General features: G+C 40.6%; 2 pseudogenes; both read left to right on the forward strand.

Moving 5' to 3' along the window:
• The first annotated feature begins 6,094 nt into the window (after nt 1-6,094).
• LOC127697541 (arginine/serine-rich coiled-coil protein 2-like) lies at nt 6,095-20,028 on the forward strand (annotated as a pseudogene).
• Nucleotides 20,029-27,547: 7,519 nt separating this feature from the next.
• Nucleotides 27,548-33,914, forward strand: LOC127697611 (cytochrome P450 2A8-like; annotated as a pseudogene).
• The last annotated feature ends 38,175 nt before the right edge of the window (nt 33,915-72,089 follow it).

Here is a 72,089-nt window from a genome sequence, read left to right on the forward strand (position 1 = left end):
AAGCCCTCAGAATGAGGAAGTTCTCCTATGCTTGTGTATTGGCAGGATTATTATAGTAAAAATGTCCACTCTGCCAAAAGCAGTCTCCAGATTCAACGCAATCCCCATCAAAATTTCCACTCAATTTTTCATAGTCTTAGAATGAACAATTCTCAAAATCATTTGAATTAAGAAAAAATCGAGGATAGTGAAAACAATTTTCAACAATAAAAGAAATTCTGGGGGAGTCATCATTCCTGACTTCAAGCTGTAGGGCAGAGCTATAGTGATAAAAACTGCATGGCATTGGTACAGTGTTAGGCAGGAAGATCCAGAAATGAACCCACACAACCATGGTCACTTGATTTTTCATAAAGGAGCTAAAACCAGCCAGTAGAAAGAAGGTAGCATTTTCAACAAATTGTGGTCATTCAACTGTTAGTCAACATGTAGAAGAATGCAAATTGTTCCTTTCTTATCTCCCTGTAGGGGAATACCAGGGCAGGAAGAAGGGAGTATGTGGGTGGATGGGGGAGCACTGTCATAGAATCAGCAGGAGGGGATGGGATAGGAGGTTTCCTTAGGGGAGAACTGGAAAGGTGAAAACATCTGATGTGTAAATAAGAAAATATCCAAGAAAAAAGAAAAAAGGGCAATTACAAAAAATGGAATAACAAATAAAAAACATATAGCCTATCAATCATCCACAGGGACACCAACAACCTTTCAGTCAGGGAACAGTCTGTCATTCCCAGGACAAAGATATTGCTTGTCAGTCATTCCTAGGAAGAGCTAAGTACTTGTCATGTATGTATAGGAAATGACCTCAGCCTATCAATAATGTGTAGGAATCTGGCTCAGTCTGTCAGTTTTCAAGAGAAAACTCACACAGACAGGCAATGATCCAAAGTAAAGACCAAGAGCAGGCCTATCTTGGAGACAAAATTCATTCATTCAGTCAGTCATCTATAGGAAATATCTAAAAAGTATCAAGCTCAGAAAACAACCTCATTCTATTACCTATAGGAAGGAAACACCCATACCCTGTCAATCACCCATAGTAAACACCCACAATCTGTCACTCATACATGGTAGTGGAACACAGGCTATTAATCATCTATAGGAAATGCCCTCAGTGTGTCAATCCTCCAGAGGACACACCTACAGATGATCAGATTTCAAGGGCAAGGCTACAGCTGTGTTTGTCTTCCAGAGGAGAAGGCCACAGCCTGTGATTTGTTCACAGGACAAGGCTCAAGCCTGTCAGTCATCCATATTAAACAACCACAGTCTGTCAATCATCCATAGGATGTGCCCACATTTACCTATGTGTGGACCACATACACCAAAGTGGAAACTTCTAGTTCGTCGACATTCAGCTATGTCAAATGATGTTTTGCTGCTGCACACAGATTAAAGGATGTCTTGCTAAAGCAAACATGCGGGAGAATGTTTACCTGAAGCAGACACAGGAGAAAAGATGTTTTGCTGCAACAGACACAGGAAAGAATGCTTACCTGAAGCAAACACAGATGACGGATGTTTTGATATAGCAGATATGTGAAAGGACCTGTGATAGAGTATAAATATGACCCCCACACAGAGTGGGGCATGAGCACTGACCTTGGTTTGGGTTGCTCTGCCTGGCTATAGCTTTGTTTGAGTCACAGACGTTTCAAAGAAGGCTGAGCACACTCAGCTAGGTCCAACAATGACTCTTTACTACAATGGGTGTAACTTGAATGGGCTTCACAAAGTGCATTCAGGGGACAAACAGGATCACATTAGGAGACAATGTCCCTCCTACAGCTTTTCACAGGTGCATTGCCAGGCAGACTTTCTTCTTCAAGTTAACTTCAATGGGCTACATTCATTTTCCCACCTGAGGTTTTGATGTTCTTTGCCTGGAACTTACTCTTCTGTCTCTTTTCCCTGATTCACACAAGTTTCCTTTAAAATGTTACTCCTTCAAAAATGCATTCCCTGGATATATCTATTCCTCTCACACCAAAAGCCACTGACTTCAGGCTGCCTGGACAGCTTTCCTTTATAAAACTTCCTGGGATACTTATCATGACTGTAATTAAATTTAATTGCAATGGATTTGTAATAGACTGTTTACAATCATAATGATTTTATCACTTTCTGATGGATATCTGAGCAGGCCCACTGATGTCCACATCCTAAAATTTCCTAATGGAACTAAATTCCAGCGTGCTTGTTGAAGTTGACTGTACAGTGGAAACTCTTTAAAAAGTAGAGGGCTATTCCCATAAAAACTGAAAATCAAGGGGACTAAGTCATTTTCTAAAAGCAATTAACATAAGTAAATGGCTGCAGAAAGTTTAGGAGATGCTGAGGGATCTCAGAACATTCCATTTTTTATATTGAACCAAGTTTTGTCTTATGAATTCTGAAGGTCACTTTTTACCTGGAAGTAGAAAATTCACTTGACTTCATTATACAGAATAGTACTTCCTGAGAAGTACTCCAAAAGTATAGAGAATAAAAACAAAAATTCATAAATCAGACATCATGAAATTCAAAAGTTTAAATCAAAGAACACCATTATTTGAAAGAAACAGACGCCTCTATCATGTGTATTTTTCTTTCTATTTAATAAGAACCTTTCTATTTTTTCACTACTACAAACATACATATTCATATACATATATAAAATCCAAAAATATAAAATCTTACTAATGCCTTATAAAAAAAAGTATATTTACAATATAAACACAAGTAAAACATTATGTATTAAGCTTCACTCTCCTAAGTAGCATTCAAGATATGCAAGGTACTCTGCATGCTACCAGAACAGAAACGTAAGCATGGCTATCTCAAAGTTACAAACATTGCAAACTAAAATAGTGACTGGCCTGTAAGCTATGCTGGTGCAGTAGTGGAACAAATGTTATGGATATAATTATATCTCCTGATTATATTTAAAACACAATCCATGTTACAGAAAGTGTTGTACTTTGAGGCAATGGAGTACTACTCAGCTATTAAAACAATGACTTGCTGAAATTCTTAGGCAAATGGACGGAAGTAGAAAATATCATCCTGAGTGAGGTAAGCCAGTCACAAACAATGCACATGGTATGTACTCACTGATAAGTGGATATTAGCCCCAAAGCTTGGAATACCCAAGATACAATTCTTAGACCACATGAAGCTCAAGAAGAAGGAAGACCAAAGTATGGATACTTCTGTCCTTCTTAGAAGGGGGAATAAAATACCCACGAAAGGAGATACAAAGTGTGGAGCAGAGACTGAGGAAAAGTCCATCCAGAGACTGCCCCACCTGGGAATCTATATCATACACAGTTATCAAGCCCAGCCACTATTATGAATTCCAAGAAGTACTTTCAGACAGTAGCCTGATGTAGCTGTCTCTTGATAGCCTCTGTCAGAATCTGACAAATACAGAGGCTTGCAGCCAACCATTGGATTGAATACAGGGTCCCCAGTGGAAGATGTAGAGAAAGGTCTGTAGGAGCTGAAGGTGTTTGCAACCCCATAGTAGGAACAATAATATCAACCAACCAAACCCTCCCAGAGCTCGCAGGGACTAAACCACCAACCAAAGAGTATATATGTAGTAACCCATGGCTCCACCTTATTTGTAGCAGAGGATGGACTTGTTGGACATCAATGGGAGGAGGGGCCTTTGGTTTTGTGAAGGTTTGATGCCCCAATGTAGGGGAATGGCAAGGCGGGGGAAGTGGGAGTGGTTGGGTGGGTGGAGGAACACACTCATAGAAGCAGGAACAGGGGCGATGGGATAGGAGTTTTGTGGGTTGGACTTGGAAAGGGGATAATATTTGAAATGTAAATAAAGAAAATATCCTATAAAAAAGATAATAGTATATTTCTTTCTATTTAATAACAACCTTTCTATTTTTCCAATGTATTACAAGCATACATAAATATTCATATACATATATAAAATCTAAAATTATAAAATTATGTCAATCTAAAAAACAATTCAAAAAGACAGAAAATGTCTACCGTGATTTTACAACCACATTAATTAGTCACAGATTATGAAAATGTGTGCATAAGATGCTGCCTGCTAGCCAGGCGGTGGTGGTGTATGCCTGTAATCCTAGCACTCTGGGAGGCAGAGGCAGGTGGATTTCTGAGTTTGAGGCCAGCCAGGTCTACAGAGTGAGTTCCAGGATTGCCAGGGCTATACAGAGAAACCCTGCCTCAAAAAAACAAAACAAACAAACAAAAAACCCAAAAAATCAAATCAAAGAATGCTGCCTGCTACTATGTTGTTAATTACAATGATACAACAGCAGGTTCCATTACAGATATAAGATTATCAAATAATTTGTAGGTGATATGTCTTTTGAAATATCAACTAATATAGTATAGTAAAAATTTCATTTGAGTTCTAAAATACTGCAATCTCCTATTGCACAGAAAAATATGCATCAGATTATAAAATCTGAACATAGAAATTTACACACGAAAATATTTTCCATGACGTAATACACATTTTATCCCCCTGAATTTAGGGGAATTAAAATATACAATGAAGTCCCTATATTTACTTTTGAGTCAATATATGACTACTCAGATATGAAAGGCTCATAAAATTTCAACCATGTTCACTTCAGATACTGAAGCTTCCAGCACAGAAATCTGAATAGAGCTATTTGCTGAGGAACATTTAATCCTTGAGATGATGAGAATGGAGAACCCAAGATAAATAGAATTATAGAACTGCAGGTGAATTCAACTTCACTTTTTATTTAAACAGAAACTCAAAGCCTCAGATCCTGGTAGAGCATGCTGAAACTGTACTTTAAACAAGCATTTTTCTCTTGTTCAAATTTTGAGGGCTCTCATAGTTTTCCTCATGTAGGAATCATCTTTTAAGATTCAGGCTAAGTTTTAGTGTAAATCACACTACATCAATATAGCCATTTTAGATATGTAATCACTCTCCTATCCCAAACTTCCTCAGTTTCCAATATGCCCAAAAGTATTTTTGATCACACAAACCAGTTTTCCATTAAAACACTTCAACTCATTCTCATCAAAATCTTCGGTCAGTATTCAGATTGTTACTACTAATGCTCTTGTCTTCTGACAGACACCAACTCTAAAATCAATTTGTCACTTTGGATTATATCTACATATGGCATATTTAGAACTTAACCCAAACATCCAAACAGGAAACTCAATATGAGTTCTTTTACCTGTGTGGATTTCCCTTTGGATTGGTTTTTATTGTCACCTATAAAAACTGTTATTGATAAAAATTCTCTCTACATACACCAAGAGGAAGAGGCAAGAAATACTTGAATGCATACCAAATTCAGGAGAATTGATACACATATCAATTAGTGGCACCAATTGGAAGAGCTGAATTTATGATGTATATTTTGTATAGATATATTCATAAATGTAAGAATAATGGAATACATGTAGACTAAGAGTCAAATGTTTTAAAAGATATAAACAGTCAATTAATAAAAAGAAAAGACAGAGACATCTTCCACAATGGCAACACTGGTAACAACACTGAACCAGTGTGTAATTCTTCTTTCTGCCTCTTAAATATTCACAGCTAACAGAGGAAAAATCTTTTATGATAACCCGTGACAGAGGATTTAAGAAATAGTTGTGGTCAATATCACCTCATACTCTCAAAGAAGTACACATATTCTAATGAATGCATTAACCTAACTGCCTGTTTTATTCATTTATTATCTAGAATATCGAGCATATGACTGTCATCAATAAAATTCCCAATTTGGGCTGTCCACATGTCCTAATGAACAGAGTAATATGGGAAAACATCAAACTCTCAAAGGCCACTGATCATTGTGCTTTGTCCTCACAGTTCCTGCAGGAAGAGATCTTATAGAGAGTATGTGAATGTTACTGAAAGCCTCATGTGAAGTCTATTTGTGGAAGTCACACTGAGCAGGAAGGAATAGGATCATGGCAGAAATGTTGTGAGAACCTGAGGGACAGCTCTGCTGACATCTCTAAATGCCCAATTCATAACAGCAGCTTTGACCATGGTTCACCATGAGATAACTGTAGCCATGGGAAAGCAATGGTCAGGAAGAGGTAGGTCTGTTATGGAGCAATGGACAGAGTGCTGCATATTTCAGTCTTTATCATTGAAACAAGTCGCAAGGACAAAGTACTTTTTCTTTCATTGTAGCATCTTTTTTTTCCGTTTTCTTTTTTTCTTTTCCTTTTTTTTTCAATTTTCTACATTCTTTGTTTAAATTCCAAATGATTTCCCCTTTCTTGATTTCCTGCTCCCCATAAGTACCATAAGCCTTCTTTCCTCTGCCCATTCCCCTCCCACTTCTCTATCCTGGCAATCCCCTACATTGTTGCACAAAGCCTTTCCAGGAAGAGGGCACTCTCCTTCCCTCTTGGGAATCATTTGATATGTTAATTGTGTCTTGAGTATTCAAAGTTTCTGGGCTAATTAACATCCACTTATCAGTGACTACATTCTATGTGTATTATTTTGTGATTGGGTTACCTCACTTAGGATGATATTTTCCAGTTCCAACTATTTGCCTAAATGTAACCCGTCCTGCGGGTCAGTTATTCCAGGGTTCCGGAGGGGCGCTACCTGCGGGTCAAGAAGGGGGGAGAAGGAGGGAGGCCAAGCACCAAGAAAGACAGAGTCACTCTGGGTTTTGTCAAAGCCTCCTTTATTGTTCTGGGGTACCCAAGTTATAAGGCTTTCAGGAGGGGCGTACCCCAAGGTAGGGACAAAGGAAGGAAGGGCAATTAGCAGTTTCAGCAGGAGGAGATAAGGGTCCTCTAGTGGAGACAACAGGTGTTTGCACAGGCCGGAGCCTGCTGCAGTTATCTCAGGACTTCCTTCCACCGCAATTACCGGAGTCAGCGGGAGATGATGCAGGCAGGATCATTCTGCAGTTATCTTCTAGACAATGGCTAAACCAATGCCCGCGGGAGAGGCTCTTGTTTGCTTAACTCAGGGCCTTTGCCCTGTCAGCCAGAGTGAGGGTCTCTAATGGCTTCCCACACTAAAAATTTAATGAATTCATTGTTTTTAATTGCTGAGTAGTATTCCATTGTGTAAATATACCACATTTTCTGTATCCATTCCTCCACTGAGGGACATCTGTATTCTTTCCAGCTTCTGGCTATTATAAATAAGGCCGCTATGAACATAATGGAGCATGTGTCCTTATTGCATGCCAGGGAATCCTCTGGGTAAATGCCCAGGAGAGGTATAACAGGGTCCTCCAGAAGTGTCATGCCCAGTTTTCTTAGGAACCACCAGACTGATTTCCAGAGTGGTTGTACCAGCTTGCAATCCCACCAGCAGTGGAGGACTGTTCCTCTTTCTCTACATCCTTGCCAACACCTGCTGTCTCCTGTTTATTTTTATTTGATATATTCTTTATTTACATTTCAAGTGAGTTTTCCTTTCCTGGATCCCCCCCTTCCTGAGAGTCCCATAAGCCCTCTTCCCTCTCCCAGTTACCAAATCCACCCCTTCCCACTTCCATGTTCTGGTGTTCCCTGACACTGTTGTACTGAGCTTTTCCAGGACTGGGGGCCACTTCTTCCTTCTACTTGGGCATCATTTGATATGTGCATTGTGTCTTGGGTATTCCAAGCTTCTGGTCTAATATCCACTTATCAGTGAGTGCATACCATGAGTGTTCTTTTGAGACTGGGTTACCTCACTTAGGGTGATATTTACCAGTTCCAACCATTTGCCTAAAAATTTAATGAAATCATTGTTTTTAATTGCTGAGTAGTATTCTGTTGTGTAAATATACCACATTTTCTGAATCCGTTCCTCCACTGAGGGACATCTGTGTTCTTTCCAGTTTCTGGCTATTATAAATAAGGCTGCTATGAACATAGTGGAGCATGTGTCTTTGTTGCATGACAAGGGAATCCTCTGGGTATATGCCCAAGAGTGGTATGGCAGGGTCCTCTGGAATGTCATGCCCAGTTTTCTGAGGAACCGCCAGACTGATTTCCATAGTGGTTGTATCAGCTTGCAATCCCACCAGCAGTGGAGGAATGTTCCTCTTTCTTCACATCCTTGCCAACACCTGCTGCTCTAAGATCAAGAATTGACAAATGGGACCTCATAACATTGCCAAGTTTCTGTAAGGCAAAGGACACCATCAAAAGGACAAATCAGCAACCAACAAATTGGGAAAAGATCTTCACCAATCCTACATCAGATAGAGGGCTAATATCCAATATATATAAAGAACTCAAGAAGTTAGACTCCAGAAAACCAAACAACCCTATAAAAATGGGGTACAGAGTTAAACAAGGAATTCTCACCTGAAGAACTTCAGATGGCAGAGAAAGATCTTAAAAAATGCTCAACTTCATTAGTCATTAGGGAAATCAAATCAAAACAACCCTGAGTTTTCACCTTATACCAGTCAGAATGGCTAAGATTAAAAATTCAGGAGACAGCAGGTGTTGGAGAGGGTGTGGAGAAAGAGGAACACTCCTCCACTGCTGGTGGGGTTGCAAATTGGTACAACCACTCTGGAAATCAGTCTGGTGGTTCCTCTGAAAACTGGGCACCTCACTTCCAGAAGATCCAGCTATACCACTCCTGGGCATATACCCAGAAGATTCCCCAGCATGTAATAAGGATCCATATTCCACTATGTTCATAGCAGCCCTATTTATAATTGCCAGAAGCTGGAAACAACCCAGGTATCCCTCAACAGAAGAGTGGATGCAAAAAATGTGGTATATATACACAATGGAGTACTATTCTGCCACAATGAAACAATGAATTCATGAAATTTGTAGGCAAATGGATGGAGCTGGAGAACATCATACTAAGTGAGGTAACCCAGACTCAAAAGATGAATCATGGTATGCACTCACTAATAAGTGGATATTAACCTAGAAAACTGGAATACCCAAAACATAATCCAAACATCAAATGAGGCACAAGAAGAACGGAGGAGTGGCCCCTTGTTCTGGAAAGACTCAGTGAAGCAGTATAGGGCAAAACCATAATGGGGATGTGGGAAGGGTTGGGTGGGAGGACAGGGGGAGAGAAGGAGGCTTATGGGACTTTCGGGGAGTGGGAAGGCTAGAAAAGCAGAAACAATTGGAAATGTAAATAAAAAATATATCGAATTAAAAAAATGGAAAAAAAAATAGGATGGGATCCTGTAACCTGGGACGGACCTCTGTGGCAGGACACCATGAGGCTGGGAACTTTGAACCTTCAGATTCTCAAGGGCTTATATCACCCAAAGAAATAGACTTTCCACCCTCCTTATAAGATGCACCCCTCTCCATACCCCTTGAAGTATTGACTTTCTACCTCTGACTGAGGAAATTAATCCTTCATTGTCTTCAGTGACTTTATAATTGTTATTGTTTGTTATCTTCAATGCAGCAAATTTTATCTTGCTCTCCTCTCTTTTACCCTGGAGAACAAGATGTTTTATCCATAGAAGGCTTAGCCTATATTTAATTAAATATCACCACCTCCAAAGATCTGAATTTGGAATGTGTTTTCTCACTTCAAATGTTTAGGTATGGGACTTGAATACCTGAGGTTTCCAAGACTTTTATAATGAAGGAGTGTTGGATTTTGTCAAATGCATTCTCAGTATCTAATGAGATGATTTTGTTTTTTTTCCTTGAGTTTGTTTATATGGTGGATTATATAAATGGATTTCCATATATGGAACCATCGTGCATTCCTGGGATGAAGACTACTGGATCATGGTGAATGATCATTGTGATGTGTTCTTGGATTTTTTGCAAGAATTTTGCATCAATATTCATAAAGGAAATTGGTCTGAAGTTCTCTTTCTATGTTGGGCCTTTGTGTGATTTAGGTATAAGTATAATTGTGGCTTCATAGAACAAATTGGGTAGCATTCCTTCTGTTTCTATTTTGTGGAATAATTTGAAGAGTATTGGAATTAGGTCTTCATTGAAGGTCTGATAAAATTCTGCACCAAACCCACAGAAAAAAACCACACAATCATCTCATTAGATACTGAGAAAGCATTTGACAAAATCCAACACTCCTTCAGGGTAAAAGTCTTGGAAACAGCAGGAATTCAAGTCCCATACCTAAACATAGTGAAGGGAATATACAGGAAACCAGTAGCCAACATCAAACTAAATGGAGAGAAACTGGAAGCAATCCCACTAAAATCAGGGAGTTGACAAGGCTGCCTACTCTCCTCCTACCTATTCAATATAGTACTTGAAGTCCTAGCCAGAGCAATTAGACAACAAGGAAGTCAAACGGATAAAAATTGGAAAGGAAGAAGTCAAAATATCACTATTAGCAGATGATATGATAGTCTACTTAAAATTCCACCAGTGAACTCCTAAACCTGATAATGAACTTCATCAAGATGGCTGGATATACAATAAACTCAACCAAATCAATAACCTTCCTCTACTCAAAGGACAAACGGGCTGAGAAAGAAATTAGGGAGTACTATTGAGTGTGGGTAAGCAGAAGCACCAATTTAGCAGCTGGGACTCAAAAGCAATGGTGGCTATTGATACAGAATGAGATTAGGCCCAGAAAAGACATCACCAGATAGAGAAAAGAAAAAAAGAGTAGTCAAATATATCTATTTTTTCTGTAGCCTCAAAACATCATTTTTCAAAGTTGAGGTCAAGGTCAAGAGAAAGAAAACAAAAATTAGTTAATGATGGAAGCAAGCACAGGAGCCTGAACAGAAGCAAAGAGACAGGAATCCAAAGATAAGGCCTCTAAGAGACACAAGTCTGAGGAGCACAATGACAAAGAACACTCTACTGACAAAGGAAGAGAATGATTAAATTCATCTGGGAATGGTGAGGACAGACACAAACACAAAGAAAGGAAGTCATCATGGGGCAGAAGTTAGATCAAGTTAAAGACGCTATAGCAGTAGAAACAGGGAAAGGAAGAAGTCTTGCTCAAGAAGTAGGGATTGGAAAATCAATCCCAACCCAGAAGCAGAGGCAGGAAGATGTCACCATCTAGAAGCAGATATAGAAAAAGAAGGATCAGAACATTCTCCTTATTAAGATCCATACACAGGCATAGGACTAGAACCAGGAGCAGAACATGCAGTTGAAGTCAAGATAGAAGAGGATAAAAAAAAACCAAGAAGATTTAGCAGAAGCCTAAGCCAGACACCTAGTCCAACTCCCTTCAGAGGCAGAAACACAGCAATTTACCCATGAAGATTAGCTAGATGAAAAAGGACAAAGAAACTATAAGAACAAAAAATGAAATGGTCAAAATCAGAAACAACAAGAAATGGCTGCAGTGGCTGCAGCAACTGGAGGCAGTGTTGAAATCAGGAACCCAGGTTACCATGGTTACTCCTCAGATAGCTATGGACGCCCAAATAGTGGCCCTGGGAGCTAAAGCCTTGGCAGAGACAGGTATAGCAGCAGTGCCCAGTTACTATAACCCAGCAGCTGTGAATCCAGTGAAATTTGCTGAGCAAGAGAAAGAGAGGAAAATGCTCTGGCAAGGCAAGAAAGAAGGCAACAAATCTCAGTCTGCTGAAATCTTAAAAAAATGAATTTTGGAAACAAGGACCAAAATGTCAAATTTAGGAAGTTAATGGGCATTAAGAGTGAAGATGAGAGATCGGCGGCGGCGGCGGCGGCGGCAGCAGCGGCAGCAGTGGCTGCTCCAGCTGAAGGGCCATCAGCAGTGGAACCAAGGCGTCACAGGGACCAGTTAGGCCCTGCGCCCACGACCACTGACCTTCGCTGACCAGCCGGACAGCAAGCAGCTGCAGTTGTGCGGCGCCTTTCCTGCACGGAGGCCACTTCAGAACTCGGCCTCCCACCAGTCAGGAGAGGAGGATCCATCTTGGTTCCGTACTCCAGGAATCGGACAGACTGAGGTACACAAACATAATCCGAGGCCAACACCGCGGTGGTCTGAGCCCGACGTGCGTTGGCCTGCACCCAGGCCCTGGGCGGGTCGGGGGGCCATCGGGGTGCCAACCCAACCAGGAGGTTTTTTGCCCAGGCCTGCGAGCGCACCGCCGCCATTTTGCCTGCAGGAAGACAGAGAGCTCAGGCGGGCAGACCTGTAACAGGCATAGCCTAAGGCTAACAAAGCGGGGGTCCAGGCCCCAAAAGGCACAGGACTGACCCCAAGAACTGGGCGGCTTGGTGGGCCATCTGTGAGTCAACCCGCCCAGGTGATTGTTAGCAAAGCAGACTCTCCGGGCGCTTTCAGGGAGCGCGGGCGCACACGCCCGCCATCCTAGTCACCTGGCAAACCCAATTAACAGTCAAAGCCGTAGGGGAACTTTGCTCGGACCTTGGCCTCCCAGGCTTTTGCCTGGACTCAGGGACTGGGCGGCCAGGCTAACCTTGTGTGCGATAGCCCGGTTGGCAGATCGGCTGCCCAGCGGAGTGAGCGGAACTCAGGGGAGGTCACAGTAGCATACACCTTCGGCACTCCCTGGGAGTGCACATGGGCTCCATCTGCTCCACAGACACAATCTGGGGCAAGGCCTCAGGCAGAAGCCCTTAGCTCTACTCTCTCCAGTTCCGGATCCAGGTCAGTCTGGGCGGCGGCATTACATCTCCAAGTCCTGCAAGTGGCTAGCTGGGCTTCCGGGCGGCCAGCTGGGAGAAGTCAGTGTGCTCCAGTGAATCCAGCGGGCCCCAGCGGGAGCCTTCGGGTGCCTGCTTTGGGATCTGAACAGCCTGGGCAGCAGCACACTGTCTACAAGCAGTGCAGGAGGTAAGCTGTGCACCAGAGGCCAACTGGGAAGGGGCAGCTTGCACTGGTGAGTCCAGCACTGACAAGATAAACTAACACCAGTGAGATCTAGATGGCAAAAGGCAAACGCAGGAACGTCACTAACAGAAATCAAGGCAATATGGCAACATCTGAACCCAATTCTCCTCTACCAACATGTCCTGGATACCCCATCACACCAGTAAAACAAGATTTGGATTTAAAATCACTGGTCATGATGCTGGTACAGGAACACATGAAGGTCATACATAAAGAAATTCAGGAGACAATGGATCAAAAGGTAGAAGCCCTTGCAAGGGAAACACAAAAATCATTGAAAGAAATCCAGGAGAATACAAAAGCCAACAAGGAGGAAATGCAAAAAACACTTAAAGAAATACAGGAGAGCTTTGCTCAACAGGCTGAGGTCATGAAAGACGAAACACAAAAATCTCTTAAAGAAATACAGGAGAACTTTGGTCAACAGGCTGAGCTCATGAAAGAGAAAACACAAAAATCTCTTAAAGAATTACAGGAAAACACAAACATGCAAGTGAAGGAGCTAAGCAAAACCATCCAGGATCTAAAATCAGAAGTAGAAACAACTAAGAAAACTCAAAGGGAGACAACTTTGGAGATAGAAAGCCTTGGGAAGAAATCAGGGGACAGAGATACAAATATCAACAACAGAATACAAGAGATAGAAGAAAGAATCTCAGATGCTGAAGATTCCATAGAAACCATGGACTCAACAGTTAAAGAAAATGCAAAATGCAAAAAGCTTGTAACCCAAAATATCCAGGAAATCCAGGACACAATGAGAAGACCAAACCTAAGGATTATAGGCATAGAGGAGAGTGAAGATTTACAACTTAAAGGGCCAGCAAATATCTTCAATAAAATTATGGAAGAAAACTTCCCTAACCTAAAGAGAGAGATGCCCATGAATATACAAGAAGCCTACAGAACTCCAAACAGACTGGACCAGAACAGAAATACTTCCTGTCACATAATAATCAAAACACCAAATGTTCTAAACAAAGAAAGAATACTAAAGGCAGTAAGAGAAAAAGGCCAAGTAACATATAAAGGAAGACCTATCAGAATCACAGCAGACTTTTCACCTGAGACTATGAAGGCTAGAAGGTCCTGGGCAGATCTCATGCAGACTCTAAGAGAACACAAATGCCAACCAAAACTACTATATCCAGCAAAACTCTCAATCACCATAGATGGAGAAACTAAGATATTTCATGACAAAACCAAGTTTACCCAATATCTATCCACAAACCCGGCCCTAAAAAGGATAATAGGAGGACAACACCAATACAAGGAGGGAAACTTCACCCTGGAAAAAGCAAGATAGTAACCTTTCATCAAACCCAAAAGAAGTTAAGCATTCAAATTTAAAAAATAACGTCAAAAATGATAGGAAGTAACAATCACTATTCCTTAATATCTCTTAACATCAATGGACTTAATGCCCCAATAAAAAGACACAGACTAACTGAATGGATACGTAAACAGGACCCTACATTTTGCTGCTTACAGGAAACACACCTCAGGGTCAAAGACAAACACTACCTTAGAGTAAAAGGCTGGAAGACAATTTTACAAGCAAATGGTCTCAGGAAACAAGCTGGAGTAGCCATTTTAATATCAGATAAAATTGACTTTCAACCCAAAGTCATCAAAAGAGACCCTGAGGGACACTTCTTGCTGGTCAAAGGAAAAATACAAAAAGAAGAACTGACAATCCTGAACATCTATGCCCCAAATGTAAGGGCACCCTCTTTTGTAAAAGAAACTTTATTAAAACTAAAAGCACACATTGCACCTAACACAATAATTGTGGGTGACTTCAACACTGCACTTTCCTCAATGGACCGATCAGGAAAACAGAAACTAAACAGGGACACAATGAAACTAATTGAAGCTTTGGACCAATTAGATTTAACAGATATATATAGAACATTCTATCCTAAAACAAAAGAATATACCTTTTTCTCAGCACCTCATGGTACCTTCTCCAAAATCGACCATATAATTGGTCACAAGACAGACCTCAACAAATATAAGAAGATCGAACTAATCCCATGCCTCCTATCTGATCACTATGGAGTAAAAGTGGTCTTCAATAGCAACAGAAACAACAGAAAGCCCACATACACGTGGAAACTGAACAATACTCTACTCAATGATACCTTGGTCAAGGAAGAAATAAAGAAAGAAATTAAAGACTTTTTAGAACACAATGAAAATGAAAACACAACATACCCAAATCTATGGGACACAATGAAAGCAGTGCTAAGAGGAAAACTCATAGCCCTGAGTGCCTCCAAAAAGAAAATGGAGAGAGCATACATTACCAGCTTAATGACACACCTGAAAGCCCTGGAACAAAAAGAAGCTATTTCGCCCAGGAGGAGTAGAAGGCAGGAAATCATCAAACTCAGGGCCGAAATCAATCAAGTAGAAACAAAGAGAACCATACAAAAAATCAACAATACCAGGAGCTGGTTCTTTGAGAAAATCAACAAGATAGACAAACCCTTAGCCAGAATGACCAAAGGGCACAGAGAAAGTATCCAAATTAACAAACTTAGAAATGAAAAGGGAGATATAACAACGGAAACTGAGGAAATCCAAAAAATCATCAGATCCTACTACAAGAGCCTATACTCAACACAACTGGAGAATCTGGAGGAAATGGACAATTTCCTTGACAGATACCAAATACCAAAATTAAATCAGGACCAACTAGACCATCTAAACAGTCCCATAATGCCTAAAGAAATAGAAGGAGTCATAGAAAGTCTTCCAACCAAAAAAAGCACAGGACCAGATGGCTTCAGTGCAGAATTCTACCAGACCTTCAAAGAAGAGTTAACACCAATACTCTTCAAACTATTCCACAAAATAGAAACAGAAGGAACACTACCCAATTCCTTCTACGAAGCCACAATTACGCTGATACCAAAGCCACACAAAGATCCAACAAAGAAAGAGAACTTCAGACCAATTTCCCTTATGAACATCGATGCAAAAATACTCAATAAAATTCTTGCCAACCGAATCCAAGAACACATCAAAACGATCATCCACCATGATCAAGTAGGCTTTATCCCAGGAATGCAGGGTTGGTTCAATATACGGAAATCCATCAATACAATCCACTACATAAACAAACTCAAAGAACAAAACCACATGGTCATTTCATTGGATGCTGAAAAAGCATTTGACAAAATTCAGCATCCCTTCATGCTTAAAGTCTTGGAGAGAACAGGAATTCAAGGCCCATACCTAAACATAGTAAAAGCAATATACAGCAAACCGGTAGCCAGCATCAAACTAAATGGAGAGAAACTTGAAGCAATCCCACTGAAATCAGGGACCAGACAAGGCTGCCCCCTTTCTCCTTATCTTTTCAATATTGTACTTGAGGTACTAGCTCGGGCAATTCGACAACATAAGGAGGTCAAAGGGATACAAATTGGAAAGGAAGAAGTCAAACTATCATTATTTGCAGACGACATGATCGTCTACCTAAGTGACCCAAAGAACTCCACTAGAGAGCTCCTACAGCTGATAAACAACTTCAGCAAAGTGGCAGGTTATAAAGTCAACTCAAGCAAATCAGTGGCCTTCCTATACTCAAAGGATAAGCAGGCTGAGAAAGAAATTAGGGAAATGACCCCCTTCACAATAGCCACAAACAGTATAAAGTATCTTGGGGTGACTCTTACCAAACATGTGAAAGATCTGTATGACAAGAACTTCAAGACTCTGAAGAAGGAAATGGAAGAAGACCTCAAAAAATGGGAAAACCTCCCATGCTCATGGATCGGCAGAATCAATATAGTTAAAATGGCCATTTTGCCTAAAGCACTATACAGATTCAATGCAATACCCATCAAAATCCCAACTCAATTCTTCACAGAGCTAGAAAGAGCAATTATCAAATTCATCTGGAACAACAAAAAACCCAGGATAGCTAAAACTATTCTCAGCAACAAAAGGAAATCTGGGGGAATCAGTATCCCTGACCTCAAGCAATACTACAGAGCAATAGTGTTAAAAACTGCATGGTATTGGTACAGTGACAGACAGGAGGATCAATGGAACAGGATTGAAGATCCAGATATGAACCCACACACCTATGGCCACTTGATCCTCGACAAAGAGGCTGAAAACATCCAATGGAAAAAAGATAGCCTTTTCAACAAATGGTGCTGGTTCAACTGGAGGTCAGCATGCAGAAGAATGCAAATTGATCCATCCTTGTCTCCTTTTACTAAGCTCAAATCCAAATGGTTCAAGGACCTCCACATAAAGCCAGACACTCTGAAGCTAATAGAAAAAAAAACTGGGGAAGACCCTTGAGGACATCGGTACAGGGAGAAAGTTTCTGAACAGAACACCAATAGCGTATGCTCTAAGAGCAAGAATTGACAAATGGGACCTCATAAAATTACAAAGTTTCTGTAAGGCAAAGGACACCATCAAGAGGACAAATCGGCAACCAACAAATTGGGAAAAGATCTTCACCAATCCTACATCAGATAGAGGGCTAATATCCAATATATATAAAGAACTCAAGAAGTTAGACTCCAGAAAACCAAACAACCCTATTAAAAAATGGGGTACAGAGTTAAACAAAGAATTCTCACCTGAAGAACTTCGGATGGCGGAGAAGCATCTTAAAAAATGCTCAACTTCATTAGTCATTAGGGAAATGCAAATCAAAACAACCCTAAGATTTCATCTTACACCAGTCAGAATGGCTAAGATTAAAAATTCAGGAGACAGCAGGTGTTGGAGAGGGTGTGGAGAAAGAGGAACACTCCTCCACTGCTGGTGGGGTTGCAAATTGGTACAACCACTCTGGAAATCAGTCTGGCGGTTCCTCCGAAAACTGGGCACCTTACTTCCAGAAGATCCTGCTATACCACTCCTGGGCATATACCCAGAAGACTCCCCACCATGTAATAAGGATACATGTTCTACTATGTTCATAGCAGCCCTATTTGTAATTGCCAGATGCTGGAAAGAACCCAGGTATCCCTCAACAGAAGAGTGGATGCAAAAAATGTGGTATATCTACACAATGGAGTACTATTCAGCCATTAGAAACAATGAATTCATGAAATTCTTAGGCAAATGGATGGAGCTAGAGAATATCATACTAAGTGAGGTAACCCAGACTCAAAAGGTGAATCATGGTATGCACTCACTAATAAGTGGATATTAACCTAGAAAACTGGAATACCCAAAACATAATCCACACATCAAATGAGGTACAAGAAGAAAGGAGGAGTGGCCCCTGGTTCTGGAAAGACTCAGTGAAACAGTATTCAGCAAAACCAGAACGGGGAAGTGGGAAGGGGTGGGTGGGAGGACAGGGGAAGAGAAGGGGGCTTGCGGGACTTTCGGGGAGTGGGGGGGCTAGAAAAGGGGAAATCATTTGAAATGTAAATAAATTATATCGAATAAAAATAAAAAAAAAAAATTCAGGAGACAGCAGGTGTTGGAGAGGGTGTGGAGAAAGAGGAACACTCCTCCACTGCTGGTGGGGTTGCAAATTGGTACAACCACTCTGGAAATCAGTCTGGCGGTTCCTCCGAAAACTGGGCACCTTACTTCCAGAAGATCCTGCTATACCACTCCTGGGCATATACCCAGAAGACTCCCCACCATGTAATAAGGATACATGTTCTACTATGTTCATAGCAGCCCTATTTGTAATTGCCAGATGCTGGAAAGAACCCAGGTATCCCTCACCAGAAGAGTGGATGCAAAAAATGTGGTATATCTACACAATGGAGTACTATTCAGCCATTAGAAACAATGAATTCATGAAATTCTTAGGCAAATGGATGGAGCTAGAGAATATCATACTAAGTGAGGTAACCCAGACTCAAAAGGTGAATCATGGTATGCACTCACTAATAAGTGGATATTAACCTAGAAAACTGGAATACCCAAAACATAATCCACACATCAAATGAGGTACAAGAAGAAAGGAGGAGTGGCCCCTGGTTCTGGAAAGACTCAGTGAAACAGTATTCAGCAAAACCAGAACGGGGAAGTGGGAAGGGGTGGGTGGGAGGACAGGGGAAGAGAAGGGGGCTTGCGGGACTTTCGGGGAGTGGGGGGGCTAGAAAAGGGGAAATCATTTGAAATGTAAATAAATTATATCGAATAATAAAAAAAAAAAAAAAAAGAGTGAGCTCTTACATGGGTTACCTAAGATCAGTTGATCAAACAGAAAAATATGTACTTAAACACAAATACCAAAAAAAAAAAAAAAAAAAAAAAAAGCTCAACTTCATTAGTCATTAGGGAAATGCAAATCAAAACAACCCTGAGATTTTACCTTACACCAGTCAGAATGGCTAAGATTAAAAATTCAGGAGACAGCAGGTGTTGGGGAGGGTGTGGAGAAAAATGAACACTCCTCCACTGCTGGTGGGGTTGCAAATTGGTACAACCACTCTGGAAATCAGTCTGGTGGTTCCTCCGAAAACTGGGCACCTCACTTCCAGAAGATCCTGCTATACCACTCCTGGGCATATACCCAGAGGATTCCCCACCATGTAATAAGGATACATGCTCTACTATGTTCATAGCAGCCCTATTTATAATTGCCAGATGCTGGAAAGAACCCAGGTATCCCTCAACAGAAGAGTGGATGCAAAAAATGTGGTATATCTACACAATGGAGTACTATTCAGCCATTAGAAACAATGAATTCATGAAATTCTTAGGCAAATGGATGGACCTAGAGAACATCATACTAAGTGAGGTAACCCAGACTCAAAAGGTGAATCATGGTATGCACTCACTAATAAGTGGATATTAACCTAGAAAACTGGAATACCCCAAACATAATCCATACATCAAATGATGTACAAGAAGAAAGGAGGAGTGGCCCCTTGTTCTGGAAAGACTCAGTGAAGCAGTATTTGGCAAAACCAGAATGGGGAAGTTGGAAGGGGTGGGTGGGAGGACAGGGGGAGAGAAGGGTGCTTATGGGACTTTCGGGGAGTGGGGGGCTAGAAAAGGGGAAATCATTTGAAATGTAAATAAAAAAATATATTGAATAAAAAAAAAAAAGAGTGAAGATGAAGTTGGCTATAGCTCCATTGATAAAGAAAGTTAAAAGACTTTGAAGGAACAAGAAGTTTTTTTTGAAATCTTGATGCTCAGTATGATTGCAAACCCACACACAAAGAGAAACAGGTTTGGGTTTCACATCTTCAATGTGTGAAGTTTGGAAAATATCCATTTGGACTTTATAGACTTGGTCTGATGTTAGGACCTTGTTCACCAAACAGCTAGTATAACTGACTTGGGTGTTGCATTGACATTAATTTATTGAAAAATATTACTTTTTTGTAAATATCAGATCAGTGATACTGGTGTCAGTGTTGTAATCAGGTTGAACCCACTTCTATTAAACTTGACAGGACTCTAGAAGGACAATAGTTTTTAGTTCATGAATTCTACTTTTCAAATACATTAAAGCTTTGGCTGGGATAAAATCTCATACATAGATTTTCTCGTGTCCCCTGTCTTCTATACTTTTGATTTAACCTAGCACAGTTATTTCCATTTCTTGAAAAATGAAGCCAACGTTTCTGTAGATGTCCTTTAGAAGGTCTGGCCATGTGGCACATAATCCTGCACACAAGCTGGGCAGTGATGATAAGAAATGGAAAGGGGATAAGACTTGAAATGTGAATAAAGAAAATATACAATTGAAAAAAGGGAATTAGGGAAGTGACACCCTTCACAATAGTCACAAATAACATAAAATACCTTGGTGTGACTGTAACCAAGCAAGTGAAAGATCTGTGTGATAAGAACTTGGAGTCTCTGGAGAAAGAACTCAAAGATGGAAAGATCTCACGTGCTCGTGGATTGGCAGGATTAATATAGTAAGACTAGCCATGTTACTGAAAGAGATCTAGAGTCAGTGCAATCCCCACCAAAACACCAACTCAATTCTTCAGAGAGTTAGAAAGAGCAATTAGCAAATTCATTAAGAATAACAAAAAGCCCAGGAGAGTGAAAACTATTTTCAACAATAAAAGAATTTCAGGGGGAATAACCATCCCTGACATCAAGCTGTATTACAAAGCAATAATGACAAAAATTGCATGGTATTGATACAGAGACAGAAGGTATAATAAGGAACAAAACTGAAGATCCAGAAATGAACCCACACCCCTATGGCCACTTGATCTTAGACAAAGGAGCTAAAAAACATCCGGTGGAAAAAAGACAGCATTTTTAACAAATGGTGCTGGGTCAACTGGAGATCTGCATGCAAAAAAATGCAAATCAACCTATTCTGATCTCCTTGTACAAAGCTCAAGTCTAAGTGGATCAAGGACCTTCACATGAATCCAGATACATTGAAGCTTATAGAGGAGAAAGTGGGGAAGAGCCTTGAATATGTCAGCACAGGGAAAAATTTCCTGAACAGAAGAGCACCAATGGCTTATCCTCTAAGAACAAGAATCGAAGAAAGTGACCTCATAAAATTGCAAAGCTCCTGTAAGGCAAAGGACACTGTCAACAGGAAAAAATGGAAGCCAACAGATTGGGAAAAGATCTTTACCAATCCTGATACATACATATGATAGAGGGCTAATATCCAATATATACAAAGAACCTTAGAAGTGAGACTCTAGAGTCAATTAAAACTGTTAAAAAATGAGGTACACAATGATACAGAGAATTCTCGACTAAGGAAACTTGAATGGCTGTGAAGCACATAAAAAAAATGTTCTATATCCTTAGTTATCAGGGAAATGCAAATCAAAACGATCCTGAGATTCCACCTCACACCAGTCATAATGGCTAAGATGAAAAACTCAGGGGACAGCAGATGTTGTCAAGGATGCAGAGAAAGAGAAACACTCCTCCATTGCTGGTGGTATTGCAAGTTGGGACAACCAATCTGGAAATCAGTTTGGAGCTTCATCAGAAAATTAGACATAGTACTACCTGAGGACCCAGGTATATCATTCCTGGGCATATACCCAGAAGATGCTCCAACATGTAATAAGGACACATGTTCCACTATGTTCATAGAAGCCTAATTTATAATAGCCAGAAGCTGGAAAGAAACCAGATGTCCTTCAACATAGTAGTGGATAAAAAAAAAAGGTATATTTACAAAATGGAATACTACACAGCTATTAAAAACAACAACGTCATGAAATTCTCAGGTTTTCAAGTTTTCTCTTGAGAAAAGCTGGCATGGATAGCAGTCACACTCAGAATGAAAATTTTAAATCCCATTCATTTTCCTTCAAATTTCATGGTTTTCTTGTTTTTAATAGCTGAATGATATTTCAGTTTGTAAATATGCCACATTTTCCTAATCCATTTTTCAGTTGAAGTCCATCCTGGTTGTTTTCTGTTTCTGGCTTTTACAAATAAAGGGTACATCTCCCCACTCTTGGGCATTTTGAATAAGGGCATCCTCAATGAATCCTACAAGCCTCTCACATCCCAGGTCTATGGGAATTTCTAGAGGTTCCCCTTACCCTACCCCACCCCCACAGCTGCATATTTCCATTCATTTTTCAGGCCCTCTGGGCTTCTCTCCTGTCTCCCCTCAAACCTGATCCTGCTCCATTCCCCCTCCCCTCTCCACCCAGGTCCCTGCATTCCTCTGCCTCCTGGGATTATTGTGTTCCCCTTTCTTTTTCTTTTCTTTTTCTTTTTCTTTTCCTTTTCCTTTTCTTTTTCATTCTTTTTCTTTCTTTTTCTTTTCTTTTCTTGTGTTTCTTTCTTTCTTTCTTTCTTTCTTTCTTTCTTTCTTTCTTTCTTTCTTTCTTTCTTTCTTTCTTTCTTTCTTTCTTTCTTTCTTTCTTTCCTTCCTTCCTTCCTTCCTTCCTTCCTTCTTTCTTTTTTTTTGGTTTTTCGAGATAGGGTTTCTCTGTGTAGCTCTGGCTGTCCTGAAACTCACTCTATAGACCAGGCTGGCCTCCAACTGAGAAATCCTCCTTCCTCTGTCTCCCAAGTGCTGGGATTAAAGGCTTGCACCACCACTGCCCAGCTGGGTTCCCCTTTCTAAACAAGGTTGAAGCATGCTCTCTTGGGCCTTCAGTATTGTTAAACTTCTTATGGACTGTGGGTTGTATCTTGGGGATTCTTTACATTTTGGTTAATATCCACTTATCAGTGAGTACATACTTTGAATGTCCCTTTATGTGTGGGTTATCCCAGTCAGGATGATATTTTCTTTTCTTTTTTTATTGAATATATTCTTCATTTACATTTCAAATGATATATCCTTTCCTTGTTTCTGCCCTCCCAGAAATCCCTCAATCCATCCTCCCTCCCACTGCCTCCCAGAAGCTGCCCCTCAACCCAACCCACTCCCACCTACCCCCTCTCCATTTCACCATGCTGGGGCATCTATTAAACCTTCATAGGATCAAGGACCTTTCCTCCCATTGATGCCCAACAAGTCATTCCTCTACCACAATTTCACTTGGAACCATTCATAACCCTTGATTGATGGCTTAGTCCCTGGGAGCCCTTGGGGGTCTGATTGGCAGTCATTGGCGTTCTTCCCATGAGTAGGCAAACCCCTTCAGCTCCTCCAATCCTCCATCTAGCTTCTCCCTTGGGACCCCACGCTCAGCACAATGGTTGGTTGCTAGCATCAGCCTCTATCTATAAGGCTCTGACAGGGTCCCTCAGGAGACAGCCATATCAGGCTCCTTTCAGCAAGCACTTTTTGGCATTCACAATAGTGTCATTGTTTGGTGACATTATAGGATAAATCCCCAGGTAGGACAGTCTTTTTGAGCATTTGAGCTAATATCCACTTATCAGTGAGTGCATACTGTGTGTGTTCTTTTGTGATTGGTTTACCTTAGTCAGGATGGCACTTTCTAGTTCCATCCATTTGCCTAACAATTTCATGAATTCATTCTTTTTAGTAGCTGAGTAGTACTCCATTGCATAATTATACCAATTTTTTGTATCCATTTCTCTTTGGAAAGACATCATCTGGGTTCTCTCCAGCTTCTGGCTATTATAAATAAGGCTTCTATGAACATAGTGAATCATGTGTCCTGATTACTAACTTGCAATCACACCAGCAGTGGAGGAGTGTTCCTCTTTATCAACAGGAGAAAGATGATTAGCAGCAGAGGGGTTCTAATCATCACAGACTTTGGGGTCTACTGAGAAGCTGACAAAGGGAACAACATGCTAGATTTAGAAGGTTGACTGGCTAGGAGGAGGAGGAGGAGAGGGTCTGCTGGCAAGGTTGGGTTTAGACAAGTGAGGTGAGCAAATGAAGTAGAGGCTCCCCACTTAGCTAGAAGATCCCTTCCAAATAAGGGGACAGGACACACTGGTACTACCAAACAGGAAGGGTGAGAGGAACACCCCTAAAAATGCAACATAGTACTGGTGTTTGGTGAGAAAGGTAAGGTTGTCCTCCTACAATGACAACAGGGGAACAAGAATGAAAGGTGAGTTCCCAAAACTACATCAGGACTGAGTAAGTGGTCCCAGAGTCCAAGAGGAAGGAGATGGGCTGCCCAGATACCATGATGACTACCTCGGTTCTCTGGTGGTGATGGAAGCAGTCAGATCAAGGGAGCTCAGGCCTCTTCAGTCGTCCACAGGCAAGCCTAGATCATCATCTGGAGGGCTACCTGAGAGTGATGTCCCTCTGTCCTGAGTCGCACAGGACAAGTGATAGCCCAATAATCCTCCTCATGACACCTAGGTCACGGCCCTTTTGGATTGCAGGGTTAGGACAAGCCTTCATCCAATGACCTTGTTGATCACTTTTGTAGCCAGACCCTGGTGATCCCTGAGCCTTAGAAGCCCAGGAAGCCTGGGCAGTGTCTGGGGATGGTCACACAGCCTTTGCCAGCATATGGTACTTTTGTCTGCAGGCCTCTTCATCTCTCTGATGCTACAATTTGCAGGTCAGTGCTTAGACTCCTTCCTGTGGAGGTAGGGGTTCCCTCTCCAAATGTCTGATTTTGGCTTTAAAATGTCAGGGTAGCTCTGGGAAAAGAAGTATGTCATCAGGAATTGCTTACCTTCTGGGTTTTCAGGGTCTAAATTAGTATGTTGTAAAAGGGCCTTTGTAATGGTCTCTAAAAATCAAGACTGGTTTTCTTGTTTATCTTGGATGACCTCTTGGACTTTTTCAAAATTTGCTGATTTTAAGGCTGCTCTACAGAGACCAGCCAGGAGGCATGTTATGAATCCATCTCTGGCTAAAATAACATCTAGGGAATTATAACTCCATTGAGCATCCTGGTCAGGTACTATCTCAGATCTGATTGGATATGTTGGATTTGTTTGATGAGTCATATCTGCATGTATTCTAGGGAAGGAGTCCGGAGAGGTCGAGCAAGGAAAGGTCAAGCTAAGATTGAGTAATACACTGAAATTCTTTAATGGAGGACGAAGAGTTAGAGGTGTAGGATCCCAGTCTCTGTTCTATTTGGGAAAGTTCACTTAGTGAGAAAAGGACATGTACTCTGATTGGACCATCTACCCCAGCAACTTCCCTTAAAGGAAGGACTGCTGCTGGGTTGGGTTGGGTAGGGGAGGGGAGAAGTAGGGGGTTTAACTGTAGACTTAAGTGTGGTGGGAGGGCTGAAAGTAGGTACAGTGTGGAATGATTGGAGCGGCCTGCAGCTGGGCCAGGAGGAGAGAAGGAGTCTGGAGAGGTCAAGCAAGGAGGCTCTGGGGAAGTCTGGTGAGAAGAGGAAGCTGAGGAGGCTGGGGTCTTAGGCCAGGTTGCAGAGACAAGTCTGCAGTGGTAAGGGGTGGTTCTTTAACTGGATTGAGGACTGTGGTGTCATCCTGTAGAGGTTGCATAGCTAGAAGAAGTTGATGGTACAAGAATTGCAGAGAGAGGGTTTGGACCGAAGATAGGTAAAAGTTTGAGCATAAAGGACCTCTTTCCATTTATTGGACCACTGGCAGTACACGTGAAGATCCCTTAAAATGACAGAATCAAATGTGACATTAAGTGGCTGTTTGCAGCCATTGTCTAATGGGTATTGATCTCAGACCTTATGGCAAAAGTCGGGTGTTAGTTTTAGAGATTTGAGATTTTCCAGGAGACATTTCAGAAGAAAACCTTGAGGTATGGCTGAAGATGACAGATACTCATTGGGTGTGGGGATGTTACTGAACTATTCCTACACACATTCTGAGAAAAATTCAATAACTAATACAAATAAACAGTCAATCTAGACAAACAGGGTTGTCACAGGTATGCTAGTGGCTATGTGAGACCAGGACTCACAGGAAAAAACGATTTACCTAAGCTTAGGACTCCTCTACAGCAAAAAGAGAAAACCGCTTCATGAGTAGCGTTTCTGAGAGGGAGGGGTCACCCAAGGGTTGAAGAAATGACCTGGGGTGTCGGCTGGGAGGCTGGTCATAGGGACCCTGGAAAGTCCATCCCCTGAGCCCATAGAGGGTGGCCGAATCTCTTTGGAGAAGGGGCCCTGCCCTGGAAAACCTTACCAATCTGCTGATGCCTGTGTGGACGTTTTGGTAATCTGGTGGCAGGAAAAGTGAGCCTATGCAGCTTGTTGACCTGTCCGGATGAGGTTGTGTGGGGTTTAACCCACGTGGCAGAGGCCAGACTGCGTGGTGGAGTCCTGTGCGCCCTGCAGCAGCAGTGGTGGTGGTGCTTGCAGTGGAGCCGCGAAACCGCCTGGGTGGTCACGCGCGAGTTTCAGCCTCAATGTTAGATGAAAAGCAGAGTACTCCTGGACAGATCACTCCAAGCCAGCACAGTGCTCACGTCGGTGGTCTTTATTGAAAGAGGAACTCCTGAAGAGGAAGGAAAGAACAGAGAGAGAGAGAGAGAGAGAGAGAGAGAGAGAGAGAGAGAGAGAGAGAGAGAGAGAGAGAGAGAGAGAGAGCTATGGGTCGTGGTCCGTGACTTTTATCTGAGCCATGATGTAGGTAACACAAGTAGTGTCGTGAAGGTAATGCAGGTAAAATGAATAACACAAGAGTTGGTGGCATGGTGTGGTTGCTGTGGCAACAGAGAAAGGTCTTGACGCCTAGGGATGATGTCATCACTGGGTTCAGAGGCTGGCTATAAACAGCTTCTGGCGTTCCTGGATGGTTCCGATGCTAACAGTGATCAAGAGGACACACTAAGTAAGGGTTGGTAATGGCATCTCAGACAAAATCCTAATGCTGCTCAGTCCTTTTCACAAAGGATGCTTAGTGGGAAGGAGTGAGCCTCTGCCAAAAGGCAATCCTGATAGACCCCTTCTGACAAGGTTCAGAGCTGTGGTGCAATATACCAGCGTAGGGACCTTTCACTATTTGCTAATTCATTGCAGAATCATTTACTAAATCCCATATTGCAAGCACCATAGATACAGAACCGAATTCTAGTCCTAAAGAAGCTAAAGGGCCCCTGGGTTGGAGATGCCATTGTGGTTCTGTCGTTCACAAATAGTCTTCACAAGAAGTAAATGTTTCCACAGCTCTTATTGGACCGCTGTGAAAAAGTGATGAGTGAGCCTCTATTCTGACATCTCCACGTCATTCACTGACATCATCCCAATTCTGGAGAGAAGGTTTAGAGAAGACTCATGCCCTGGATTGCAGTCAGTTGTCTGCACGTTGCATCCCTGTACTCAACCACTGGAGCCCTGGACAGATCCCTGCTGCTCAGATGCTGAACTTCAGGCAGAGTGAGCCCACCTTCTGGGACCTGATCATGACTTCGCTCAGCTCTGGCACCAAGGGTGAGACATAGAATGAACAGCCACAGGGGCACCAACCATGAGTACCAGGAGAATAATAGAAAATCAGAAACGCAAAGTATTGGGAGCAGAGTGTGAGGCAGAGAGGGGGCTCTGAATGAAGGAAAGGGGGCAAGACAAGAAAGAGGAGAGAGAGAGAGAGAGAGAGAGAGAGAGAGAGATTTAGAAGGTTGAGAGGCTAGGAGGAGGAGGACAGGGTCTGCTGGCAAGGTTGGGTTTAGACAAGTGAGGGGAGCAAATGAAGTAGAGGCTCCCCACTTAGCTAGAAGATCCCTTCCAAATAAGGGGACAGGACACACTGGTACTACCAAACAGAAAGGGTGAGAGAAACAACCCTAAAAATGCAACAAAGTTGTGGTGTTTGGTGAGGAAGGTAAGGTTGTCCTCCTGCCATGACAACAGGGGAACAAGAAGGGGAGATGGTTTCCCAAAACTACATCAGGACTGAGTAAGTGGCCACAGAGTCCAAGAGGAAGGAGATGGGCTGCCCAGATACCATGATGACTACCCCGGTTCTCTGGTGGTGATGGAAGCAGTCGGATCAAGGGAGCTCAGGCCTCTTCAGTCGTCCATAGGCAAGCCTAGATCATCAGCTGGAGGGCTACCTGAGAGTGATGTCCCTCTGTCCTGAGTCGCACAGGGCAGTCGATAGCCCAATAACCCTCCTCATGGCACCTAGTTCACAGCCCTTTTGGCTTGCAAGGGTTAGGACAAGCCTTCATCCAATGACCTTGTTGATCACTTTTGTAGCAGGACCCTGGTGGTCCCTGAGCCTGGTGGTCTCCTGGTGGCTGTGCTGACCTGCTTCAGTGTCATAATCATAACATCTGAGTGGAGGCAGAGGAAAATCTTGAGGAAGATGCCTCAAGGACCTACCCCATTATCCTTCCTTGGCAACTTTCTGGACACAAAGAAGTTTTATGATTCCCTCTTAAAGGTAGTACTGGGCAGAGAGATGGTGCATTTGAGCTGTGGAGCATGCCCAGTGTGGCTCAGATTCTAAGGCAGAAGACTGACTAGGCCAGGATGCAGACATAATTTAGAGGTTTGATACATCACCGCAATGCATCTATGTACCTGACTTCAGGACATGGGATGTTGCAGGAATGGCCTCTCTAACTTGTCCCTTCACCGGATCAGGGAGCAGTATGTTCCTGTGTTCAACACTCCTGTGGGGCCTCATCCTGCTGTGGTGCCATGGGGAAATGATGCCATGAGGGAGGCTCTGGAGAACTAGGCTGAGGAAGTCAGTGGTCGTGGAGAGCAAGCTTTCTTCACCTGGTTCTTCAAAGGCTATGGCGAGAATCACAGCACATGGGGAACTAGGCCTGACAGATGTGTAGTGGCAGGTTCCATGGCCTTCCTTGAGTGCCCTTTCGAAGCCCTTTCTGCCCTGGATCCACTTTCCTGTTTACTGTTAATTTGCTCTTTGGCCTTTTTGAGATTGTTTTAGAATTCTGTTCTCCCTGGATTTCTGTGGTTCTCTAACTGTCCCCCAGGTATCCTGCTTGGTATCCCTTTCTATTAGTTTCAGTGTGTCTGGTTTTATGTGGAGGTCCTTGATCCACTTGGAGTTGAGCTTAGTACAATGAGATAAGAATGGATCAATTGGCATTCTTCTGCATGCTGACCTCCAGTTGAACCAGCACCATTTGTTGAAAAGGCTATCTTTTTTCCACTGGATGTTTTTGGCTCCTTTGTCGAAGATCAAGTGACCCTAGGTGTGTGGATTCATTTCTGGGTCTTCAATTCTATTCCATTGGTCCACTTGCCTGTCACTGTGCCATTGCCATGCAGTTTTTTAACACTATTGCTCTGTAGTATTGCTTGAGGTCTGGGATACTAATTTCCCCAGAAGTTCTTTTACAGCTAGGTTCGACAGCAGACCCTGCCTCAAATGAATAGGGCAGTGACTGATAAAAGATATGCAATGTTCTCTTCTGGCTGTCTCATATATACTTATGGGTGTGGACACCCACAGGCGCACTTGTACCCAGAAATAATCAGCACACAGATGTGCATGCACACACACACAGACACAGACACAGACACAGACACACACACACACACACACACACACACACACACACACACACACGCACACCCCCCCCCCACACACACACACATACACACAGTGAGAGAGATGCACTCTGGCACTCATGCTCGTTTAGGCACATACATGTGTGCAAAAACACATGCAGGCACGCTTCACAAATGCACACCTGCAGGGGAAGAATTCCCTCCAAGGGCATCTTCAAATTGTGAAAAAGTAGGCTGTTCTCATTGCCAATTCTGATTCTCTATCTTGCAGAAACTCCTCCCTTTGTCATCTCTTCATTTCTATCTTCTCTACTTCTCTCCCCTTTCTTACCCTCTCCACCATCTCTCCTCTTTTTAAAAATATCATTACTATTTTAAATAAATTCCAACCAGGTTGATAGCAAAAGTACAGAGATTCACCAAGGGAAAGACCAAGGAAGAAGGATTTTATGTTTGTTTCTTGCGGGGTATGAGAGAAGCCAGCACTTGGGGAGGGCCTTGATTGGTCAGACTCTCCCTTCCCACCTTCAATTTGAACCCAAGAAAAGTGAATCCTGGGAAAACTCCCAGTAGTGTCTAAAAGAGTGCTAAGTGGAATTAAGATATATGTCCCTCTCCCTGTAGGAGAAGAAGCCCCAAACTCATTTTCCCAAGAGGAATCTGTTGATGACCACACTGAACCTTTTCTTCATGGGCACAGAGATGGACAGCACAGCCATGAGCTTCAACTTCTTGCTCCTCATGAAGCACCTGCCGTTGCAGGTAAAGTTGAGGGAGACAGGGACGGTAGAGGCCACAGACCACTACACCGTGCTGGACATTGGCTATCCCTACCCCAGTTCTCCCAGATATCAGGGATTTAAGATAGTCTCTGAAGGAAGCTGATCTGATAGGCACCCATTGTGAATGCTGGTCACCATCTGACTGGTTTCTCCAGGTTCTTAGCATATTTTTAAGCTACTTTCAGAATTCTGAAGAAATGCAACAAATGGAAAAGCTGTGGGGTATTTTTCCTAATCAAGGAGAAAGTAAGGAATAGCTACAGTGTAAAGGAGTGGAGGGTTGAGCAGGATTTGCTGAGGAGCCCAGGCGATTGTCCAGGGTTTCCTTTTATGAGTTCAGAAAGACAAAGGGTTGATTGCTAAAGGCAGGGTGTGTGTGGTTTTGGGTTTTGATTGACAGGCTTGAGTTATGTAAGCCTTTGCTAACTGGGCATGCCATTTCCCACAATGCATGTACTTATATAATCATGAGCATGTCTAATTTCAGGCAGACATAAGATGGCAAATGGTTGATTGCTCAAAATTACAATTTGCCTTATTCAGCATGCACCTAAGGCCTGCTTAGGCTAGAATGGTCCAATGTCTCTAGTTCTGAGATATATTCAATGGTATTGCTATGGTGATGTTCCATATGGTAGTGTGCCTTGTCTAGTGTGTCTGGGGCTCAGTGTTGGAGGGAATCCTGGCTTACTAATTTATCGCTGAAAACTTCCCATCTCATGCTGAGCCTCACTTGTATTTAAAAAAATGAAAAGGCCTGAACATATTTGGAAACTGCTCCTCTCAATCATAGAATGTACTTTGCTTTTTTTTCTCTTACCAATCTGTAAATGTCTCCGCTTAATGCCTCTGATTCTAGCCCAAGAAGGTTAATGGGATCCTATTCCAGCACCATATATAGCTAGCATCTACTGCAAATGGTCTATAACATTTCACCCATAATTCCACATCACCATATTTTTGCATATTTAATGCATCTTCCCTTTCTAAATGTATAAACACATCTCTTCTCAGCTCTGGTGCATGAGGAGATTGACCAGGTGATTGGCAGGAACCAACAGCCTCCATATGAGGATAGAATGCAGACACCTTACACCAAGGCTGTGATCCATGAGATCCCAGAGATATGGAGACATAATTCCTCTTGGTGTGGCTTGTAGAACTACCAAGGACATCAAGTTTTGGGGCATCCTCATCCCCAAGGTACTTCCCTGCCGAGCCTAAGAGTCTTCATTCCAGTCCTCTTGACTCAGCAGGCCATCCCCAGTCAGAGTTTTACACACTTCCTTCTCGATGAAAATTTTTCTCCTTCACCATGGTGTTTAAGCTGTCCTCAATCCTGGGTCTCCCTGTTTTTCAGGCATCAACCCCATGTTTAGCAAACTCTTATGGTAAGGACCATGACTCTGTTTCTTTAGAATTTGTTACTTATGTTGAAGAGGCTCACGTCCTCCATACAGCCTGCTGAGGCACACAAACCCCAAATTGCTGTACCAGGGAGTGTGAACTTCTTCCTGGGCCCACAACCTCCTGAATTGTCAGGCATGGGCTTGTTCATTCCCTAACATTCTGTTCCAAGAGATTGTGAGTCTCTCAAGAGACCTTCCTCAGAGAACTTGAACCACCACTGCTCCAAGAGAACCTGTCACATTGGCCAACACTTCCCCCTTAGCTCAGCCCCTCTCCTTTTCTCCTCTTCCTTCCAATCTTGTGAGCCCTGAGGATGCTCATCTATCACCTTGCCTAATTAGTCCCATGGCTCCTGTCTTCCAGGGCACTGATGTATTGCCTATACTGGGCTCTTTGCTGAAAGATCCCAAGTACTTCTCCAATCCCAATGACTTTAACCCTCAGCAGTTTCAGCACAACAGGGGGCAGTTTAAGAAGAGCAATCCATTTATGCTCTTTTCTGTTGGTAAGAGGCCCCTCCTCACACACACAGGGCTAACACTTCCTGGCTCCCCTTCTGAAGAGTAGTCTTATATCTTTCTCCCCCTTTGATCTTACTGTTGGAGTCTCCCTTCCAGACAACCAAGTGGACTGGGGTCAAAGGAAAGGCATGGTCAAACTCCTTTCAGAGATGGGAAAAATCATGGCTCAGGCTGAATCTGAATTGTTCCCAGGTCACACACACAGGTCTTCTCACTCTTTGGATGTAGAAACAGAGCAGCCACATTTGAGAGCCTATTTGTTAGAGGAGGATGTAGAGTTCCCATTGTGCCAGCCAATCATGTGTCCCCTTATCTCACATACAAGGGCAATGGAGAATCAGAAAGTTTATTCAGATTACAGTGCTGTGCAGGGGGCCAGACCAAGCAGGAAGTGATTGTCTATCTTGTAAGTTCTTCTTGAGGCAGAGGAGGCGGAAGAGTGTTGGAGGGTGGGTAAGACTCGGTCTTATGAGATATTTAGAGTTGCTGTATAATAAAAAGTTTACTTATCTACATTTAATTTGCTATGCTATTATAATTGAACTGCCTTCTGTGTTCCTCTGAGGTCAGAGACTGCAGTCTCAGGCACTTAGCACCTCATCCTAAAACAACAGGAGATTAAGAAAATCACCTTTGTTTGGGTTCTAACTTTCAACCTGCTACTTGGAAGTAGCAGGAAGAAAAAGGGACACTTAAAAGAGTTATAATATCATTTATTATTAAGTTGTAATAAGTTTCCTATAAACATAGTGGAGCATCAGAAACAATGAATTCATGAAATTCGTAGACAAATGGACGGAGCTGGAGAACATCATACTAAGTGAGGCAACCCAGTCTCAAAAGAGCAATCATGATATGTACTCACTGCAAAGTGGATATAAGCCTAGAAACGTGGAATACCCAAGACATAATCCACATATTAAATGATGTCCAAGAGGAACTGTGGAGTGGCCCCTGGTTCTGGAAAGGCTCAGTGCAGCAGTATAGGGGAATACCAGAACAGGGAATTTGGAAGTGGTGGATTTGGGAATAGGGGGAGGGAAGAGGGCTTATGGGACTTTCAGGGAGTGGGGAGCCAGAAAAGAGGAAATCATTTGAAATGTAAATAAAGAATATATCAATAAATAAAAATAAAAAAGTTTCCTATAAAAGCTATCTATGGGGAAGAGCAGGAAGATCCTATGTGAAGGGAAAAGGAAAAATTCTTCTAAGTGGGAAAGGATAAAAAGTTCCCGTTCAAAGTGGGGAAAGGCAAAAAGAGAAAGTCCTTTCTTCTTTGTCTTCAGTACATCTTTCAGAATACATGATACCATGGTATGATGTTCATCACAAGTTCACAGAAAAGATCAAATCATAAATTGAGATAGAAGTAGGCAACAGAGAATGTTTACATGCATATCCATTAGGAGTAATTATCTAGCTAAGATTTATTACCTGTCTCTGCTCCACAGGTTCACTGAAGGTTTAAAACCCTAAGTAAGTGAATGTTTGCATAGATAAACCCAGTCAACATTTTATCTGCTGTCCTAGCACCTATGATAAATCTTTAGTTCCCTTTTCACGACCTCTGGTTAATTGTTTAACAACCTCTTGGCATGTGCTCTGAGTAGGAGAAGGTCTGGTTCCCATCTAAGAGCAATTAACTTGTGACACTTTGGAGACTGACAGAGTTCTCATTGCAGTTTTGACTATCAGAAAAAGGGCCCAATTGCATTCCTATTACAAAAGAGCTTCATATTTACAGATATAATTTTAGGAATTCTTATAGATCATCATTAAAAGTTAAGTCATCTGTTTGTCTATATAGCGTCACTATAAGACAGTGCGTCTTCATGGATCTGCAGCAATCTGCTCCAAAGGAGTGTGCTATTATATATTGATTATTATATATGTTTAAGAATAACAAGAGGATAAGCATATTAATAGCAGGAATCTTTCCTAAAATGAGTCCCTTCCTGCCTTGCTTCATAAGGGCTCACCTATTGCAGATTGCAGATTATATAATAATCTGAAGCAGGCCAGGAGCCACCTATTCCATCCCCCTCCGCCTACTTCTTTGAAGGTGTTTTTCTATCCATCCACTCCCACCTCTCCTACCTTGCATTCCCCTACACTGGGGTATCGAGCCTTCACAGGACCAAGGGCCTCTCATACTATTCATGCCCATCCTTTGCCATCCTCTTCTACATATGCAGCTGGAGTTGTGGGTACCTGCATGTATACTCTTTGGTTAGTGGTTTAGTGCCTGGAGCTCTGTGGTTGGTCTGGTTGGTTGATATTATTATTCTTCCTAGGGGGTTGCAAAACTTTAAGGTCCTTCAGTCCTTTTTCTCACTCCTCCATTGGGGACGCCATGCTCAATCCAATGGTTGGCTGAAGCATTTGCCTCTGTTTATGTCAGGCTCTGACAGAGCCTCTCACCATACAGCTATATCAGGTTCCCTGATCTACAGAGCCATCTCGGTCTACAGAGCTAGGTTCAGAACAGACAGGTCTATACACATATTCTCCCTCTGTGTCTGTGTCTGTGTGTGTCTGTGTCTGTGTCCGTGTCCGTGTCCGTGTCCATGTCCATGCCTATGCCCATGCCCATGCCTGTGCCTGTGCCTGTGCCAAAGCCTGTGTGCCTGTGAGTGTATCTTTGTGTGTCTGTGAATCTCTCTCTCTTTCTCTCTCTTTCTTCCTCCCTCTTTCCCTCTCTCAAATCAATGAATAAATCAAACAAAAATACCCAAATCCCCTAAACTAAAAATGAAACAACAGCAGCAGTAGCCACTAACACAACAATACCCAATAGAATGAGAACTGAAAAGCAGAAGTTGGAGTGGGACACACAGAAACTCCCACATATCATGGGTTATTGAGAAGGCTATTGTATTGATGCTCTATACAACCAGAATTAAAGTTCCTATTTTAGGAGGTAACACTTCTGTCATCAAAGAGGGATGTGTTGAGCTGGTACCTAACAATCTGATAGGTGGTAGGCTCTGGAGGAGTAAAGAGTAACTTCTAATGGCCACAGGATTTCTTCTCAAAGATAAAAATGTTTTTAAAACAAATAGGGTGATGGGTGCACAATTTTAATGACATACTAAGAAAACACTACTAGATTGTGTACTTTCAAAGAATGAGCTTAGTACATAAGTGTATTAGATACCTGGCCTCCAACCACTGAAGAATGGGGCATGTGTGCATAGAACATTAACATAGCACCATTGTGACCTCACAGCATGTAACAGTGGTGGTTCTAGCATAGCAGTACTGCTGTATACTGAAGTATAGTTCAGTTGATACTGAACGTGCTAGACTGTTTAGTGTTTTGTTTGCAAGATTTTTAAATCTGTTTTGTTTTATTATAGAATTTGGGAAGCAGTGATCAGCTAAAGGGAAGGGAAGAGAGGGAAAGTAGATCTTGGGTGGCCCTCAGGGGGCCCTGAGGCCCTAGGCCTCAATAATGGAGGAAGATCTTAGATATGATGTCCAGACAAGAAACATCCCCCAAAGGAGACGCTGGTACACCCGTCTGTGGCATTCATGTTTGGGCTGTACATGCATAAATCGTCAGAGAAGGCACAAATTTACCCTCTCCTATATCGGCTATGACCCTACGGGTCCTTTGCAGCGAGCAGCCAGTGTGGGTGACCTGGACAAAACTGAACGATTAATACACTCCAGTCGACATCATGTGGATGAATCTGATAGGAGGAACAGGTAATGGGCATTGGAGTTGGTGAGGGGGAGGGGCTGGACAGTAGAGTAGGACCTGTCAGGCATACTCAGAGCCAAGCAGGGAGAAAATCAGCTTCCAGGGCTCCATCCTAATGGAGGAGAGATGGTGTGCTTAGGTTCATTTCCATTGGGTCCCTGCATGGTCACTTGTTTAGTGCTCTGAGCCATAGGAGACCTGCACAGCCTGGAACAGCAGCTCCTAGGCCTTAACCAAACTGCATCATTTTATTTTTATGTTTACACTTAAATTTTGTAGACAAACACACACAGCAAAACACATACCCCCTCTCTCTTTCACACACACACACACACACACACACATACACACACACACAGAGAGAGAGAGAGAGAGAGAGAGAGAGAGAGAGAGAGAGAGAGAGAAATAAACACACACAGGTGTTGTGCCTATGTGCATTTTTGAAGCAACATGTGTGATGGAATCAAGTGCTTGATCCCCTGGAACTGGAGCTACACACAGTGCTGCAATGTGTGTGCTAGCAACAAAAACTGAGTATCTGAGAAAACACAACTAGAGCTGTTAACTAACAAGCCACCCGTCTAGATTTGTCTTAATATATAAGTCATTAATAAATACTATTATTCAACAATGGAAAATTTATCATAAGATACATCATCCACTTTAATGCAAAAAATCACTGAGAAATCTTAGGTCAATATGACCTGTGTTTGCGAATGGATCATACAAAGACATTTTGAACTCTGACCCTGTACCCCCATACTCACCCTAGGTACATGTTGTGCATGCATTGATACACATGTGAAGGAAAGAGATGGGCATTGTCTTCCTCTCACTTTCCCTTGTCCCACACATGTGGAGCTAAGTGTGTGATGGTCTGAGGACTCGCCACTGGACACTTGTCTTCTGCCCCACTGTGTGTTCTAGGGACTGACCTCAGGCCATCAGGCCTCCCTATGGGTTCCAGCATGTGGTCCCTCAGTTTTAGAGAGACATGTTCATTCAGCCAAATCCCTGGAATGTTTAAATTACTCTCTTGGAACACATTGATTCTCAGACTTTGGGTAAGTAAGTAGCTTTGGGGATCCCCTTATCCACATATCTGCACTCAGGTTTTCAGGGAAAGTGATTTACCAATTGAGTTCTTCCAATCACCCCAGCCCCTCATTCTTTTTTTTTTATTCGATATAATTTATTTACATTTCAAATGATTTCCTTTTTTCTAGCCCCCCACTCCCCGTAAGTCCCTTAAGTCCCCTTCTCTTTCCCTGTCCTCCCACCCACCCCTTCCCACTTCCCTGTTCTGGTTTTGCCCAATACTGTTTCACTGAGTCTCTCCAGAACCAGGGGCCAGTCCTCCATTCTCCTTGTACCTCATTTGATGTGTGGATTATGTTTTGGGTATTCCAGTTTTCTAGGTTAATAACCACTTATTAGTGAGTGCATACCATGATTCACCTTTTGAGTCCTGGTTACCTCACTTAGTATGATGTTCTCTAGCTCCATCCATTTGCCTAAGAATTTCATGAATTCATTGTTTCTAATGGCTGAATAGTACTCCATTGTGTAGATATACCACATTTTTTGTATCCACTCTTCTGTTGAGGGATACCTGGGTTCTTTCCAGCATCTGGAAATTATAAATAGGGCTGCTATGAACATAGTAGAGCATGTATCCTTATTACATGGTTGGGAATCCTCTGGGTATATGCCCAGGAGTGGTATAGCAGGATCTTCTGGAAGTGAGGTGCCCAGTTTTCGGAGGAACCGTCAGATTGATTTCCAGAGTGGTTGTACCAATTTGCAGCCCCACCAGCATTGGAGGAGTGTTCCTCTTTCTCTACACCCTCTCCAACACCTGCTGTCTCCTGAATTTTTAATCTTAGCCATTCTGAGTGGTGTAAGATGAAATCTCAGGGTTGTTTTGATATGCATTTCCCTAATGACTAATGAAGTTGAGCATTTTTTAAGATGCTTCTCTGCCATCCGAAGTTCTTCAGGTGTGAATTCTTTGTTTAACTCTGTACTCCATTTTTTAATACGGTTGTTCGGTTTTCTGGAGTCTAACTTCTTGAGTTCTTTATATATATTGGATATTAGCCCTCTATCTGATGTAGGATTGGTGAAGATCTTTTCCCAATTTGTTGGTTGCTGATTTGTCCTCTTGATGGTGTACTTTGCCTTACAGAAACTTTGTAATTTTATGAGGTCCCATTTGTCAATTCTTGCTCTTAGAGAATACGCTATTGGTGTTCTGTTCAGAAACTTTATCCCTGTATCGATGTCCTCAAGAGTCTTCCCCAGTTTCTTTTCTATTAGCTTCAGAGCCCAGCCCCTCATTCTTATTTCCTATTTTTACTCCGTTCTAGTTTATGAAGGGGAACCAATGACACAACAGAAGATTTTCTGTCGTCAACCTGATTCTTGATCATTTTGTAATTGTATTTTTTTATTCCATATATTTTTATTTACATTTCAAATGATTTCCCCTTTTCTAGTCCCCCACTCCCCGAAAGTCCCATAAGCCCTCTTCTATCCCCCTGTCCTCCCACCCACCCCTTCCCATTTTCCCGTTCTGTTTTTCCCAAATACTGCTTCACTGAGTCTTTCCAGTACAAGGGGCCACTCCTCCGTACTTCTTGTACCTCATTTGATGTGTGGATTATGTTTTGGGTATTCCAGTGTTCTAGGTTAATATCCACTTATTAGTAAGTGCATACCATGTTTCACCTTTTGAGTCTGGGTTACCTCAGTATGATGTTCTCTAGCTCCATCCATTTGCCTAAGAATTTCATGAATTCATTGTTTCTAATGGCTGAATAGTACTCCATTGTGTAGATATACAACATTTTTGCATCCACTCTTCTGTTGAGGGATACCTGGGTTCTTTCCAGCTTCTGGCAATTATAAATAGGGCTGCTATGAACATAGTAGAGCATGTATCCTTATTACATGGTGGAGAATACTCTGGGTATATGCCCAGGAGTGGTATAGCAGGATCTTCTGGAAGTGAGGTGCCCAGTTTTCGGAGGAACTGTCAGACTTATTTCCGGAGTGGTTGTACCAATTTGCAACCCCACTAGCAAAGAAGGAATGTTCCTCTTTCTCTACATCCTCTCCAACACCTGCTGTCTCCTGAATTTTTAATCTTAGCCATTCTGACTGGTGTAGGGTGAAATCTCAGGGTTGTTTTGATTTGCATTTCCCTAATAACTAATGAAGTTGAGCATTTTTATAGCTGCTTCTCTGCCATCTAAAGTTCTTCAGGTGAGAATTCTTTAACTGTGTACCGCATTTTTTAAATAAGGTTGTTTAGTTTTCTGGAGTCTAACTTCTTGAGTTCTTTATATATATTGGATATTAGCCCTCTATCTGATGTAGGATGGGTGAAGATCTTTTCCCAATTTGTTGGTTGCCGATTTGTCCTTTTGATGGTGTCCTTTGCCTTACAGAAACTTTGTAATTTTATGAGGTCCCATTTGTCAGTTCTTGATCTTAGAGCATAAGCTATTGGTGTTCTGTTCAGAAAATTTCTCCCTGTACCGATGTCCTCAAGGGTCTTCCCCAGTTTCTTTTCTATTAGCTACAGAGTGTCTGGCTTTATGTGGAGGTCCTTGATCCATTTGGATTTGAGCTTAGTACAAGGAGACAAGGATAGATCAATTCGCATTCTTCTGCATGCTGACCTCCAGTTGAACCAGCACCATTTGTTGAAAAGGCTATCTTTTTTCCATTGAATGTTTTCAGCCCCTTTGTCAAGGATCAAGTGGCCATAGGTGTGTGGGTTCATTTCTGGATCTTCAATCCTGTTCCATTGATCTGCCTGCCTGTCACTGTACCAATACCATGCAGTTTTAAACACTATTGCTCGGTAGTATTGCTTGAGGTCAGGGATACTGATTCCCCCAGAATTTCTTTTGTTGCTGAGAATAGTTTTAGCTATCCTGGGTTTTTTGTTATTCCAGATGAATTTGATAATTCCTCTTTCTAACTCTGTGAAGAATTGAGTTGGGATTTTGATGGGTATTGCATTGAATCTGTACATTGCTTTTGGCAAAATGGCCATTTTAACTATATTGATTCTACCGATCCCTGAGCATGGGAGGTTTTCCCATTTTTTGAGATCTTCTTCCATTTCCTTCTTCAGAGTCTAGTAGTTCTAAGGGGTTAATTAGTCTTCAAGTTCAAGGTTCATGAAGAATAAATTATAAATTATAGTTTCAAGATATTCTCTTGCTTACTGATTGTTTTCTTTAAAAAGACTGAATTGTCCAATTGTAGATTTTCAGTTGGGCCATTTATTCCCCACACATATATTAGATATCTACTGTATAAAATACACATTCTACTCTCTTAACAGATCTTCCCATTTTTAAACGATTATGTTTTTCTGCCCAAAATTTCCTTATATTCTAAAATTTAAATATGAAATGAAATGAACCATACTCTTTGAAACCCTAGTTTTTTTTTAATATTTTTATTTTCTATATTCTTTGTTTACATTCCAATTGATTTCCCCTTTCCAAGATCTCACCTCCCCATATGTATCATAAACCTTCTCCTCTCCATCCATTCTCCAATCACCTCCCTCCTTTTTCTCTGTCCTTATATTCCCCACCAATACTAGATCAGTCCTTTCCAGGATCAGGACCCTCTCCATACTTCTTCATGGGAGTCAGTTATTATGAAATGGGGTCATGGGCTTCATAGAAATCCCAGATAGTAGAGTAGGATTTAAATTCAAGCTGAGATAATTTAGTGGGAGCTTTTCTATGATCCAGACAGGCTGCTTTGTGCAGGATGAGAGCCTTGATAGAACTCCTGCCTTACGCAGATCAGCCGTGCATTATATCCCTAGCACAGCAAATGAACACCTGGGTATACTTAACCAAGTAAGGAAACTCCAGTTCCTTGCTTACATCAGATGGAAATTACCTCCATACTATGTAGCACTTAAAGGTGATGGGGCTCTTATTTAGCATTCAGAAATGTTCCTAAATGTCCTTTCCTTTTGCAGGACATCACTGCATTATGCATGTGCCCACAACCATCCAGACGTGGTATTACTATTATTAGAAAATAACTCCAGCGTTAATATCCGGGATGATGAAGGCTGCACACCCTTGATTAAGGTAGCTATTGGACATATGTTGTGGTATGAAATGGATTAGAGGTTGTCCTTGTTTGGTTTCTGTGGCAGTAATAAAACACTGACCAAAAACAAGTCAGGAAAGGAAATGGTTATTTGGTTTATATATACATGTCACAGTTCATTCTCAAGGGGAACCAGGGCAGGAGCTCATAATCAGGAACTGGAGGGAAGAGCTAAACTAGAGATCATGCTCGAATGCAGCTTTTCCATGACTTTTACCAGGGCTTGCACAGATTATTTTCATACATCTGAGAATATTCTCCCAGCTGTGCCTCCAACCCTAAGACCCTGGGCTTTCCTACTTCCATCAAAATCAAAAATATATTACACATAGTCGCCCAGAGGGAACTCTGATAGGGGAAGTTCCTCAAGTGACAATCTTTCCAGGTGTGTTAGCCTATGTCAAACTGTCAAAGAGAACAAAAACTAACCAAACAACTAATCTCTGCACTGCAACAGCAAACCAGCACAGACCAGAATTCTTAGAAAATCTGGGTGCATTCTACCTTTAAATTCTACCGCTTGTAAAAAGATGTTGTGGGGAGATTCTAAAATCAGGTGAGTCTGGAGTACTTAAGACTTTGTGTCAAAATAGATAATATGCATAACTGAAATTCTGTGTTTGCTTTAAGGGGAACTATTCAGTGTGATGGTAGAAATGTCTCTCTTGGATTCCTTGAATTGAAGATGTATTTTTTTTTTTTTTGTCCAATTTCTACAGGCTGCCCAGCGAGGCAATATACATTGTGTTTCTGTATTGCTCGACTACAATGCTGATCCAAATGTGATGGATTTTATTGGGAATACAGCCTTACACCATGCTGTATCCACGGGTAACCTACCCATTGTAAAACTGCTTCTAAAGCACAATGTAGATATTGAAGCCAAAACAAAGGTAAAGATCACTCAACTTCATTCCCAGTGCACTTCTAGCAGTGACACTCACATCTGTTTTCTACGTGCAGAAGTTCAAGCATTCTCAATATATCTGTTTACAGGAACGCTGCTTTCTCCAAACATGTTTTTCATATTTTTGGTAGTTAGTTCAGAAGAACACAGCATAGCATATTTTGTCTCAGAATTGGCCTTGATTTTAACATTCAAAAATAAAGGATTTAGGACTACACATACACATCACATATACACAGACAATAAAAATAAATTCATTTCACGTTATATGATTATAGAATAGATAGAAGTGTGTTGTTGTAAAGAAGGTACTGATGTGGGTTTGACTCGAGTATGAGAGTGCACTGGAAAGTGAGAGAGGTGACAGTAAAATTAGGAAATTTGATCATTGGAGAAAATTTAAAAAATTATTTTTTAAAAACTTTGATATACATAGGAAATGCTGTTGAGCTTGCAAGGTAATTCTTAGTTTAGCAAATAAATGTATTTCACACACAGATTGAGAAACGCTGCTCCACACCTTTCTGGAGCCCAGTTCTTCAACAGGGACATACCAAACTTTATGTATCAGGGCTGTGTCAATGGAGGGCCTACTCCATGGAGCTAAGTAGACTGGAAACATTGAGTGTTTGGGGAGAGTTCTGGAAGGGAGTGTTGTTCACAGATAATGTTGGACAGGGAAAAGGTGTGTCATAGGGAAAAAGCTGTGTGTGGGAAAGGGCAACTGGTGTTGTAGGATATATGAACCCTTGTAACACTTTACAGTATATTTATGCTTACAAAATCTGTGATGAATTTTCATTGAGAAACAATTCATTTTGTAAAATGCAATATTCTTTCCTTTACAGTATGGCTTGACCCCCTTACTGCTTGCTACATATGAACGGAAACCTGAAATGGTAGAATTTTTAGAAGCAATGTGTGCTAAAGCACATGCACCGGTAGAGATAAATGGGTACAGTTTCTTCTTTTCTTCAATCTTAGTGCTGTTATTGAGAGTGACAATTGCTTAGGTCAGGAATATTAAAATGACAGGAAGATTTTGAGAAACTCAGAGGCACATAGTTAGAAACCTTAGCACACATGAAGTGGGAGGTGGAAAAGAGACTGTTTCAACACAACACAAGAACAGCACACACCAGGGATCACTACCTAGTTCAGGAGTTCAACTCATGAGCCTTCAACCAAACCAAAGGATAAGGTAGAACAATTGTTGCTCGACCATCATATTTTTGCTTTTGACAGTGTTTGTCACTGAATTAAGGTCCATTGGTGTCATTGGCAAGTGTTTTATCATGGATAAACACCGATAGTCCCTAAGCCTGAAATTTTATATTCTATGACCCTAAAGATGACATCATAATCACAGGTAAGAAATAGTGTTTCCTAATGATCTGTTTAAGTTTGAAATGTCCAACTCAGCAGGAAACGAACTTTTGCTGGAAGATGTACTTTAAGAGACATAGTACAAGTACCCAGCTAGTTTGGTAATTCCACAGGTCAAGACATTTTTCTTCCCCATTTCAGATGGAGCTTTCAAAGTGGATATATAAGTAGTTCATTTCTTTCCACAGAGTCTGGTACTTTAGCATTTTCAATCTTGTCCTGAATTCTGTGAATGTTTAGCTCTGAAACAGCTTGTTCTTACAATGCTATATGCCCTTTCCATATGAAATACACTTATGTATGCTTGAATTTTCTGTTTAGACCATATGTATACCTGTTTATTTTGAGCCATTATTCCCACATAATAGCTCTGTGTTTTACGATGAGCCTTGGTAGAGGTAGCTTACTCTCCTTTCAAATCTTTAATGCCTTTTGTAAAAACTTATTTTATTTTATTTTATTCTATTTTATTTTATTCACATTACATCTAGCTTAACTGACTCCCTCCTGGTCATCCATCCCACATTTCCTGTTCCTACATTTCTTTCTCTGTTCCATCCCATATTTCTTTCTCTGTTCCTCCTCCACTTCACCTCTGATCAGTTGGGGATCCCCTGTATGTCCCTACCATGGCAGTTCATTTCTGCAACGGTAGGCACTTCCTCTCTCTCTGAGTCCAGACAAAACAGCGCAGCTAGAAGGATATACCCCATGTACAGGCAACAGCCTTATGGATAGACCGAGTCCCAGTTGATTGGTATCTGTGTGAAGACTTAGCTGTATATCTGCTACATATGTGTCAGGAGGTGTCCGTCCAGTGCATGTTTGTTTTAGGATAGGTGGTTCAGTCTCTGAGAACCCTAAGTGTCCAGTTTATCTGCTTCTGTTGGTCGACCTCTGGGGTTCCTATCTCCCTCAGCCCTCGATTCCTTCCTCCTAGTCTTCCATAAGTGTCAACAGACATATCAAGCACGTTTAATTTTGTCTTTAATGCTTTTGAAAAGTGTATTTGTGTGTGGTGGGGGTTTGTCTGAGCACTTTTGTTTGTGTTTGATTAAGTGCTTAGTATTCCTCATGTTTTCTCTTGAGAAAAGCTGGAAAGGATAGCAGTCAGCAATCACAGTCAATTGCTGAAAAGCAAATTCAACAGTGTTTGTCTATTCCTGTTGGCCCATGCATTTTATCCCGGAAGTGTGGAAGTAGAAGATACACAGATCTCTGTGAGTTAAGGCCATCATGGTCCATAGAGCAGATTTCAGAGGAGCATGCCTACATATTGAGATCCTGTTTCAAAAAATACTGTTAGTAACCCTCTAGAGTAAGATAGAGTAGGGACTCAAATATAAAGTGCTTAATACACTTGCCAAATGTTTTTATGAATAGCACAATAATTATAACTTTTAAACCTATGTCACAGGACAGAGACACCAGCCCAGAAAACCGGAGTGAAGCATGTCAGCTTCAATGAAAGTAAGGTTTTTATAATGATTATTAATATAGCATATAGTAGCTGGTCCTATTACCTTAAATAAGAGTAGAGATTTTAGCTCCTTCTCCACTGAGACCAGAGAAAGCAGCTCTACTAGCAGAAAGGAATCCAAATGCATCCAACAGTGTGAAACAGTCCTCACTTCAGGTTTTAGAGAACCCACATAAAGACCAAGATGCACATCTGCTCCTTATGGGGAGGATGCCTATGTGTACCCCATTTGTGCTCTTTCATGGGTGGTTCAATCTCTGTGAGCCCTCATGGGCCCAGTTTAGTTGATTCTTTAGGTTTTCTTGTCCCAGAGCCCTCAATCACACTGTTGGCCTTTGTGTTCAATGTCCTTCCCCAATTCTTCCACAAGACAGTCCAAACTCTACTTGATGTTTGGATGTGGGTACATACATCTCTTTCCATTCTGTGCTGGATGTATCCTCTCATAAGAGTTATCCTTGGATCCTGTGTGTAAGAATAGCAGAATATTATTAATGGTTTCAGTTTGAGCCAGATAATGGGTGGCTATTCCCTTAATCTATGTTCCATTTTAATCCCTGAATATCTTGTAGGTAGGATGAATTTTGGGCTGATGTTTTTGTGAGTGCATTGGTATTCTCCTCCTTTCCCTGGAGGATACCTCCAGGTATCTCTTGTCCCTGATACTACCTACACTTGCTCCCATATCAGTTCCCTTCCCCATCTCCCAAAATTTTCCCTGCCTAAATGGAAACCTGATTTCTATGTTTTCGCCTCTGAGTGAGATTAAAGCTTCTACCCTGGGGCCCTCATGTTTTAGCCTTTAGGTCTGTGGATTTTAGCATGATTATTGTATACTATATGGGTAAAGAAGTACTCACTTCTAAGTGAGTACATACTACATCTGCATTTCTGGGTTTGGATTGCCACACTCACGATGAAATTTTTAAATCCCATTCATTTGATTTCAAATTTCATTAATTCCTTGTTTTTAAATAAATGAATGGCATTTCATTTTGTAAATATGTCAAATTTTCCTGAACCATTTTTCAGTTGAAGTCCATCCTGGTTGTTTTCTGTTTCTGGCTTTTACAAATCAAGGTTTTATGAACATAGTTGAACAAGTTTCCTTGAGGTGGCATGGTGAAGCATCTTTTGGATATATGCCCAGGAGTGGTATAGCTGCGTCTTTGCTTTTGTGATGTGTGTAGAATGGAATCTCAGAGTTGATTAAGCAGCTCTTGGTTTTGTTGATTCTTTGTATTGTTTTCTTTGTTTCTCTGTTGACTATTTCGTGCCATCTACTCCTCTGGAGTATGCTTGCTTCTGTTTCATCTTCAGGTTGCAGATGTGTGCTGTTAAGTTAGTAGTGTGAAATCTCTCCAATTTTTTGAATAGACAAAGTTCTATGAACATTTTGTTGTGCATTGCTTTGATTGTGTCCCATAAATTTGGATACTTTGTGCCTTCATTTTCATTGAATTCTAGAAACTCTGATTTCTTCTTTCTCCGGAGGTCACTGAGCATATAGCATAGAACATAGAGAGCATAGGATTATTATTTTTTGGGAACACCAATCAACTTGGTTGTTGATAGGCATTTTTTCTTTAGGTTGGGTGAATTTTTTCTATGTTTTTTCTTTCAAATATTTTCTTGTCCTTGCAGCTGGAACTGTCTTCACTCTTGTTCATTCCCATTACTCTTAGTAGGATTTTACAGTGACTCAGAATTTCTGTATACTTTGAGTCAGTAATTTTTTTAGGTTTAACATTTTCTTTGGTTGATGTGTTAGGTTCTTTTTTCATATCATCTATACCCGAGATCGACTCTTCCATTATTTTCATTCTGTTGGCTGTGCTTCTGTTCCTGTTGTCTTTCTTAGATTTTCCATCTCCATGGTTCCCTCTGTGTTTTCTTTACCACTTCTTTGACCATTTGCAGGTATTGAATTGTTTTATTCATTTTCTTCACTTGCTTGATTGTATTTTCCATTTTAATTAAGGCATTTGTTAATTTTTCCTTTAAATTCGTTTACCATCTTCATAAGATTGGATTTAATGACATTTTATTGTGCTTGGATCATGATAGGATATCCAGAGCTTGCTATAGTAGGATACCTGGGCTCTGGATGTGTCATATTGAATTCATATTGAATTAGCACTTGTGGTTAGTGTTTTCATTGTGACCTTTAGACAACTGGTTATCCATGGGTTTTTCTGGTGCAGGAGTCCTGAGGTTGGCTGCCTTTGCCTGGACATTGGAAATCAGGGCATGGTGTATGTCTTCTGGAAAATGGGCAGAGCATTCAATGAGAAGAGGTCAAACTTTTACGTTCCTGGTACAGCAGGCCTGCTTATGTTGGGTTAAATTGTGGCCAGAGAATGGCACTCAAGGGACAGCTTTCAGCTCAGCTCTGGGTTTAACTCTTTTAACAGTGGGGTTGAGACATGGTCTCACTAAATGTAGCTCTGTTTGTCTAGGAAATCACAGCAATCCATCTGCTTTTGCCTCCTAAGTTTTGATATTCATATGATATGCGGCCAGACTCAATCTATAATTCTTCCCAGAACCATCAGCCTAGGTTTAAAAAGAATCATAAGAATTCATTTTCAAAACAATTGACTTTTTTCTGATCAGTTTTGTGCTCTCTATCAGTATGAGAGAGTTCATTTTACACACAATTATATGTGTGAATTTATATTTAGGCATTAATGTTTGATAAACTATTGTCATCTTTGATTTAAAATGTAACAGTTCTTCATGAAGTCATTTGCTACAAATGAATATTTCTTCTAGAATAGTCTTTAGAATTGTCTCATAGAAATTGATACTAACATTGAATCTGATCATTTTTATAGGTAAGTTTATTCTTTAGTTGTAATAAAATCTATTTTGTTTTTATTTTCAGAAGTCTTTTATTTTAAAGATGAAAGACCTTTGTCCTGGTAAGGTTTATTAACTATATAGTAATAGTAGATAAATTCAAACAGAGGAAGCAAATTCTTGTTGGGAGTACTTTGAGACCTTTGTCTTACAAGTTTCACAGTATAATGCATGCTTATTCAGTTGAAAACGTTCTCAGTGTGGTTCCTATGAACATGCCCATCACATTCCCCCACCATTGCCAAGAACCAACTCTACAGTTTGGAAAAAGAGCCTGCTGGGATTAGCTAGGAACATGGCTGTCCATCTAAGCTTCCTTGGCTTTCCAGGCCTTACTGAATTCAATTTGTGAACTAAGACCCACACTAGTAGCTGTCATTTCACGCATTTATCTTGTCAGTACGTTTACATAAATTGGGGTAGTTCTCCATTTTCAGTCATTACTACAGGATGCCAATGCATTTCTTTCCTCCTCTGACAACCAGCTTTACATGCAAAGGACCATTTTGTCAGGTGTAGCATCTTTCGTAGTTGTTGGAAGGCACCCATGTCTTCCAGAATGCTCCATCCATCAATGATCTGTTCACATCTGTGTTCCACAGAAATGAATCCTTTCACTCTCAATCGATTATCTGAATGATGGTGTAACTAATATTTACCTTTCTACAACGGGGGCTTTTGTCTTCCACCTCATTTGTACATTAACATAAAGGCCAAGGCCTATCCATTCCTGTTTAGAAAATGGTTTGGTAGAAAATTTAAAGTTGTATTTCAAGACAATTCTGTGCTCATTACGATTAATTACTTCCACAAGAGAGGAAAATAATATTGAAAATGTTTGAAAATTTCCCAAATCATCAAAGCTAAAGTTGAAAATGAATATTCAAAACTTTTCAGTACTCAAAACTATTCAGACTCCTTTCAAATTACACATGTTAACTTCTATTTGGAATTCTGAACAGTTCCACAGTAAAACCACAAGTGCCCACTAGGTTTTATTGTCCTTTGCTCTTGTCATTATCTTATTAAATCATAGAAATGCTTGTTTGTCACAGAAACAGGCAGATTGTGATTTCAGGATTCATCCATGAATGAGTTATGAAAGAATGGCTTGAATAATGTGAAAGCTGTGGTGGGATTTTAAGAGTTCTAGAAATCTATCTGATGGTCCACAAATCAACCTTTTGGGTGGTAACATCATAGTCAGTGAAATATGCACAAGGTACCATGAGAGAAGGTGCTGTGCTGCTCCAGGGCCAAAGACTGACATTGAGTCTATAGAGTAAAAATACCAGTCAGTACAACTATCAAAACAAAGGCTGAAGAGGTACTAGTAATTGTGTGTGTGTGTGTGTGTGTGTGTGTGTGTGTTCATGAGTGTGTGTGCATTTTTCTGTATCTGTGTATGTTTTTTTGGAGGGCTAATTTTTGTGGGCAAAATTCTCCCCTATATTCCACATTAGGAAAAGTTGTAAAGAAAATGTTTCCAAATGTAATCAACTGGTTGAAGAACAAATTAATAGTTTTTTAATTTGTAATGTAATATAAATTAGGAAATCAAACAACAAAGAAATCAAAGCCTTTCATTAATGTTTTATATGACTATTAAAATAACACTCTTAAAATATACCTCAGTGGAGTAAGACCACGAGGACAGCCGAAATCCATCCTGAAAAAGTCTTCCCAGGATAATATAGGTAAGAATATTGGTAAGTATTAATACTGATTCTATCCTAATTAGAAAAAGAGTTTTGTTCCTGCTAGAAGAGTAAGGTAATCAAGATTTCCAGTAGTTATATCCTTTCTTAATTTGCTGCCAAACACTTTTTTTTCTTTTTTTTTATTCGATATATTTTTTATTTACATTTCAAATGATTTCCCCTTTTCTAGCCCCCCACTCCCCGAAAGTCCCATAAGCCCCCTTTTCTCCCCCTGTCCTCCTACCCACCCCTTCCCACTTCCCCGTTCTGGTTTTGCCCTATACTTCTTCACTGAATCTTTCTAGAACAAGGGGCCACTCCTCCTTTCTTCTTGTACCTCATTTGATGTATGGATTATGTTTGGGGTATTCCAGTTTTCTAGGTTAATATCCATTTATTAGTGAGTACATACCATGAGTCACCTTTTGAGTCTGGGTTACCTCACTTAGGATGATGTTTTCTAGCTCTATCCATTTGCCTAAGAATTTCATGAATTCATTGTTTCTAAGCTGCCAAACACTTTTAAGAAGCAGATTTATTTAAGAAATTGTTTCTAAGAAATTTTAAATACAATTATATCTGTATTTGTAATGATATTGCAATTACATACAATTATAATATGATTGTCTATTTAAAACAATGTACTGATGTATCAACTTTTTATAAGTTAAAAGATTTTTTTTTCACCTATTCCATGAGGTAGGTCCTCTCTAGTCACATAACAGCAAGTTGACTATTTACAGAATGGATGTTTTTTTATTTTATTTTTTAAAGGGAAGTAAAAACACTTTATGATCAAATTAAAGATTTACATGGAAAATATTTCAGAAAAACATGTTAAGATTGGCAATTTTCATGGAAAATTAAGGAGTCTTTACTAATTGCTAAATTAATTGAAATATGGGAAAGAAACATTTTATGACAGAATTGAAAATTTACATGGAAAATATTTCTGGTAAATTTGTAGAAAAATGTAGAAACACATGTCAGATTTGAAGATTATCATGGAAAATTTTATATAGATATAATAATGGTAGGTATAAAAGTATTCCTATGTTGATTAAAAGTGGAATTATAAACATTTTCTGATAAACTTGAAGATTTACCAAATTCCATTACAGCCATCTAGATTTTTTCCTTGTTAGAATTTCTCAGTTTCAAGTTATTTGATAATTCATATATTATCTTCGGTTATTTTTAATTTTCTTCAGTTTGAATGTGAAGAACTTAACATTATAAATAAACGGCTCACTCAGGAATATTTTAATTTTTTTTTTAGTTTTTTTTTATTTACATTTCAAATGATTTCCCCTTTTCTAGACCCCTACTCCTTGAAAGTCCCATCATCCCCCTTAGATCCCCCTGTTTTCCCACCCAACCCTTCCCATTTCCCTGTTCTGGTTTTGCCCTATACTGCTTCGCTGAGTCTTTCCATAACAAGGGGCCACTCCTCTGTTCTTCTTCTACCTCATTTGATGTGTGGATTATGTTTTGGGTATTCCAGTTTTTTAGGTTAATATCCATTTATTAGTGAGTGCATACCATGATTCATCTTTTGAGTCTGGGTTACCTCACTTAGTATGATGTTCTTCAGCTCCATCCATATGCCTAAGAATTTCATGAATTCCTTGTTTTTAATGGCTGAATAGTACTCCATTGTGTATATATATATATATATATATATATATATATATATATATATATTCCACATTGTTTGCATCCACTCTTCTGTTGAGGGATACCTGGGTTCTTTCCAGCATCTGGCAATTATAAATAGGGCTGCTATGAACATAGTGGAACATGTATACTTATTACATGCTGGGAAATCTTCTGGGTATATGCCCAGGAGTGGTATAGCAGGATCTTCTGGAAGTGAGGTGCCCAGGTTTTGAGGAACCGCCAGACTGATTTCCAGAGTGGTTGTACCAATTTGCAATCCCACCAGCAGTGGAGGAGTGTTCCTCTTTCTTCACATCCTCGCCAACATCTGCTGTCTCCTGAATTTTTATTCTAAGCCATTCTGACTTGTGTAAGGTAAAATCTCAGGGTTGTTTTTATTTGCATTTCACTAATGACTAATTAGGTTGAGCATTTTTTAAGGTGATTGAAGTTTTATTTTTATTTTTTATTTGATATTTTTTTTTATATTTCAAATGATTTCCCCTTTTCTAGCCCCCCACTCCCCAAAAGTCCCATAAGCACCCTTCCCTCCACCTGTCCTCCCACCCATCCCTTCCCACTTCCCATTCTGGTTTTGCTGAATACTGCTTTACTGAGTCTTTCCAGAACAAGGGGCCACTCCTCCTTTCTTCTTGTACTTCATTTGATGGGTGGATTATGCTTTGGGTATTCCAGTTTTCTAGGTTAATATCCACTTATTAGTGAGTGCATACCATGATTCACCTTTTGAGTCTGGGTTACTTCACTTAGTATGATGTTTCTACCTCCATCCATTTGCCTAAGAATTTCATGAATTCATTGTTTCTAATGGCTGAATAGTACTCCATTGTGTATATATACCACATTTTTTTGCATCCATTCTTCTGTTGAGGGATACCTGGGTTCTTTCCAGCTTCTGGCTATTATAAATGGGGCTGCTATGAACATGGTGAAGCACGTATCCTTATTATCTTCTGGGAAATCCTCTGGGTATATGCCCAGGAGTGTAAATATGATTCTCACAATGAGAGAAACACCACAGAGTTTATGCTTTCAGCAGCTGTCACCACAGCATCTCTCACACCTACATTTGCCTTTGGCAAGGACCAGCCAGAGAATAGTGTACAGGAATCTAAATGACCCTCTTCGCATAAGCACGATGTGAAATAGCATTAGTGTAATGTGGGTGAGTTTCTTTTAAGTTATTTCAGCAATGGAGCTTTCTTTGTGGTGATAAGGATTGACAGAGACCCCTCACATGCCTAGCATAAGGTCTACCAAAGAGCCACTTTCTCAGCCCATTTCTTGGTGGGACAAATGCTCTGCTCTGGCCATGGGTAAATGCATAGGAAGGTAGAGTGGAGTCTTACATACTATAAAGGAAGTAAACAAGAATTGTTCATGTCTTAGCTTGTTTGGAGGGCAGGCTTTTTACATAGAGTGATACTTGAGTCCATCAGTGTTTTATATGTGGAAGTAAATTTAAAAATGATTCATGTGAGGCATTAATCCCTTCAAATTGCTTCTTTGTGCCCAGGTTTCTTCCACGTGTCTCCCTGTGGAGTAATAGTTCAGTTCACATAACTCCTAAGGTGGTCTTCCCATGGGAGGCAATGGAAGTTGATGCTGAACTTTTTTTGCACTGCACATGAGGTGGGACCAATGCTAGAACTGAGGGCCTCTAGCATCTTCCTCAGAAGAATTTGCAAAGAGTAATGCACTGATCTCTCTGGTGCTGTGTCACGCTTGCAGCTGGAATTGCTTTGTAAAGGTCTTGGGTCTCCTGTGTTTAGCTATGTTGCAATGACAGTCATCAAAACTGAGATTCCCTGTACTTAGGAGTGAATATTCCTCCCCAGTGAAGGAAGTTCAAGTCAATACTTGGAGATGCCCCTTTCACTTCTGCACAAGATGGGTATGCTCACTAAGAATTCTACCAGCATCCCAAGACTAGAGACAAAAAGCAGCAAAGGCAACACGAAGCTATCCTTTTCACAGTTCACTATGGGATAACAATACAGACTAAGGTGACACTTCTTGTGTCTGATAGTGCTCACCATCTTAAGTAGTTTGCACAACAATTTATCATAAGTAGTAACTGTTGATACGGTTTTCTCTTTGTATTTTAAAAATAGAAGGAAGAGGAAAGGTAGATTTCCCCATATATTTAGTGCTTACAAATAAATATTCACTTTAAAGGCTTTTCATAAATGGTTTCAAAGCATATAGGGTATCAAAAAATAGCCTTGGCACATGATAGTCATGTTTCCTACAGTTGTTTAATGACAAATTTTGCTGCTCTCTTTTGTAGCCAGTGATGAAGTGACAAGAAAATCACTGCGGTAAGAATATGTGCATTTTACAATATATTAATCTGTTGAAAACACAACATTCAGAACGTGACTGTCTTTGTCTCTGTGTAAGACAGTTGCAGCTTCTTTATTTCTTCTGAAATCACATGCTGAATAACTATTTATAGAGCAAAGCATGTTGAAATTACTGATTATATCTCTCACACAGCATGAAATGCTGACAAGAATTCATAGCTAGGGAGAAGATCCAGTAGTTAAAGTATTTGCCATGCATGTGTTAGAATGGGAGTTTGGATGGCAGAATTTACATGAGGTCTGATAGTCTCATGAGCTACTGTATCCTGGGGCCCTTATGGTGAGACAGGAGGTGATGACAGAGAATCCCCTAAAGTTTGCTTCATAGTTACCCTAGGGTTTCCATTAAAGAACAAGAGATCCAGCCACAAAACTAAGGTTGAAAGAAGGTTGCATGTTTTTGTTCTAAAGGCTCCCTGACAAACCTCCCATTGCTGTTCCTAGGTGTATAAAAGGGGACAAGGTCAGGTCTACTTCCTCGAACAAGGTAAAATGCTTCTTTGTGAAATTAATTTTCCTATGAATTGTGTCTTCATTCAGCAGTAGTCTAACTATCCCAGTTTTATATGGAAAGGTGCTTCAGAGGAAACCATATTGAGGATGTGGAAGTCTATAAATTTCAAGTGAGCAGTAAGTCCTTATGGGTAATGGTGGCCCAATGTGTGAATGGACTCAAAAGACAGTGAGTAGAAGACTGAGTGCAGTTTTCACGTAGTAGAAGATGTTTGATGTTTGACAAAGTATGGTTTGCAGAAAGAAATACACCTTAGACTGATTTAACTATGTGACTGTGATAATAGTCCAGAATACATTTTTAAGAAGTCCAGATATTTAAATAATCCAGGAATCTCCAAAGTACTTTTATCCTCAGCAAAATGCCTATAAGTTTTATCTGTCCTTGTACACTCCTATTTCAGGATCATATGTGAGAGCATCTCTAGTTTCTCCCTTTCATCTATATTTAGACTGAGAAGTAATTGTAGATATTTAGCAATATGTAATATGTTCATGAAGTTTTCCTTATGAAGAGATTAGAGCATTTTCTATTTGATTCTTATAAGGGTATGTCGAAAGGTCTTCATCTAGTTAAACAATAAGTGTCTTTCCCCAATTAGCCAGCATTTCTAGAAGCAGAGAGTCAAGCGCTATATAGTTCCATTTAAGTTCTTCTTTTTGTGTTTGAAAATCATATACACTTATATTCTTTGTGTCACATTCAAATGCACAAAATGTTGTAGTGTTTTACTGAGATATTTCCATATTCAGTTTGAAGCCTCTTCATCACTATTAGTTGACGGAGGTTGGGAAACCTGGTTCTGTATTACCTGTAACCCTAGAGGGAGGGGCTGTACAAATGATACATGACATTTGAATGTAACTCAGTAGACCAATAGGTTTCTGTCAAGCAGTTCCACAGGTACTATGATATGGATAGCACTGGCAATTTAATTGGCATTTATTTATAAATGGAGAATGTGCATTTTGTGCCCTCCAAAAATGGAAGAAAGAGACTGTCAAAAGAGGTTTTATTAATATTAATGATCATCTTATACAATATGTAGAAAATTTGACACATGATGAAGTGAGCCTAGTTCACCAGAAGAACAAGTTCCTGTTTCTCATGTCATGATTTTCTCTTCACTAGCATAAATATTTTTACATCTTGAGGATATCCTAGCAATTTGTAAAAAGATCAACATATTAGGAGACATTTCACATTTAATGGTTTTTACTTTTCATGTGTCAATACCCTGTGATTACTAAGGAATAAACTTGATTTGAAAGCATGCATACAAAACCAAGTGTTAATTCAAGAACCAAACAAAAAGTTAACTTTCTTCTTTTGCCCTGCAGGAAGCAACTAGCAAACCTGTACCTAGACCCCAGAAGCGGATGCGGAAGGTTTTTACAAAATCTGAAGTTGATTTATGTTCTCAGGGAGAGCCAATTCCTGACACTTACGAAGAAAAAGCATCCGTAATGGTAATTCTCCCTAATTCAATAAGTAATAGATTTGCTTGTTGGGAAGGGGAAGGATGTGTGTGTGTGTGTGTGTGTGTGTGTGTGTGTGTGTGTGCCTGTGCCTTGAGTACTGCCAGTGTTATCAGAGAAGAGAAAACTAGCCTTGAACGTTCCCTTCAATTCCTTCATATCCTCACTCCTTGCCAGTCACTGTGTTAGGCAGTGCTTCTCAATTTCATTAATGCTGTGACCATGGCATAGAGTTCGTCATGATGTGGTGACTCCCAACCATAAAATTGTTTTTGTTGCTACTCCTAACTGTAGGTTTGATAATGTTATCAGTTGTAATGTCATATTTGTTTTTGCAGAAGGTCTTAAGGTAACTTGTGAGAGTCTGTTCTATGCCCCTCCTCCAGTTGTTTATGACAGACAGGTTGAGAACCAATGTTCTAAAGTGTAAGTGATAGTAATTTAGACTATGGAAGCAAAAGAAAAAAAACAGAAAATGAGCATGTTTGTAACACAGTGAGGAGAACTCATATAATTGGAGAAAATAGGCAATACAGGCTCCTGGAAGTAGGTAGAGTCAACATGAAAGCAGCCAATGTATTTGTGTTTCCTTTCTTAGATCGACTGACTTTAAGTTTGTGAATGTTTGGCATGTGTATTCTGTCTGTGTAGCATGTGTGTGTGCTTCCCGCAGACATCAGTAGAGGTCATTTCATCCCCTGGACTTGGTGTTCCAGAATTTTGTTAGCCAACGTTTGTGTATTACAAATCAAACTAAGATGCTGGGCTAGAGCTATACTGCAAGACTTTTCCAGCACACAGAGTGAATATGTTTGATATGCAAATGATTTAAAGTATCATCAGGGGAAACAAGTAGTCAGTCTTTTTTTTTTTTTTTTTTTTTTTAGCTTTCTTTTTTTTTTTTTTTTTTTTTGTCTTTTTTTTTTATTTGATATAATTTATTTACATTTCAAATGATTTCCCCTTTTCTAGCCCCCCCCCCACTCCCCGAAAGTCCCGTAAGCCCCCTTCTCTTCCCCTGTCCTCCCTCCCACCCCTTCCCAGTTCCCCGTTCTGGTTTTGCCAAATACTGTTTCACTGAGTCTTTCCAGAACCAGGGACCACTCCTGCTTTCTTCTTGTATCTCATTTGATGTGTGGATTATGTTTTGGGTATTCCAGTTTTCTAGGTTAATAACCACTTATTAGTGAGTGCATACCATGATTCACCTTTTGAGTCTGGGTTACCTCACTTAGTATGATGTTCTCTAGCTCCATCCATTTGCCTAAGAATTTCATGAATTCATTGTTTCTAATGGCTGAATAGTACTCCATTGTGTAGATATACCACATTTTTTGTATCCACTCTTCTGTTGAGGGATACCTGGGTTCTTTCCAGCATCTGGCAATTATAAATAGGGCTGCTATGAACATAGTAGAGCATGTATCCTTATTACATGGTGGGGAATCCTCTGGGTATATGCCCAGGAGTGGTATAGCAGGATCTTCTGGAAGTGAGGTGCCCAGTTTTCGGAGGAACCGCCAGACTGCTTTCCAGAGTGGTTGTACCAATTTGCAACCCCACCAGCAGTGGAGGAGTGTTCCTCTTTCTCCGCACCCTCTCCAACACCTGCTGTCTCCTGAATTTTTAATCTTAGCCATTCTGACTGGTGTAAGATGAAATCTTAGGGTTGTTTTGATTTGCATTTCCCTAATGACTAATGAAGTTGAGCATTTTTTAAGATGCTTCTCCGCCATCCGAAGTTCTTCAGGTGAGAATTCTTTGTTTAACTCTACTAAAGGCAGTAAGAGAAAAAGGCCAAGTAACATATAAAGGAAGACCTATCAGAATCACAGCAGACTTTTCACCTGAGACTATGAAGGCTAGAAAGTCCTGGGCAGATCTCATGTAGTCAGTCTTAGAATATTTGTTAAACCAGTTTCTTTTTGGAGGCAGTCAGGTCTATGAGTTTTCCTCTTAGCACTGCTTTCATTGTGTCCCATAGATTTGGGTATGTTGTGTCTTCATTTTCATTATATTCTAAAAATGTCTTTGATTTCTTTATTTCTTCCTTGACCAAGGTATCATTGAGTAGAGTATTGTTCAGTTTCCATGTGTATGTGAGCTTTCTGTTGTTTTTCGTTGCTACTGAAGACGACTTTTCTCTATTGTGATCTGATAGAAGGCATGGGATTAATTCGATCTTCTTATATTTGTTGAGTTCTGTCTTGTGACCAATTATATGATCGATTTTGGAGAAGGTACCATGATGTTCTGGGAGAAAGCTTTATTTTTTGCTTTAGGATGAAATGTCCTATATATATCTCCATTAAATCCAAGTTATCCAAAGCTTCAATTAGTTTCACTGGGTTGCTGTTTAGTTTCTGTTTTCCTGATCGGTCCATTGAGGAGATTGGAGTGTTGACGTCACCCACAATTATTATGTTAGGTGCAATGTGTTCTTTGAGCTTTAGTAAAGTTTATTTTATGAATGAGGGTGCCCTTGCATTTGGAGCATAGATGTTCAGGATTGAAAGTTCTTCTTGGTGTATTTTTTTTTGACCCGTAAGAAGTGTTCTTCCATGTCTCTTTTGATGAATTTAGGTTGAAAGTCAATTTTATCTGATATTAGAATGGCTATTCCAGCTTGTTTCCTGAGACCATTTGCTTGTAAAATTGTCTTCTGGCCTTTTACTCTTAGGTAGTTTTTGTCTTTGACACTGAGGTGTGTTTCCTGTATGCAGCAAAATGTAGGGTCCTGTTTGTGTATCCAGTCTGTTTGTCTATGTGTTTTTATTGGGGAATTGAGTCCATTCATGTTAAGAGATATTAAGGAATAGTGATTATTACTTCCTGTCATTTTTGATGTTATTTTTTAAATTTGATTGGTTATCTTCCTTTGGGTTTGGTGAAAGAAGGTTACTATCTTGCTTTTTCCAGGGTGTAATTTCCCTCTTTGTATGTGTGTTTTTCCCCTATTATTCTTTGTAGGGCTGTGTTTGTGGAAAGATATTGTGTAAATTTGGCTTTGTCATGGAATATCTTGGTTTCTCCATCTATGGTTATTGAGAGTTTAGCAGCCTTCTTTATAATTGCCAGAAACTGGAAAGAACCCAGATGTCCCTCAATGGAGGAATGGATACAGAAAATGTGGTATATTTATACAATGGAATACTACTCAGCAATTAAAAACAATGATTTCATGCAATTTTTAGGCAAATGGTTGGAACTGGAAAATATCATCCTAAGTGAGGTAACCCAATCACAAAAGAATACCCATGGAATGCAATCACTGATAAGTGGATATTAATTAGCCCAGAAGCTCTGAATACTCAATACCCAATTAGCATATCTAATGATTCCCAAGAAGGAAGGAAGGAAGGAGAGGGCCCTGGTCTTGGAAAGGCTTGATCCAGCATCTTAGGGGAGTACCAGGACAGAGAAATGGGAGGGGGGTGATTGGGGAATGGGCAGAAAGAAGAGGGCTTATGGGACATATGGGGAGGGGAGAACTGGGAAAGAGGAAAGCATTTGGAATGTAAACAAAGAATATAGAAAAAAAGAAAAAAGATGTCTTTCATAATTATCAGTTCATGTGCCTAGATGGTCCAACTATGGAAAAGGAAGATATAGGTTGAGATTGTTTTCTGCTGATAGTGCATCAAGTAAACAACTCTGGGATCTGACTGGTTCTTTGTATAAGGGAAACTTATCATCATGATGAGCACTATCACTTCTATTCCATGTCTACATAACATGTGTGTATAAACTTGTTGAAGAGGAATTTCAGTTGTCTTCTATAGTCTCTAGCTAAGGTAATACATGACTTGTTAACTGCCCTTTGTAAGGCTGTTAGAAATGATCAGAATTAATTACTCCTCTGCGGTTTGAGTCATAACCTCACCTGTGCTAAGGACTTAGGGGCTTGGGTTTGAATGGAAAATGTAAACGACCTTATGATTATTAGGTCTTTAAAGGATTTCTACCAAACAACAAAGAAAATTGAAAAAATATTTTACCTACAGTTTTGATAATTTATAAAATGTTTTGTCAAATAAAAAGGCATGACTCTCACAGCTCATGTCACATTAATGAGGCCCTGTACTGTGACCATCCCCCAAACTGGTTGGCTCATGACCCTCAGGTCTATAATTTGAAGTGTTATATAAATAAATATGGTTTTATAATGTCCATTTGATGGTATTGATAATAATTGCTTGTGGAGCATTAAGTTTCTCCATTGCTATTTGCAGCATAATCTGGATGCTGTGGTTTAAAGTCACCGTGTTCCTGACATCATGTCCAGCATATGCATGTCTGAGTTTCATTTAACAATTTTGAGAAATACTGGAGTCACTAGGCTCCTGGGCAGGTGTCTAGAAATAAAAATTGCCTACTGTTCTTGCTAAAAGAAAAAGAATATTTGTTAATTTCCTGGACCCCTGGTTTCAGCCTTCATATTTTACCCATTGAAGTCCTAAGGACTCATAGGCAGGGTGTACACAATAGGATACTGTGTGCATGGGTGCACAACTTTAATATATGAACTCATAAAGCAGACAGGATATTCTCTTTCAGTTTAAGGACAATGTGTTCTTAATATCTTTGGGGAGTAATGGTAGGCAAGGTAAATTTAGAGTATCAAATGAAAACTAATAGGAGTCAGTCTTCTCCTCCCACTATTTTAGTCTCAGGTATGAAATTCCAGTTGTCAGTAATGCTGGCAAATACCTTTATCTACTTAGCCATCTCACTGGCACTCTGATTTACACTTTGACTGAAAATACTTTAGTATTAACACACACACATACACACACACACACACACACACACACACACACACACACACACACACACACACATACCCTGTATTATAAAAAGTGTGTGTGTTATTTAACATTAACATGCTTCCTAACTGGTACATGGAAGGATCAGACAGAGAGACATGGATTCTCCTGTGTTAGAACACTTGGCCACACTTTGGAGGTTTACCTTTCAGGTTATGGCCTAGGTAGCAAAAGGTTGTCAGTGGTAGATTTCAATGGTTATGACTACTTGTGGTACCGGATCTGATTCCTGGTCTACCGGTATGTGAGAAACAACAGACTACTTCCACAAACCAGGGCACCCTGTTGCCTTCCTTGAAGTAACTGACTGATGTTCTCCATCAGATATTTTGTCACAGCAACTACAGAAGCAAGGAAAAAGTAATAGCCCTCCATTCTGTTTTAATCCCCATTCAGAAGGCACAAAGGCAGAAGAAGGGTCTTTTTGCAGATCTTACTTGCACCACTTACTCCATTACATACTGTTAACAACTAGCTCAGCACCTTAATCTGAACCTTCTGAAGTCACCATTTTAAAAGTGGCAGAGTAGACAAAATTATTCCACCTAGTGAAATCATTAGAAACTGTAAATTTACTATTGTCACAAACCAAACTCAAAAGTTCTTCATGTGAAAATTCTTTGTTTAGCTCCGTACCCCACTTTTTTAAATTATTTTTATTCGATATATTTTTTATTTACATTTCAAATGATTTCCCCTTTTCTAGCCCCCCACTCCCTGAAAGTCCCATAAGCCCCCTTCTCTCCACCTGTCCTCCCACCCACCCCTTCCCACTTCCCCGTTCTGGTTTTGGGTTATTTGGTTCTCTAGGTTCTACTTTCTTGAGTTCTTTGTATATATTAGATATTAGCCCTCTGTTGGATTTAGGGTTGGTGAAGATCCTTTCCCAATCTGTTTGTTGACGTTTTGTCCTTTTGACAGTGTCCTTTGCCTTACAGAAACTTTGTAGTTTTATGAGGTCCCATTTGTCAATTCTTGACCTTAGAGCATAAGCTATTGGTGTTCTATTCAGGAACTTTTCCACTGTGCCCATACCCTCCAGGGTCTTCCCCAGTTTCTTTTCGATTAGTTTCAGTGTGTCAGGTTTTATGTGGAGGTCCTTGATCCATTTGGAGTTGAGCTTAGTACAAGGAGATAAGAGTGGATCGATTTGCATTCTTCTGCATGCTGAACTACAATTGAACCAGCACCATTTGTTGAAAAGACTATCTTTTTTCCACTGGATGCTTTCAGCTCCTTTGTGAAAGATCAAGTGACCATAGGTGTGTTGGTTCATTTCTGGGTCTTCAATCCTATTCCATTGATCTGCACGCCTGATATTGTACCAATACCATGCAGTTTTTATCACTAGTGCTCTGTAGTAAAGTTTAAAGGCTGGGATACTGAATCCCCCTGAAGTTCTTTTACTGTTGAGAATAGTTTTAGCTATCCTGGGTTTTTTGTTATTCCAGATGAATTTAAGAATTGCTCTTTCTAGCTCTATGAAGATTTACACTTCAAGTGATTTCTCCTTTTTTGGCCCCCCACTCCCCAAAAGTCCCATAAGTCCCCTTCCCTCACCCTGTTCTCCCACCCAACCATTCCCACTTCCCTGTTCTGGGTTTGCCCTATACTGCTACACTGAGTCTTTCCAGAACAAGGGGCCACTCCTCTTTTCTTCTTGTACCTCATTTGATGTGTGGATTAGGTTTTCGGTATTCCAATTTTCAAGGCTAATATCCACTTATTAGTGAGTATATACCATGATTGATTTGTTTTTTTTTTGCAAATGCTTTATTGAAAGTATGGGCAAGGATGGACATTCAATGAAAATCAATGAGTTTTGGTTATAAGCACTCGGGTGTTTTTCTTTTTCTTTTTCTTTTTTTTTTGAATCAAAACCACATTTTTTTTTATTCGATATAATTTATTTACATTTCAAATGATTTCCCTTTTCTACCAATTTGCAACCCCACCAGCAGTGGAGGAGTGTTCCTCTTTCTCCACACCCTCTCCAACACCTGCTGTCTCCTGAATTTTTAATCTTAGCCATTCTGACTGGTATAAGATGAAATCTTAGGGTTGTTTTGATTTGCATTTCCCTAATGACTAATGAAGTTGAGCATTTTTTTTTATTTTTTTTATTCGATATAATTTATTTACATTTCAAATGATTTCCCCTTTTCTAGCCCCCCCCTCCCCGAAAGTCCCATAAGCCCCCTTCTCTTCCCCTGTCCTCCCTCCCACCCCTTCCCACTTCCCCGTTCTGCTTTTGCCGAATACTGTTTCACTGAGTCTTTCCAGAACCAGGGACCGCTCCTCCTTTCTTCTTGTATCTCATTTGATGTGTGGATTATGTTTTGGGTATTGACTGGTGTAAGATGAAATCTTAGTGTTGTTTTGATTTGCATTTCCCTAATGACTAATGAAGTTGAGCATTTTTTAAGATGCTTCTCCGCCATCTGAAGTTCTTCAGGTGAGAATGCTTTGATTAACTCTGTACCCCATTTTTAATAGGGTTGTTTGGTTTTCTGTAGTCTAACTTCTTGAGTTCTTTATATATATTGGATATTAGCCCTCTATCTGATGTAGGATTGGTGAAGATCTTTTCCCAATTTGTTGGTTGCCGATCTGTCATCTTAATGGTGTCCTTTGCCTTACAGAAACTCTGTAACCTTATGAGGTCCCATTTGTCAATTCTTGCTCTTAGAGCATACGCTATTGGTGTTTTGTTCAGAAACTTTCTCCCTGTACCGATGTCCTCAAGGGTCTTCCCCAGTTTCTTTTCTATTAGCTTCAGAGTGTCTGGCTTTATGTGGAGGTCCTTGATCCATTTGGAGTTGAGCTTAGTACAAGGAGACAAGGATGGATCAATTCCCATTCTTCTGCATGCTGATCTCCAGTTGAACCAGCACCATTTGTTAAAAAGACTATCTTTTTTCCATTGGATGTTTTAAGCCTCTTTGTCGAGGATCAAGTGGCCATAGGTGTGTGGTTTCATTTCTGGATCTTCAATCCTGTTCCATTGATCCTCCTGCCTGTCACTGTACCAATACCATGCAGTTTTTAACACTATTGCTCTGTAGTATTGCTTGAGGTCAGGGATACTGATTCCCCCAGATTTTCTTTTGTTGCTGAGAATAGTTTTAGCTATCCTGGGTTTTTTGTTGTTCCAGATGAATTTGAGAATTGCTCTTTCTAACTCTGTGAAGAACTGAGTTGGGATTTTGAGGGGTATTGCATTGAATCTGTATATTGCTTTTGGCAAAATGGCCATTTTAACTATATTGATTCTACCGATCCATGAGCATGGGAGATTTTCCCATTTTTTGAGGTCTTCTTCCATTTCCTTCTTCAGAGTCTTGAAGTTCTTGTCATACAGATCTTTCACATGTTTGGTAAGAGTCACCCCCAGGTACTTTATACTGTTTGTGTCTATTGTGAAGGGGGTCATTTCCCTAATTTCTTTCTCAGCCTGCTTATCCTTTGAGTATAGGAAGGCTACTGATTTGCTTGAGTTGATTTTATAACCTGCCACTTTGCTGAAGCTGTTTATCAGCTGTAGGAGCTCTCTAGTGGAGTTCTTTGGGTCACTTAGGTAGACTATCATATCGTCTGCAAATAATGATAGTTTGACTTCTTCCTTTCCAATTTGTATCCCTTTGACCTCCTTATGTTGTCGAATTGCCTGAGCTAGTACCTCAAGTACAATATTGAAAAGATAAGGAGACAGGGGGCAGCCTTGTCTGGTCCCTGATTTCAGTGGGATTGCTTCAAGTTTCTCTCCATTTAGTTTGATGCTGGCTACCGGTTTGCTGTATATTGCTTTTACTATGTTTAGGTATGGGCCTTGAAATCCTGTTCTCTCCAAGACTTTAAGCATGAAAGGATGCTGAATTTTTTCAAATGATTTTTCAGCATCCAATGAAATGACCATGTGGTTTTGTTCTTTGAGTTTGTTTCTGTAGTGGATTGCATTGAGGGATTTCCGTATATTGAACCAACCCTGCATTCCCGGGATAAAGCCTACTTGATCATGGTGGATGATCGTTTTTTGATGTGTTCTTGGATTCGGTTGGCAAGATTTTTATTGAGTATTGATTTTTTTTTGCATTAAAGTTGATGATTTATCTTATGATAAATTTTCTGAGTTCGAGGCCAGCCTGATCTATAGAGTGAATTCCAGGACAGCTAGGAATACACAGAGAAACCCTGTCTTGAAAAACCAAAAACAAATAAAAAACAAAACAAAAGAATGTGAGCCTGAACTACATTACCCAGAAAAAAGGCAAAGGAAAAAAACCACACATCATTCTTTTATTCATAACTGGCTCAAACATATTTAGAGAATGAGGAGGAAGTAATGAGTCAGGTAACACAGGTCATATGAAAACGTGCCTCTGACCAAAAAATACCACATTCCTGCTGTGTTCATGTCCATCGTTTTCAGGGAATCCACTGAACTGAATTTCTCACATGATCCATTTGAACAGTGTGAACACACATGTAACATGTCTCCTTCCTCATCATCTTTCTTTGATCAACAGTGCTTCTTTTTTATTTCATTAGATATGTGCTTTATTTACATTTCAAATGGTATCCCATTTCCTTGTTACAGTTCCAAAAGCCCCTATCCCATTCCCTTCCCCCTGCTTACCAAACCCTACCTCCACTTTCCTGACCTGGCATTCCCCTACACTGTGGGATCGAGCCTTCACAGGACCAATGGCCTCTCCTCTCATTGATGACTGAAAAGGCCAGCCTCTGCTACATATGAAACTGGAGGCATGGGTCCCTCCATGTGTACTCTCTGGTTGGTGGTTTTGTACCCGTCAGTTCTGGGAGTACTGGTTGGTTCATATTATTGTTCCTCCTATGGGGCTGCAAAATTCTTCAGTTCCTTGGAGCCTTATTCTAGCTCGTCCACTGGGGACTCTTTGTTCAGTCTATTGGTGGCCTGTGAGCCATGGGTATTTTGATCCACCTTCTAAGAATGATCAAAGTATGCACACTGTGACTTTATTTCTTCTTGAGTTTCATGTGGGTTGTGAGTTGTATCATGGGTATTCAAATTTTGGGCTAAAATCCACTTATCAGCAAGTGCATACCATGTTTGTTCTTTTGTGATTGGGTTACCTCGCTCAGGATGATACTTTCTAGTTCCATTCGATTGCCTAAGAATTTCATACATTCATTGCTTTCAATAGCTGAATAGACCTCCATTGTGTAAATGTACCATATTTTCTGTGTCCATTCCTCTATTGAAGAACATATGGGTTCTTTCCTGCTTATGGTTATTAGAAATAAGGCTTATCTGAACATAGTGGATCACGTGTCCTTATTGCATGTTGGAGCATCTTTTGTGTATATGCCCAGGAGTGGTATAGCTAGATCTTCAGGCAGTACTATGTCCAGTTTTCTGAGGAACTGCCAAACTGATTTCCAGAGTGGTTTTACCATGATCAACAGTGTTTGATCAAGCTATCATTAGGGAATTTAATCACTTGTATTGTGTCCCAATCCCCCAATCCACTGGGTAAAACCCCTTCACAGCTTGGAATGAATCCTTCAGACTTTTCAAGTCACTCCTACTGCAACTACATGATGGTTATGTTAGTTACTGGCTATTGCTGCGACAAAATATCATGGGAAAGACAACTTCTAGAAGAAAGGGTGCATTTCAAGTACGGTTCCTGGTTCCAGTTGGATACACACCTCACCATCACAGTTCAGGCAGACAGGCATGATACTGAAGGAGCAGATGAGAGATCACATCTTGACCTACACAGGAAAGAGAGAACTTTGTGGAAATGGCACCAGTCTACTGAAATCTTAAATGCCATTCCAGTGATATAAATCCTATAAAAAGTCCAGAACTCATAATCATTTCCAAAAGAGTTCAGCCATTTGGAGAGAGCAAGCATTATATGATCCCATGGGACTGTTGACATCCAAGCAGCCACAGCGGTGGGGATCAGGTCATTATGTACATCCTCTTGGTGTACTAAAGTCCATGGTGTTGCAGGATATTTGATCATGCTGTACTTGTGCGTTATTGTGTTGTTTACTCAATAAACCCATTTCTAGTTATTGTGTGGTTCAGCTTTTGCACAGAACTTTAATCTCTCTAGCCAGAATACAGACACTTCCTTAGTAAACACCTTAATCCTGAACAATCAAGGTCAAATTAGTTTGTGGAATTAAGTGCCTTGTTTGAGAAAGATATGTAATTGCATGGCAGAGAAAATGATGAATCAGAGAAGGATTAGACAGAACAAGGCATTCCCAAGTCTCTCAAGAAGAAAGAGGAAGTGGAAGCTACTTGAAGGGTAGTGTAGGGATAGAAAGGGAAATAAAGAGAAGGAGGGAGAGAGAGAGAGAGAGAGGGAGAGGGAGAGAGAGAGAAGGGGAGAGGAGCCCAAATGAGAGGAGAGGAGAGGAGGGGAGAGGAGGGGAGAGAGGAGGAAGAGAGGAGGCACTTTTTAATTTTATATATTTTTTATTTACATTTCAAATGATTTCCCATTTTCTGGCTCCCCACTCCCTGAAAGTCCCATAAGCCCTCTTCTCTCCCCCTGCTCCCCATCCCCCCCCCCAATTTCCCTGTTCTGGTATTGCCCAATACTGCTGCACTGAGCCTTTCCAGAACCAGGGGACACTGAGAGGAGGCATTTTTTACCTGGAGCCTTTTAGAGAGACATATTGAAGAGACAAACAACAAGGCCCAAGTGAAGGCAAAATGAACCTGAGATTATGAAAGAATCAGAAGATTAGAAAAACTGCTAGTTTGAGGCCAAGCAGAGCAAAATATCACAGGCCCAGAGAGAATCGAAACTGAATCAGTTACCATAGAGAGGAGCTTTGAGCTAGAACAGCTGAGTTGAATTTGTTAGAAAGAGATGAAGAACCAGAAACAATGGCGCATTAATTCAGCAGTAAGTATGAGAGAATAAAAATATTCTAGCCTATGCTAAATTTTACAGAAGCTATAACCTTCCAGGATTTGGTCTAGGTTAGGACTTGGAGGCAGTAAACCTCAGAGATTACAATTTCACCTAGTGAATAAAAGTTATAGAATCCACACCTGGAACTCAGCAATTGCCTTCTGGTGTAGGTGGTGACATACTTTGTTCATGCATTTCAAAATTCATTTCCTTTGTTCTGGTATCCCAGGATCCTAATGGGCAACAGAAAGGCTGTACATTGGGGAAGGGTTAATATGGTGCAGAAGAGAGAGGTTCATTTTGTTCCCAAAGCACCTCACTGTCCCATTCTCTTAGTCTGGCGGAATTCAAAATTCAGGACCTAAAGAGAGGAGAAGACACCTTCTGTGCTTTCTTTTTATATTTTTCCATATAATATAAATTTTACAGAGAATGATGTTATGTAGCAAAAAGCAGGAGAAAGGAAAGCATAAATCTGAGCAGGTCCCTTACAAAGATTTCTAGAAACTCTGGGCCTTTTACTCAAGCATAAAGGAAGCAGAGGTTGCTGAATATCAGTGAGTGTAGTTAGTGATGAAGTTGGTGTGAATACAGAGACATTTTGGGGACTATAAATCAAGATTCTTACATTAGCAGACCAATGCTCAAATAAATAAAATCAGTAAAAATTTTAAATCAAAAGTAACATTGCCAATTTTCCTAATAGGTTGAAGGATGTAAACCAGAAAATTGCCATCAAATACATCAGGAGCATAGAATTTCTGTGCCCGAGGCTCCTGTTGCTGTTGAACCAACACATTCCACCAGTGCTGCTGATATTGGGGCGACTATGGATATTGAGCTAACACCTTCCACCAGTGCTGTTGTCATTGGGGCAACAGTTGGCATTGAGTCAACTCCTTCCCCCAGTGCTATTGACAGGGAGTTTTCTGGCAGGAGGAGATTTTCTGTCACTCCCAGAGAAAACCTTGAGTTTGTTGAATGGCTAGACAGAGGAATTATGCAGTTGAACATGGAAAGTGAGGCAATTTCTCCCCAAAGTAATGCTGACAGGGGTGCTCCTGCTGATACTGAGAAAATTCCTTCCACCAGTGCTGCCAGCAGCAGAGCTCCTGCTGACATTGAAATAACTCCTTCCCAATGTGCTGCTGACAGTGTGGCTATTGCTGAAGTTGAAGCAACTTTTGCCCCAGGTCCTGCTGACATTGCTGAGTCAGATGAGAAACATGACTCAGAAACAGCTAGTGACATTGAGTTAGATTCCATAAGTGATTTAGCCGTTTACATGGAGCATGCAAGGGACGCGCCCTGGGCTGACCCAGAGCCTACTCCTGGTCCCCACACTTGTTATTCCATAGACTCCACTGAAAGAGCTGACCTGAACAATTTGACCTTGCTCAAAGCACAAGACAAGTATGATAGCTTTTCTTTAGATGAGGAACCTACTCAAGTTCCTGACCTAGATGAACATCTGGCCCCTACTCGGGATGCTAAAGTTTTTTATGATAATTTACTGTCAGCTGACCACACTGGCCATAGCAAGACCACTGTCAGGGAGCCTGGGTATCTCCTGGAGCAAGAGAACCTACTGATGATGTTAATGCCCTTCCTGTGGCTCCTGGCATACCTCTTATCAATAATTGCAGGGATGAGTAATCTCTTTCAACAAGTGTGGCATGATGAAAATGGCCAAGGACCTCCCACTAACAGAAAAGAAGGGTCAGGTAAGTTAGAGCACAGTAGTTGCTAAAATAGATGAACTTTTATATGGTATTATTATTATTACATTTCATGCTTCTATCTGGCTATTTAAGCATTACCTAGACCCAGAAAAAAGGGTTTCCTTTTCCCAATTTACTGAAAATACTTCACATAGTGTAACAAAACCAGTTTAGACCAACACAACTGACCATGTCAAGTTTATTGGTACTTTGTTGTCTCCCATTCTGGAATGAGGACATTTTTTTTTCACTCCCAGGGAAAACCTTGTGCTTTCTGAATGGCTAAGCAGAGAAATCTTCCTCTTAAACATTAGAATATATTTGTCTCTGTTTTCTGAACTCTGACTTGTAAGGATAGCATCAGCCTGGAAACAAGCATTCCAGAAGAAGCAACATCTGAGAATAAATTTAACAAAATAAGCCTCCACCATCTCAGTTTCTCATGTAGTTGATTCTGATGATACTGACACTGATGTTACTGATGCTGATGGTGACAATACCACCAATGATGTGCCTGATGATACTATTGATGCTTTTTGCTTTCCTTCTAGTTGCTGCTGCAGCTGATCATCAGTCCCTTGAAGCAGGGGACAGAACACACTAAATACATCAAGATGCAGTGTGTAAAGAAAAACTGTATAATATATGTATATATTGAAATATTAAATTAAAATGATTTAACTTAAAGTAGACTGAAGTCAAAATTTATTGTTTTATTGGAGTCTCACTTGAGCCATGTGATGTTTTCTGGAAAAATTTTCATTTATTTTTATTTTTTACTTGTTTACTTTACATCCTGATAACTGCCCCTCCCAGTCTGCATCTCCTGCAATCTTTGCCCTTTCTTACCCTCCCCTCGTCCCCTGAGAGGGTGGTGGTTGCCTGGTTATATCCCAACCCTGGAACATGGAGTCTCTGTGAGGCTCTGTGCTTTCACTTCCACTGAATCCATTCAAGGCAGTCAAGCTAGAAGAACATATCTCACATACATGCAACAGCCTCTGAGATAGCCCCCCCTCTACTTGTTTGGGGCCCACATGAAGACCAAGCTGCACATCTGCTATCTATGTGCATGGAGGCTTAGGGCCAGACGGTGTATGTTCTTTGGTTGGTGGTTCAGGCTCTGAGAGCCCAAAGAGTCCATGTTAGCTGATTCTGTTGTTCTTCATGTGAAATTCCTATCTCCATATGGACTGCCATCCCTCCTCCTCCTCCTCTTCTTCCTCCTCCTTTTCCTTCTTCTCCTCCTCCTCATTGTCCTTCCTCTTCCTCTTCCCCTTCCTCTTCCCCTTCCTCTTCCCCTTCCCCTTCCCCTTCCCCTTCCCCTTCCCCTTCCTCCTCCTCCTCCTCCTCCTCCTCCTCCTCCTCCTCCTCCTCCTCCTCCTCCTCCTCCTCCTCCTCCTCCTCCTCCTCCTCCTCCTCCTCTCTCTTCTTCTTCTTCTTCTTCTTCTTCTTCTTCTTCTTCTTCTTCTTCTTCTTCTTCTTCTTCTTCTTCTTCTTCTTCCTCTTCTTCTTCTTCAATAACAGTCAATGTTCACTCACCCAAATCCTAGATGTGATAGATTTACTCTCTTGGAGTACACTGATTCTCAGACTTCCAGGCAAGTATGCTTTGGGGATCCCATTATCCACATATCTGCACTCAGCCACCCCAGTCCCTCATTCTTATTTGCTATTATTCTCTGATAGGTTACAGAGGGGAACCAAAGACACAACAGTAGATTTTCTGTTTTCCACATGATTCTGGAACATTTTGTAGTTCTAAACAGCTAATCATTTTTTATGTTGGAGTTTCATAGAAATAATAGAAGAATAGACTGTAAAGGATAGTTCCAAGATATTCTTTTGTTTATTGAATGTTTTCTTTAAAATCAGTGAATTGTCCAACTGTAATTTTTATCTGTCAGTCCATTTTTTCCCCACACATAACTTAGATATCCACTATGTAGAATATATATTCTACTTCTCTCCAGCTCTTTCTGTTCTTACACATTTATGTTCTTCTGCCCAGTCTAGTTTTCTTTTTTTTAATTCGATATATTTTTTATTTACTTTTCAAATGATTTTCCCTTTTCTGGGTCCCCACTCCCCGAAAGCCACATAAGCCCCCTTCCCTCCCCCTGTTCTCCCACCCACCCCTTCTCACTTCCCTGTTCTGGTTTTGCCTTATAGTGCTACACGGACTCTTTCTAGAACCAGGGGCCACTCCTCCGTTCTTCTTGTACCTCATTTGATGTGTGGATTATGTTTTGTGTATTCCAGTTTTCCAGGCTAATATCCACTTATTAGTGAGTGCATACCATGATTGATCTTTTGAGACTCGTTTACCTCACTTAGCATGATGTTCTCCAACTCCATCCACTTGCCTAAGAATTTCATGAATTCCTTGTTTTTAATGGCTGAATAGTACTCCATTGTGTATATATACCACATTTTTGCATCCATTCTTCTGTCGAGGGATACCTGGGTTCTTTCCAGCCTCTAGCTATTATAAATAGGGCTGCTATGAACATAGTGGAGCATATATCCATATTACATGCTGGGAAATCGCTGGGTAAATGCCCAGTAGTTGTATAGAAGGATCTTTCGGAAGTGAGGTGCCAAGTTTTCTGAGGAACTGCCAGACTGATTTCCAGAGTGGTAGTACCAATTTGCAGCCCCACCAGCAGTGGAGAAGTGTTCCTCTTTCTCCACATCCTCGCCAACACCTGTTGTCTCCTGAGTCTTTAATCTTAGCCATTCTGCCAGTCTAGTTTTCTTTACACTCTATAAATATAAATGTTACATGAAATGAACCATACTCTTTGGAACCCTAGTTTCATTTTGCCTAAAGCTTTTGAATATCAAGCATGAGATCTTCGATGGCATAGATATTTTCCCAAATTTGGTGTGAGTTTAGGTGAACATTGACCTTTTTATGTCAAAGCATGTGGTCCTGCTTTGGTACCATTTACCACCTGGATTACCATGGATGCTTTACTTATTACCTTCGGATATGCTGTGCTTTTGCTGGCTGCAAATATAGAGACACTACTCATGAGCATTAAAAAATGAAATGTGGAAATGAAAAGAATCAAAGTGTTCATGACTAGCAATATAGATTTC

This window comes from Apodemus sylvaticus, chromosome 1 (genome assembly GCF_947179515.1).
Source record: "Apodemus sylvaticus chromosome 1, mApoSyl1.1, whole genome shotgun sequence".
Taxonomy (NCBI): Eukaryota; Metazoa; Chordata; class Mammalia; order Rodentia; family Muridae; genus Apodemus; species Apodemus sylvaticus.